At 46.3% G+C, this 60,948-nt stretch overlaps 1 protein-coding gene across 2 annotated transcripts; it reads left to right on the top strand.

The window, feature by feature from the left end:
- The first annotated feature begins 43,283 nt into the window (after positions 1-43,283).
- Positions 43,284-54,981, top strand: LOC146337713 (phospholipase A2 inhibitor and Ly6/PLAUR domain-containing protein-like). 2 transcript variants are annotated; one of them, XR_014785058.1, is made up of 6 exons: positions 43,284-43,388; positions 45,381-45,506; positions 50,468-50,620; positions 51,893-52,042; positions 53,174-53,418; positions 54,396-54,981. XR_014785058.1 is itself a non-coding variant. In XM_084815169.1 (5 exons), the coding sequence occupies exons 1-5, from the start codon at positions 43,340-43,342 to the stop codon at positions 53,341-53,343; spliced, it is 648 nt and encodes a 215-aa protein (XP_084671295.1). In that variant the 5' UTR covers positions 43,284-43,339; the 3' UTR covers positions 53,344-53,629. The 2 variants fall into 2 exon arrangements, 1 of the variants encoding a protein (XP_084671295.1); XM_084815169.1 differs by lacking the exon at positions 54,396-54,981 and having other exon boundaries at positions 53,174-53,629.
- Positions 54,982-60,948: the final 5,967 nt, after the last annotated feature.

The following is a 60,948-nucleotide window of genomic DNA, read 5'->3' on the forward strand; positions in this document are numbered from 1 at the left end:
CAGTCAGGGTTGATTTCCTTTAGCATGGAATGATTTGACCTCCTTGCAGTCCAGGGGACTCGTAAGAGTCTTCTCCAGCACAACAGTTCGAAAGCATCCATTCTTCGGCGCTCAGCCTTCCTTATAGTCCAGCTCTCACAGCCATACGTTACTACTGGGAAAACCATAGCTTTGATCAGATGGACCTTTGTCGGCAAGGTGATGTCTCTGCTTCTTACTATGCTGTCTAGGTTTGCCATAGCTTTCCTCCCAAGGAGCAAGCATCTTTTAATTTCATGGCTACAGTCACCATCTGTGGTGATCTTGGAGTCCAAGAAAATAAAATCTGTCACTGCTTCCATTTCTTCCCCTTCCATATGCCAGGAAGTGATGGGGCCAGATGCCATGATCTTCGTTTTTGTAATGTTGAGTTTCAAACCAGCTTTTGCACTCTCCTCTTTCACCCTCAACAAGAGGCTCTTGAGATCCTCTTTGCTTTCTGCCATTAGGGTGGTATCATCGGCGTATCTGAGGTTGTTGATAATTCTCTCGGCAAGCTTAATTCCGACCTGTGATTCATCCAACCCGGCGTTTCTCATGATGTACTCTGCATATAAGTTAAATAAGCAGGGCGACAATATGCAGCCTTGTCATACTCCTTTCCCAATTTTGAACCACTCGGTTGTTCCATGTCTGGTTCTTACTGTTGCTTCTTGACCCTCGTACAGGTTTCTCAGGAGACAGGTAAGGTGGTCTGGTATTCCCATCTCTTTCAGAATTTGCCAGAGTTTGTTGTGATCCACACAATCAAAGGCTTTAGCATAGTCAATGAAGCAGAAATAGACGTTTTTCTGGAATTCTCTTGCTTTCTCCATGATGCAGCGAATGTTGGTGATTTTATCTCTAATTCTTCTGCCTCTTCGAAACCCAGCTTGTACTTCCGGTAGTTCTCGGTTCGCATACTGCTGAAGCCTAGCTTGTAGGATTTTGAGCATCACCTTGCTGGCATGTGAAATGAGCACAATTGTGCGGTAGTTTGAACACTCTTTGGCTTTGCCCTTCTTTGGAATTGGAATGTAAACTGACCTTTTCCAGTCTTGTGGCCACTGTTGAGTGTTCCAAATTTGTTGGCATATTGAGTGCAGCACTTTAACAGCATCATCTTTTAGGATTTGAAATAGCTCAGCTGGAATACTGTCATCTCCGCTAGCTTTGTTGTTAGTAATGCTTCCTAAGGCCCACTTGACTTCACTCTCGAGGATGTCGGCTCAAGTTCAGTGACCACACTATCATGGCTATCAGGGACATTAAGATCTTTCCTGTATAGTTCTTCTGTGTATTCTTTCCACCTCTTCTTAATCTGATCTGCTTCTGTTAGGTCCCTGCCTTCTTTGCTCTTTATCATGCCTGCCTTTGCACAAAAGGTTCCCTTGAGATCTCCGATTTTCTTGAAGAGATCTCTAGTCTTTCCCATTCTGTTGTTTTCCTCGATTTCATTGAATTGTTCATTTAAGAAGGCCTTCTTGTTTCTCCTTGCTATTCTCTGGAACTCTGCATTCAGTTGGGTATATCTTCCCCTTTCTCCCTTGCTTTTCACTTCCCTTCTTTCCTCAGCTACTTGTAAAGCCTCATCAGACAGCCACTTTGCTCTCTTGCATTTCAGGAGTCTTTAGTGGTCACGTAAACTTGATACTAAACTTGGTACTTCCTTGTAATCTCTGGGGGGGGGGGAGGTCTCCACTACAATGGAAGGAGAAGCAAATGAAGGATTTGTTGTTGTTCAGTCATTAAGTCGTGTCTATCCTTTTCGCTTTCTGCCATTAGGGTGGTATCATCTGCGAATCGGAGGTTGTTGATAATTCTCCCCACAATCTTAATTCTGACCTGTGATTCATCCAACCCGGCGTTTCTCATGATGTACTCTGCATATAAGTTAAACAAGCAGGGCGACAATTAGGGGTATACAAAACCCCGCTTACCTGGCTCCGCCGGGTTCCGCAGGTGGGGGGAGGCGCTCCGTCCCTCCCCCCAGAATCGTCGACAGGGGGGGAGGCTCTCCGTGCCCCCCCCGGAATCCTGGCTGGCCGTCTCCGCTCCGCGGCCAAGCTGTGGAGCCACCGGCTGGCTCCAGCAGCCCGCAGCCGAACATCCGGCTGCTGGGCAGCCCTGCAGGGATGCAAATGGCGGCTGTCGTAGCTGCCATCATTTGTGTCCCTGTAGTGAGCCATGATAGGCTACATAAGTATTTACATAGCCTATCATGGCAGGGGGAAAACCCTAGCGTACTCAATTGGCGGTAGCTGCCACCATTTGCGTATGCTGGGTTCCCCCCCCCCCCCGCCGTGATAGGCTACGTAAATACTTACGTAGCCTATCATGGCAGGGGGAAAAAAACCCCAGCGTACGCAAATGGCGGTAGCCGCCGCCATCTGTGTACGCTGGGGTTTCCCCCCCCCACAGTGATAGGCTACGTAAATACCTAGCCTATCACGGCCTCCGCAGGGACGCAAATGGCGTCCCTGCATTAGCTGTGATAGGCTATGAAAGTATTTATGTAGCCTATCATGGCTGAAGAGGAAGAAGCGAATGGTGGCCGCAGGACGGCCGCCATTCTCAAAGCAACGCGGATGGGAACAGGTAAGTGCTCCGTTTCGCGCGCCTTTCGTGGGGTGGGGGTGGTGGGGACTTCGTCCCGCATGCCTTTCGTGGGTTGGGGGGGTGGCGGCTTCATTCTGCGATGGTTTTTGGGGGGCTGAATGCACTGGCATTCGGCTTCACTGAGATCTGTCATGGAATTCTCTGACATCCCTAGCGGCAATATGCAGCCTTGTCGTACTCCTTTCCCAATACGGAACCAATCCGTTGTTCGATGTCTGTTTTTTACTGTTTCTTGACCCTCGTACCGGTTTCTTAGGAGACAGGTAAGGTGGTCTGGTACTCCCATCTCTTCAAGAATTTGCCAGAGTTTGTTGTGATCCACACAATCAAAGGCTTTAGCGTAGTCAATGAAGCAGAAAGAGATGTTTTTCTGGAATTCTCTTGCTTTCTCCATGATCCAGCGAATGCTGGCGATTTGATCTCTAGTTCCTCTGCCTCTTTGGAACCCAGCTTCTACTTCCGGTAGGTCTCGGTTCACATACTGCTGAAGCCTAGCTTGTAGGATTTTGAGCATAACCTTGCTGGCATGTGAAATGAGTGCAATTGTACGGTAGTTTGAACACTCTTTGGCGTTGCCCTTCTTTGGAATTGGAATGTAAACTGACCTTTTCCAGTCTTGTGGCCACTGTTGAGTGTTCCAAATGTGTTGGCATATTGAGTGCAGCGCTTTAACAGCATCATCTTTTAGGATTTTAAATATCTCAGCTGGAATACCGTCATCTCCGCTAGCTTTGTTGTTAGTAATGCTTCCTAAGGCCTACTTGACTTCACTCTCTAGGATGTCTTGCTTAAGTTCAGTGACCGCACTATCATGGCTGTCAGGGACATTCAGATCTTTCCTATATAGTTCTTCTGTGTATTCTTTCCACCACTTCTTAATCTGATCTGCTTCTGTTAGGTCCCTGCCTTCTTTGTCCTTTATCATGCCCGTCTTTGCAGAAAATGTTCCCTTGATATCTCTGATTTTATTGAAAAGATCTCTACTCTTTCCCATACTATTGTTTTCCTCGATTTCTCTGCATTGTTCATTTAAGAAGGCCTTCTTGTTTCTCCTTGCTATTCTCTGGAACTCTGCATTCAGTTGGATATATCTTCCGACCTGAGGGGTCATCTTTCGGCATCATATCTTTTAGCCTTGTGATACGTCCATGGTTTTTTTTTTGCAAGAATACTGGAGTGGGTTGCCATTTCCTTCTCCAGTGGACCATATTTTGTCAGAACTCTCTGCCATGACCTGTCCATCATGGGTGGCCCTGCACGGCATAGCTTATGGCTTCACTGAGTTGGGGAAATGAAGGGGAAATGAAGGATTACCCGGATTTTTTCAAGGGATTGGCTTTGGTGTGCTTGCGTCCACACAGGGCTCCATAAATCGCTTCACAGAAGATAATTCCCGGTTTGGGTGTGTGTGTGGAGTGAACATCATCTGGCTGGCAAGGGCTGCTCAACCAATAAGCTCCAGTACTATACTTCTCCTAAACTGCTTAAATCTAACATTAATTGTTGGGTGACAATTGCTTCATTATTTTCTCACACTGATCGATTAGGCTCTATTCCCCACAGCTAGGTTAAAGTAGGGATGGCGGAGAATTCCACCACGGATTCCAGTGAGGCCGAATGCACTGGCCTCCTGCCCCCCTCCTGCCCCGCAGAATCCCCCGGGATGGCACTTACCTGGGGTGGATGCAACGGCTTTGGCGGTGGCTTTGGCGGCGGCAGCGGCGGAAAGTGCAGCGGTGAGGGTGGAAGGTGCGGCGGCGGAGTCGGAAGGGCATTCGTCGTCGTCGTCATCGTCGTCGGTGGCTTCGTCGTCGGAAGGGGCAGCGGCGGCAGGGGCAGTGGCAGGTGCGGAGGCGGCAGGTGCGGCAGGTGCGGCGGTGGGGTCGGAAGGGGCATCGTCGTCGTCATCGTCATCGGTGGCTTCGTCGTCGGAAGGGGCAGCGGCGGCAGGGGCAGTGGCAGGTGCGGCGGCGGCAGGTGCGGCATTTGTGGCGGCGGGGGTGGAAGGTCCGGTGGCAGGGGCAGAAGGTGCGGTGGCGGTGGAAGGGGTGGCGGTGGTGGTGGGGGCGGTGGCGGAAGGTGCAGGGGCGGGGGGGTGGCAGGTGCGGCGGGGCGGTGGCGGCGGTGCGGTGACAGGGGCGGCGGCAGCAGGGCAGTGTGGCGGCGGCTGGTCTCCTGGCTGGCCATGGCTGGGTGCAGCGTACGCAAATGGTGGCGGCTACGGCGGCCGCCATTTGTGTTTGCTATTTTTAGCCATTCAAGCCTGGCTAGAACTTTCCAGATCATTTTTAAAGGCAGCTACATGCATAACACATTGCAGTAATCCAAATGAGAGGCTACCAGAATGTGGATAACTGTAGCTAGGCTATCTCTGTCCAGATAGGATTGTAATTGGTATATCAACCTAAGCTGATAAAAAGTACTTGGTGACACCAAGGCCACCTGTACCTCCAATGACAGTGCTGGATCCAAGAGAACCCCAAAACTACAACCCCGATCTTTTAGGGGGAGTATAACCCCCTCCAGAACAGGCTGAATATCACTCATTGAGGCAGAAGAACTACCCACTAACAGTTCGTCCACCTTATTTGGATTGAGTCTCAGTTTATTGTCACTCATCCCATCCATTACCACACTAAGTCAGAAGAGGTATTGTCTCACTTGGATTTTATGAAGAGAGCTGGGTGTCATCCACATGCATTATATTGGCAGCACCTCAATCCACATCTCCAGATAGTCTCCCCAAGTGGTTTCGTGTAGATGTTGAACAGTATGAGATAGATAGAGTCCTGTGACACCCAATGGTATTATTGCCAAGGGACAGAGCAATAATCCCCCAGCACCACCTTCTAGAATTGGCCATCCAAGTAGGAGCAGAACCACTGCAGCACAGTACCTCCAGCCCCCAACCCAGGCAACCAACCCAGAAGGACACCATGATCAATGGTGTCAAAAGCTGCCTAGATGTCCAAAAGAATCAATAGAGTCAGCCTCCCCTTGTCCCTCTCTCTTCAAAGGTCATCCTACAGGGCAACCAAGGCATTTCCCTAATTCCCTTCCAAAACCAGACCTGAAACTCTATTGAAATGAATCTAGATTGTTTGTTTGTTTGTTTATTTATTCGTTCATTTATTTATTTATTTATTGCATTTATATCCCACCTTTTCTCCCTCCAAGGAACCCAAGGTGGTGTACGTAATCCTCCTCCTCTCCATTTTATCCTTACAACAACAACCCTTTGAGGTGGGTTGGGCTGAGAGTCTGTGACTGGCCCAAAGTCACCCAGTGAGCTTCCATGGCTGAGTAGGGACTAGAACCCGGATCTCCCGACTCCCAGTCCGACACTCTCATCGCTACACCACACTGGCTCTGATTGGAAACAATCAGTTTCGTTCAGAAATGTCTGGAGGTGGCCAGCTACCTCCCACTCCAAGCACCTTGCCTTATGAAGTTGGTGGGAAAGAGTCAAATAATGACTGCAGAGCCAATTGGGTTCTGAAAGGGCCACTCTGCTTTAGACCATGCAATAATTCTCTATCATTTGAAGGATACATGTTCTAAGCACCAGAAGGGTAAATTGTATTGTGTCTTTATAGACCTTAGGTCAGTTTTTGACTCAATTTCTAGAGAGTGCCGTTGGGAAAAACTAAGAACATCAATTGATCATATCAACTGACTACCTTTTCCGATAATTCAGCTTTATGACAACTCAACAATGCAAGTAAGATGCAGTTTTAGAGGCAATCTTATCAACTCTATACCAACAACAATACAGTAAGGCAAGGGTGTGTTTTAGGACCCTCTTGTTAAATCTTTATTTGAGTGGTCTCTCACCCCAAACGTCAGGATCCAGAATACCAATTGCTTAAACTGTCTGGTTTAGAGTCCTAATTCTGCTATATGCAGAGGATACAGTGTTATTTTCACAGACCCAAGTTGGACATTGAAGACTTATGAATACATAAGGTGATTAAAAAGAGGAACAACTGATCATCAATTATGAAAAAAAAAAAAACCATGGTGATGATTTTTGCAAATAAATGTAAGAACCGTAAGTGGGTGCCAGATGGATACATAATTGTATAGGTGAACCATGTTAAATGCTTCGGAAGGATTTTCCAGTCTTCCTTGTCTGGGTCAATTTCAACTCAAAATGCTTTATGTTTTTGTTTGTTTTTTTATTTAACGCTTCATGACTTCCTAGGCAGGCCAGATTCGGCTCGGGCTGATTCGGGAGGCCCCCGACCTGACTCGGCTCCAAACCCAGAGTGGGACTTGGATGGCCAAATCCCGCTTTGGGGGGCCACTGCTTACCCAGGCCTCCTCCTCCTCTTCTGCCTCCGGCGCTGACGACGATGACAGCTCCTGAGCCCTGGACGTGCACCGGCTCTTGTTGGGGGCAACTTCCTGCAACAAGAGCTGGTGCGTGTCCAGGGCTCAGACGCTGTGGGAGGCAGTGCTGGCGGTGACAGCGGAGGCAACAGTGATGGAGAGGGCTGCAACGGAGGTGGCAGTGATGATGGCAGCGACAATGACAGTGATGGCTCAGGTGAGGAGCTGGAGGCGCTGGTGTGTCTGGGCCGGGGTGCCAAAGCTCTGAAGCGCACCGAAGCCCATCAGAGAGTCCCCAACCTACCTTGGGTCACATCATACCCCCTCCACTTCACCTTGGAAGGGGCCCAGAGTGGCCCAAAGCAGCCCACTCCGACTCAGGCTTCGGTCCTCAGGCTAAAGCTGTGCACAGCCCTATTGTTTATGATGTATCTTGGTTTGCACCCTAAGGGATGTGCAATGTACTTGGCTACATTGTCGTTGTTTATTCGGTCAGTTGCTTCCGACTGTTCGTGACTTCATGGACCAGCCCACGCCAGAGCTTCCTGTCAGCTGTCACCACCCCCAGCTCCCCCAAGGTCGAGCCCGTCACCTCCAGAATATCATCCATCCATCTTGCCCTTGGTCGGCCCCTCTTCCTTTTGCCTTCCACTTTCCCTAGCATCAGCATCTTCTCCAGGGTGTCCTGTCTTCTCATGATGTGGCCAAAGTACTTCAGTTTTGCCTTTAATATCATTCCCTCAACTGAGCAGTCTGGCTTTATTTCCTGGAGTATGGACTGGTTTGATCTTCTTGCAGTCCAAGGCACTCTCAGAATTTTCCTCCAGCACCACAGTTCAAAAGCATCTATCTTCCTTCGCTCAGCCTTCCTTATGGTCCAGCTCTCGCAGCCATAGGTTACTACGGGGAATACCATTGCTTGAACTATGCGGACCTTTGTTGTCAGTGTGATGTCTCTGCTCTTCACTATTTTATCAAGATTTGTCATTGCTGTCCTCCCAAGAAGTAAACGTCTTCTGATTTCCTGGCTGCAGTCGGCGTCTGCAGTAATCTTTGTGCCTAGAAAGACAAAGTCTGTCACTGCCTCCATGTTTTCTCCCTCTATTTGCCAGTGATCAAACAAGCTGGTTGCCATAATCTTGGTTTTTTTGAGGTTTAACTGCAACCCAGCTTTTGCATTTTCTTCTTTCATCTTCGTCAGAAGGTTCCTCAGCTCCTCCTAGCTTTCAGCCATCAAAGTGGTATCATCTGCATATCGGAGATTGTTAATGTTTCTTCCAGCGATTTTAACTCCAGCCTTGGCTTCATCAAGCCCAGCACGTCGCATGATGTGTTCTGCATACAGGTTGAATAGGTAGGGTGAGAGTATACAACCCTGCCGTACTCCTTTCCCAATCTTAAACCAGTCCATTGTTCCGTGGTCAGTTCTTACTGTTGCTACTTGGTCGTTATACAGATTCCTCAGGAGGCAGACAAGATGACTTGGTATCCCCATACCACCAAGAACTTGCCACAATTTCTGATGATCCACACAGTCAAAGGCTTTAGAATAGTCAATAAAACAGAAATAGATGTGTTCTGAAACTCCCTGGCTTTCTCCATTATCCAGCGGATATTGGCAATTTGGTCTCTAGTTCCTCTGCCTTTTCTAAACCCAGCTTGTACATCTGGCAATTCTCGTTCCATGAATTGCTGGAGTCTACCTTGCAAGATCTTGAGCATTACCTTACTGGCATGTGAAATAAGTGCCACTGTTCAATAGTTTGAACATTCTTTGGTGCTTCCCTTTTTTGGTATGGGGAAATAAGTTGATCTTTTCCAATCTGTTGGCCATTCTTGTGTTTTCCAAATTTGCTGACATATGGCATGCATCAGCTTGACAGCATCATCTTGCAAGATTTTAAACAACTCAGCTGGGATACTGTCATCTCCTGCTGCCTTGTTATTAGCAATGCTTGTTAAGGCCCATTCAACCTCACTCTTCAGGATGTCTGGCTCTTGCTCACTGACCACACCGTCAAATCTATCCCCGATATTATTAGCCTTCCTATACAGATCTTCCGTATATTCTTGCCACCTTTTCTTGATGTCTTCTGCTTCTGTTAGGTCCTTGCCATCTTTGTTTTTGATCATACCCATTTTTGCCTGGAATTTACCTCCGATGTTTCTAATTTTCTGGAAGAGGTCTCTCGTCCTTCCTATTCTGTTATCTTCTTCCGCTTCCATGCATTGCTTGTTTAAAAATAATTCCTTATCTCTTCTGGCTAACCTCTGGAATTTTGCATTTAATTGGGCATCTCTCCCCCTATCACTGTTGCCTTTTGCTTTCCTTCTTTCTTGGGCTGCTTCCAGTGTCTCAGCAAACAGCCATCTTGCCTCCTTGGTTTTCTTTTTCTTTGGGACGTTTTTTGTTGCCGCCTCCTGAACAATGTTGCGAACTTCTGTCCATAGTTCTTCCGGGACCCTATCTACTAAATCTAGTCCATTAAATCTATTCTTCACCTCCACTGCATATTCATGAGGAATATTAGTGAGCTCATGTCTAACTGATCTGTGGGTCTTCCCTATTCTCTTTAGTCTGATTCTAAATTGTGCAATAAGAAGTTTGTGATCTGAACAGCAATCAGCTCCAGGTCTTGTTTTTACCAACTGCATAGATGTCCGCCACCTTTGGCTACAAAGGATGTAGTCAATCTGATTTCGGTGTAGGGATGGGGGAGAATTCCTCCCCGAAACTTCGGGGGGCCGAGTGCCAACGATTCAGCCCCCCGAAATCGGCTGTGAAATTTTCCGCCCCCCTGCACCCCCCGGGATGGGACTTACCTTTGACGAATGTCCCTCCCAGCGGCGGGTCCCGGCGGCGGTTCGACGGGACTTCGTCAGGGGCGGGGGCGGCAGCCGGTCTTTTGACCGGCTGCCGCCGCCACCATTACAAGGAAAGTAAAAGAAAAAAAACCCCGTGATAGGCTATGTAACGATTAACGTAGCCTATCACGGCTAGATCTCCAAACTCAGCCGTGATAGGCTACGTTAATCGTTACATAGCCTATCACGGGTGACTTTGGAAAAAAAAAAGCACGTACGCAAATGGCGGCCCCCATAGGGCGCCGCCATTTGCGTTCCTTATTTGGTCCCTGTAGTCTACATAAAGATTTACGTAGCCTACGGCGAAAATAAGGGCAACGCAAATAGCATTGCCCTTATTTTCGCCATAGTCTACGTAAATCTTTACGTTGACTAAAGGGACCAAATAAGGAACGCAAATGGCGGTGCCCTATGGGGGCCGCCATTTGCGTACGCGCTTTTTTTTTTTTCAAAGTCACCCGTGATAGGCTACATGACGATTAGACGGGGCGCTTCTACCCAGCCTGAATTTCGCCGGCGAGGGATGGGGCGCCTCCCCCCCGGCCTGAATTTTGGCCGGGCGAGGTGGGACGCCTCCCCCCCTCGCATGAACTTTGGTGGGAGAACCGAAGCGCCTCCCCCCCACCGCGAAGCAAGCTTCGAGAACAGGTAAGGGACATTCGTCCATCCCTAATTCGGTGTCGACTGTCTGGTGAAGTCCATGTATAAAGTAATCTCTTAGGTTGTTGGAAGAGAGTGTTTGTTATGCACAGTGAGTTGTCTTGGCAAAATTCTATCAGCCTATGTCCTGCTTCATTTTGTTCTCCTAGACCATGCTTGCCTGTAATTCCAGGTGTCGTTTGACTACCCACCTTAGCATTCCAGTCTCCTATAATGAAAATAACATCTTTTTTTGGCGTACTATCCAGCAGGTGCTCCAGATCCTCATAGAACTGATCTACTTCTGCTTCTTCAGCATCTGTGGTTGGGGCGTATATTTGGATCACTGTGATGTTAAATGGCTTACCCTGAATTCGAATTGAGGTCATTCTGTCATTTTTTGGATTGTATCCAAGCACAAGTCTGCACTAATCTTTGCGCCTAGAAAGACAAAGTCTGTCACTGCCTCCATGTTTACACTTGGGCTACATTAAACATTCCCAAATACAAAGGAGCATTTTCTGTGGCTAGGGTGAGTTTTTTGCCATTGGTTGTCATGGAACGCTGATTTACCCTGGCATGTGAGAGTCTGTCCGTGTAGAAGCAATGTAATAGAAACTAGGCATTGCAGAGAATTCCACCATGGATCTCAGTGAGGCCGAATACCAGCGCATTCGGCCCCCCAAAATCTGTGGTGGAATGAAGCCCCCCACCCCCGCACCCCGCGAAATGGGCCCAGAATGAAGCCTACCTTTGTCGGCCATTCCGGTGCTCATCGAATGGTGGCCGCGTCTTCAGCCGCCGTTCGCGTCTTTCGAATGGCCATGATAGGCTACATAAATACTTACGTAGCCTATCACGGCTAACGCAGGGACGCCATTTGCGTCCCTACGGAGGATGTGATAGGCTACATAAATATTTACATAAAAAAAGGGTAACAAAGGGAATGCAAATGGCGGCCGCTGTAGCTGCCGCCATTTGCATTCCCTTTTTTTTTTTTGCCGTGATAGGCTACGTAAATATTTACGTAGCCTATCACGGCTGAAGCGGGAACGCAAATGGTGTAGGGGACGCCATTTGTGTCCCTGCTTTAGCCATGATAGGCTACATAAATATTTACATAGCCTATCACGGGCCGGCCTAGGGACGCAAATGGTGTCCCCTACACAGGATGCCATTTGCTTCCGCAGCAGCCCGGCAGCGGCCGGAGGCCCTGCTGTGGGTTGGTCCGGCCGGCAGCTCTGTGGCCTGGCTGCAGAGCGGAGCCAGCCAGGCAGGATTCGGGGGGGAAGGAACGGATCGTCTCCCCCCACCTGCAGAACCCGGCGGAGGTTTCATACACCCCGAATAGAAACACTATCACATGTCCTTTTATACTGCAATTTTTATAGGGACATGACAGCTCTTTTTATTTCCCGTGTGTTTTGTTTATGTACAGGAAGTTCTGATGAGTTTTACATTTCTATATTTATGGAAGATACTAACATCACGATCACAGAAGAAACAGTGAAGTTCCTTGCCACAGCTATTAGAACAACATTAAAGATACGAAGGTTAAGTTGTTTGGAGTCTGATCTTGTAATGTCATGTATTAAACAGAATGTGTGTTTTAATTGTGGCTTGGTTTTTTGGTGCTGGAATTGTTTGTCTTTCATAGTCTGTGGACCGGCAAGAAAGATTTGGAATATATAAATATAGTCTTAAACATATATTACATGTATATAACCCGATGACCTCAATTTGGATTTTACTTTTAATGTATTAAGGGAATATAAAGTTTAAACTGCTGAGGCACCAGACTGCAAGCAAGATCATCTGTTGTACAATTAGATCTCTTTTGAACTCTTTATGGACATTTTCCCCCACATCTAGAGAAGGGAAACAAGGTTTAGGTTGGACTAGATAGGACATCTGTCATTATTTCATAGAGTTTCAGAAAGCCTCCAGCAGCTTCAAATGTTGAGGTGTGAATCATTGTACTCACCTATATAATGAGATGGCACCTTGGGGAAAAATGCACAATTTAGAGTTAAGTCTTGCTCCCGCATCCCACCGACCAAACCAGTTGTTTCCAGCTTTTGCCCTTGAGCTCCTCTCCTTCAACTATAAAGTCCTCTGCATAAGCCCCTCTTGACATCAGTCAACTTGTGGATCCAGCTCTGCTCCAAATCCTCCTGGCTTTTGATCTTCCCATCAGGATGAAGGCACTCCTGAGCACCGGCCTCCTCTTGGTCTTGCTTTCTCCAGGTGAGTGTGAACCAGAATTCCTGGATCCTTTTATTTGTTTCTGGGAGAGGAAAAATGCAGATGGCTAACAAAGATGTGCAAGAACTTCTAGGGTTCTTGATAGGGATGGGATGGTGGAGAAATCCGCCACAGACTCCAGGGAGGCTGGATTCTTTAGAATCCGCCCCCCCCCCGAAGTCCGTGGTGGAACGGACTGCTCCCCACCACCACCCTGCGAAGTCTGGTAGGGACGGAACCTACCTGATGCCAACCAGTCTGGGTCCATCCACTGCCGTCTGCAGCCATCCACTGCTGGGCTGCAGATGCAAATGGTGTCCGGCGTAGAGGACACCATTTCCGTCCCTGCCCTTGGCCGTGATTGGCTACGTAAATATTTTTTACATAGTGTGCCAGTGGCTGGAAGGCCGGCTGCAGATGGGCCCGGCCGGTGGCTCCGCGGACTTGCCGTGGAGTGGAGCTGGCCAGGAAGGATTCCGGGGGGAGGGACAGATCGCCTCTCCCCCCCCCCGGCAGATGCCCCGGACCAGATGGGTGAGTGGGGTTCATACACCCCTAGTTCTTAAAGCTATAAATGGGGGAACTGGGAAAACAAATTCTTATTCCCAGTGGAAAGAAAGGGGTAGACAGCAGTTTGAAAGCAGGGAGCCAAGAATAGTGGGTTGGAAATGGAGATGGGAAAAGGACCCAGGAGTACTTTGGACGGGAGGACAGAGTGGAGAGGCTCTAGAGCAAAAGAGAGAGATGCACACAATTCATGGTTTACTTAGAGTCAGTAGTGTAAACTTTTGCATTTTCGGGTCAGCTTCAACAGTAATCTATTAGTGGCTCCATATAATAGGTGGTATTAAATTGCATCATCCATTTGATGATTTAACACCAGGATAGTAGAGCCTCTCTAAATTACAGGATTAAACTGGCTTTACATTCTTCCCAGGAAAACCTGGGTATGGTAGTTCTGTTGGAGGAGGAGGCAATCTTTAGCAGAGAATACTCAGGCTTTGCACCAAACTACAATTCCCAGGGTGCTTGGAAGGGAGGATTGAAGACTAAATGGGCAAAAAACCAATATAAATGTATAGCATAGTTGTTCTGAAAGAATGAATTCCAGCATTCCTTTCCAAGCACAGACATGTCACTTACATGTGTCCACCCTTCTAAAATCTGTTGATTAACTTTCCATAAAAGGAATATAGATTATGAATGGCGGCAGGTGGCTCTGATCTCAGTGGGGTGTGGAGCACCTTGGATAGCTCCTTTAGAGTTCTGACTGAAACCCGGAGCAGATTCACCACCCCACTGGACATCGGAGCCATCAGCCTCCACTGGATGGTGGTGTATAAATGCCCAAAACAAACAAACAAACAAACAAACAAACAAACAAACAAACCCATTATACTTTCCATACCATGCAGAATTTCTAGTCCAGCTTTACTAATTCCTTCCAAGAACTATCCTTCCTAGACTGACTTAGCTGGAAACAATGGCAATTTCCATGCTGTAATGGGATACTATATTTTTATAGAACTGTTAAATAATTTTGCTCTGATATTTGTAAAATGCTGAAAACAGATCTTATCAGACATATATTCAGCAATTTTAAAACGATAAAAAATAATAATATTGTATCCCATTGCAAAACAACGACACCCTAATCCTTCTAAATGTCTTTAGGCTGCAATCTGAAACACATTGCCTAGGGAGTTATCACTAGGGGTGTACAGAACTCAACTCTGAGTCCACCGTGGGTGTCCGTGGGGGGGGGAGGTGATCCGTTCCTCCCCCTGGAATCCCCCCTGGCCAGCTCCTCTCCGCAGCAGAGGACCGAAACCGCTGTCTGGGTCCGTCCGCTGCCACCCTGCCTGTCTTTGGACACAAATGGCGTCCAGCGTAACTGACGCCATTTGCGTCCCTGCCGTTTGCCGTGATAGGCTACATAAATCTTTATGTAGCTGATCACGGCAAAGAGCAGGGACACAAATGGCGCCCGCTATACCATTTGCGTCCCTGCCTTTTGCTGTGATAGGCTACATAAATCTTTATGTAGCCTATCACGGCAAATGGCAGGGACGCAAATGGCGTCCGCGACGCCGGATGCCATTTGCATCCGAAGACAGGCAGGAACAGATGGGACAGGCAGTAGCAGCCGGCCAGCAGCAGGTAGGATCTGGCCCGGTGCGGATTCCCCTGGGTGGCGGAGGTGAGTCTTTTGTTCCACCACAGACTCAGGGAGGGCCACATTCTTAGAATGCGGCCTCATTGGAGTCCATGGCGGAATTGTCCGCCATCCCTAGTTATCACCAGAATAATTATGGGTATATATATTTCTGGAAAAAATGAAAGAAATGCTGCTTTTATTTGTGAAGTTCTGTCTGACCTATGTAGGTGGCACTGAGGTTTTCTCAACCCTTTCTCCTGTCTGCAGTGGCACCTTTGAGATGTAAGTCATGTTTTGGCTGTGGAAAAAAATGCAGAGATCAATATATCAGGACTGTGGAGTGCAAAAAGGATCAAGATGCTTGCCTTGCTGTTGCTGCTAATTTGACATTATGTGAGTGAGAACTGTTCGCAGTCCATTTAATGGACAGTGTTTCATCATATGATCTCCGAAGTATACTGGGCGGTGGGATGGCTCACCTGTGTCAGTGTGAAATCATTACCTGAGCTCACCTGAAGTCAGCATCCCATATCTTTTTCAAAAGAACTTCTACACATTCGGTAGAGCACGAGTAAGGTATCTTTGGCCTTCCAGATGTTTTGGAAGATGGTTTTTTGGAGATGATATTTAAATTTTATTTTAAAGATTTCACTAGTGTGAAATATTTACAGCCCAAATACAAAAATCCATTACAGGTTAACAGTGTTCATTCAGTCAGTAATGTTCACTCAGTCAGCAGAAAAATGGCAAGTTGTTCCTTGATCATGTTATAGGCGGTTTGGCCTTCTGGACCCAAGGTGAGAACATTCATGCAAGGAAAATGGACATATTAACTAATCTAATCATCAATTCATGAAATGACCAAAAAATTCTAACATTACGAGTTCATTCTCCTGGTTTTCTCTTTCAAATTTCTGGGGTCCCCTTAGTTCAATGGGTGGCTTTCTGCATGAGACTACGGTTCTAGGTCAATGCCAGTGCCACTCTGTTGTGCTGAAGGACATTCCTTTATAAAACAGCATACTGGGTTGTTGGGGTTTTTGGATAACACATGGTATGGGATTATGGGAGTTGTAGTCCTAAACTGCGGGAGAGCCAAAGATTTCTCACTCCTGCAACAGAGTTTCGCCAAGTGCTGAACGAGCAAAGATATGAGATAATGTGTGTGTGTGTGTGTGTGTGTGTGTGTGTGAACCACCTGTAGGGCCCTTTCTAAATTAGAGACATGAGTCTGGCTTTGTTTCAAAGCTTCTCTTTCCCCCGCAAGGAATTATAGGATTTGTAGATCTATGCCTGGGGACTAAGGATTCCTCCGCAAAGAATTCTCATCACCCCAATGAATTACAAGGAAGAACTTGACTAAAGGGGGCTGTTCACCAACTGCTAACTCCACTAGGGGTTTCAAATGCCTTTTCCACGTCAGGTTGCAGATTTGGGCAGTGAGCGTCTTCAGGTAAGGTAGCTTTAATGTGGCTTCCTTCACTTTGAAAAGGCAGGGCATGGAAACCAATAACTCCCTCATGCTGCCTCTGAAATTGTTGGGTACTCCATGCAATGGAGCAGTGGTGGCTCTGTTGGGGTGGTGGACCTTTTCTTGACCGGGAAATACTTGACCAATATTTTCCTGAATTTGCCGCTCTTTGGATTAGCGTGTGGTTCATGGGCGTTCTCTTGGAAGGACACTCAGCGCATTTGAGGCAGTGACCAAACCTACCGGGGCCTACCATCTTACAGCATAAACTCAACATGTGCCCTGAAGCACACTCCTGAGCAAAATGCCCCATGGCTGCACACTGCGTGAGGGATAAAATAGAGCCCTGTGGCGCCCCGTGGCATAACGGCCAAGAGGTGATGCAATAATTCCCCGGTACCTCCTTCTGGAATTGGTCATCCAAGTAGGAGCAGAACCATATGTGGGTAGTGGAGAGGTGGCGCAGGAAACCTCCTCCACTGATACTGATGGTGGAGCTGCACCAGAGATGCTTCCAGTGAATCACACAGTCAGTTTCCCAAAAGCCAACTTTGAATAATCATGCTCCAAACAAGAAATGTGCTATCTAAACTGAAAACCTGTAAACCTGAATAACCTGCTGTCCCCTCCTTCCAAATGTGGACATATCCATGTTACTGATGGGGAAACATGCTCTGCTCTTTGATGTTCCAGAACTGAGGGTGGGTATCTTGGCTTGAATTTGGTGGTGGGGAGCTTGGTGGGGAAGGAGGGAACCCCCACCACTGAAATGCTGTAATGGGAAAGAAGTCATCTGAATACTCCAGAATGAAGTGGGAGTGTCGGACGTTAGTCTCTTTACCTAGTAGATTTTATTGTTGTGTTGTGTGCCACCTTGTGCTGATAGGCCACAAGGCAGGAGAGACATAAAGAAATGCTCCATTTTACTGCAGGCATCATTTGGGGCAGCTGCTCCTTTTCCCGTGCTTCTCCCCTAACTCGATCCAAAGGTCAAACCAGACATTATTGAGGAGCATGCGAGTGTAACCAAGAACAGCAACTCCACATCTTTAATACATGTTCATTCAATTTCAGAAAACACTTGGACAAATCTGTAAAGTGTACTGATGGATTTCTAATCAAGAACCTTAAGAAATAAGTTGCCAAATTCAGTTATTTGCACAAAAATCCCCTCTCTAGGCCAACATACATAATTTGGAGTCACTGTGGAGTCACGGTTGGAGTATCGGAATGGGCCTTGGGTGATCCGGGTTCTAATCTCCACTTGGCCAAGAAGCTCACTGGGTGACTTTGGGTCACTCACTGACTCTCAGCCTAACCTACCGCACAGGGTCGTTGTGAGGATAAAATGGAGAAGAGGAGGATCATGTAAGCTGCCTTGAGATCCTTGCAAGAGGAAAAAAAGGCAGGATAGAAATGAAATAAATAAATAAATAAATAAATAAAAGTTGGGGGAAGCTGGATTTGATTTTTTTGCCAATCTAAACATTTTTTCCTGATCTCTTTCACAGGGAGTTTCCCAGCTGCTTTCACTTACAAGGGATGTGCCAAAATGAATGAAACTTACCCAGGGTATTTTAGCTGGACATCAGAAGATGGCAAATATGGCCAGATGAAAGTTCAGTACTGTCAGAATGATGAGTGCAATGCACGCAATCTTCAATGCAAGTATCTACATCTTTTTAGACTTAATTTACATTTATAGAAAAGGCAGTTGCAAATATTCCAGCACAAGAAAAAGAATGCAGGATGGGGCTATGCCGACCGAGAGGCACTTGCTTGATTCTCCACGGCTGAGTTCAGTAGGGCAGGGAGCAGGAATTTCTGAGCCTGACTCGCATGTGAGTGAAAGGCCATTCATTTCTATCGGGAAAAGTAAAGACTTCCTGTGAAGGAACAGAACTATTTGTATGTACAACTACATGTACGTACATGTAGCTGTATGTAGCTTTTTGTATATTATAGGGTTAATTTCCTTTCTCTCTGTGTTGGACATTGTAAAATCCAAAGATTAAAAGTGCAGTAATGTTTTACTACTTTCCCCCAGTTCTGGAAAGCAAGTGAGAGAACAGGAGGTTGGTCAAGGGATCAGATAGATAAGGAGCCTTGCTCAGCTCTTTGGTGCAGAAATACTGTTCTGGCAGAAGTTAAGTTTCAGTTTTCTGCAAGATGCAGAGGCTTTTATAGAAATGTTTGCAAAGAGCTCAGCAGAAATAATTTGGGGCAAAGGTGAGCCTTCCTGATTGGGCAATTGTTACAAGAGCACCAGCCATCTTGAGCTTATAAATTGTTGAGGCCTAAAATGTTTTTTAGAATGTAGAGGAAGGATGAAATAGGAAGTCTGAAAGCATCAGAAGAGAAAGAAAATGAGAGAGCTGCTTTGGGAAAAGCTGAATGCTTGGAAAATATATTGCTGGGAAGAATCTGAAAGATGGGGACATAGTCAGATTAGGAATAGCTGGATGCATTTACCCTAGTTATTTTCTTATCCTGTTGCTATTATGGTTTTCATGTGTGTGTGTGTGTGTGTGTGTATTAATGATTCAGATATTAAAAACTTTTCCCTAATAGCCATACTTTTTATTATTAAACTTTTACAATTTCATTACTTAAACTTTGTGGTGTCTTTTCTTATTGGTTTGCTCACCTCATGCCTAAAAGCCAGACCTGACATTACCTTAGTTATTTAGAAGATACCCAGAGGGTTTTAAGGCTATTTGGTAGAGGCAGTTGGGGAAAATAAGTAAATCCACCTGGTGGCATAGGTGATCATAGGAAGGAAATGGTCCACTATCACTGGGCATTGCATTGGAATTGCAGCCTCCAGATTAGGCTGCACAACCCAGATAACATCATTTGCCGCAAGTGGTAGGCAGGAGAACATAAGAACATCAGACCAAGGGTCCATCTAGTCCAGCATTCTGTTCACACAGTGGCCAACCAACTGTTGACTGGGAACACAGAAGCAAGACATGAATGCATCAGCATCCTCCCACCCATGTTCCCCAGCAACTGGTGCACATAGGCATACTGCCTGTGATACTGGACTGCAAGGACTCCTTATCGAGCAAGAGCTCCAAGCAACCCATAGAAAAAGAATGTCCTGGACAAAAGGCTTTGGTGCTTGAAAGAACTATGTGAAATTATTTGTAAAGCTTGCTCACACTGGCTGATGCAAACCTCTTTAGGACTAGATATGCTGGGGCAGAAGTTCGAGATGTGAAAGAAGAATGGGATGTTCATAAGACTGTGAGTTGACTCTGAGGCTTGGTTTTTGCAGTGCCAAATCGCACCACGCTTAAACCCAATGGGTTAAAATGCCCAGTCTGTTCCTCAACAACTTCAGATTATTGTATCAGCAATACAACCATGGACTGCATTGGCATGGAGGATGAATGCTTTGAAGCTACTTATAACCTCAGTCTGTGTGAGTAGTACCATCAACAAAGGGGGCATGGGGAAGCCTGCATGTTTTCTCTCTTTCTTTCTGGCTTGCAGTAGGTCAAAAAGCAATGGAAGACTGGTATTTACTAAGCTTTTTATTTTAATACTCTTTATTTTATTTGTCACTATTAAAAAAAAAGTAACATAGTCCCTGTGTTTAGAATAGAAGGTTGTATTGTCAGTCTGATTCTCTGCATCAGATGGCAGGAAGAAGAAATGTCTTATCTCTGGCTGGGAGAGAGGAATCACTAGTTTCACCTCCTCCTGTTTCTCCATATCCATATATTAAGCATTCCCCCCCCAGGTCATTAAGTTTTATATTGATTATATTAATTGTGGGGAGAGTAACTGACCTGTCACCTATGTAAAAGAACTCTCAGAGCTCTTACCATTGTTTTTCATTCATTTTAAGGTCATGGTTATTTGTGCAGACTCTCTTGTTGCATACTAACCTGGGGGGCTATAGCTTCATGACTGCACCAAAATCTCATTTCAAGTCACTTCCTGCATCCCACCAAACCAGTTGTTCCTAGCATTTACCTTTGGGCTCCTTGACATACACATTTTCCCACATAACCCCCTTTTTACATCAGTCCAGCTCTACCCCATATCCTTTCCATCAGTATGAAGGTGCTTTTGAGCTCATGCCTCCTCTTGGACTTGCTTTCTCCAGGTGGGTATAAACCAGGAGCCCTAAATGCTTTTGAGTGAATAAGAGGCACCTGTTGTCTGGATAGTAGATAAACTGCAGAATTAAACTGGCTTTAAATTCTTCCCCAGATAGAACTGTAAAGATATTTGTCTATGCTGGTGATTAGATCCTATTTTCAACATCCCAAGTTGGCATAAGAAGATTCAGTGTGCTTTCTGTTCAGAAAACAATGTAGTCATTAACAATTAGGGATGTCATGGGAGTCCGAGAGGGGAGGGGAGTTGGGTGGACTGCAAAAGGTATCTCACACACACGCGCGCACCCCCCCCCCCATCATCACAATTGCTATCCTGCCAGTTAGAAGAACAATCTAAAGGTATTTGTAAAAGTTGGTCTTGCTGCACAGTTGATGCAACCCTCCTTAGGACTAGGCAGTCTTGGATAGAAGGTACTGGATGTGAAAAGAGAATGGGATGGTCATGGAACTGTGTTGACTCTAGGTTTTTGCAGTGCCAAATCCCCAAATCTCAACAGCCTGAAACCCAATGGGGTATAATGCAACCTCTTCTCTTCAAGTTCACATTACTGGAACAGGCAGGAGACATCCATCAAGTGTCTTGGAATTGAGAATCGATGTATCAATGCTAGTTTTAACATCGCAGCACATCAGTAGAGTTACCAAGTGGCATGGGGAAGCTGGCATTGCTTCACTCTTTCTTTCTGGCTTGCTGAAGGTAGGAAAGGAATGGAGAAGGCTGGTATTTACAAGGCTCTTTGTTTCAATACTCCTGATTTTGTTTTTTCTCCATTATTTTTAATCTAAATAACACAGTCCCTTTTATGAGGGGCACAATTTAGAATAACTGATTCTTTGTGCAGACTCTCTTGTTGCATACTAACCTGGGGGGCTATAGCTTCATGACTGCACCGAAAAGCCGGTCAATCAGCCTAGTGCACAATCTTGCCCTTAGAAGTGGCTCCAGTTTTGTTTGGTTGTGTTTGTTTTTGCGGGTGGGGTGGGGGGCTCAAGGAATAGACCTTGTATACTATCTACAAAATAAAACTGTCATATGCATATTTTTTTTTCTTTTCTAGTTGGACTAAACAATAGGACTATTGCTGCCCAAGGCTGTACAGCAAAGAGTGCATGTTCCTACCCAGCTGGACTGTCAAATACAGCTAATGGCCTGTTGAGAATTTATGTCTATTCACTGCAGTGTCAAAACTACCCAGGAATCCTCCAACCAGTCCAAAACTGAGGGGGAGACAGATGAGAGTAAAGCCCTCCTCCCTGAGTAAGACACCATCTCTAAAGGTGTGGAGAAAGTTGGGGCCCTAGGGGTGAGAGCAATGGGAGTATAGGGCTCAGGTTTTATTCTCAGATGCTGCTGGAGCATGATTAGGATTCAAGGGGGCGCATAAAAGAGGATTTAGATATGCTATTTTGGGGCCTTGAGCTCAAACAACACATGCTATGTGATCAAAATGTAGATGATCAAAATAAATTGGTAAGGCAACTAAAATATATGTTCTGCATATTGTATTGTATTCATAGAATCATAGAATAGTAGGGTTGGAAGGGGCCTATAAGACCATCGAGTCCAGCCCCTGCTCAGTGCAGGAATCCAAGGCAAAGTATCCCTGACAGATGGCTGTCCAGCCTCGTCTTGAATGCCTCCAGCGTGGGAGAGACCATCACCTCCATAGGCCATTGGTTCCATTGTTGTATTGCTCTAACAGTCAGGAATTTTTTCCTGATGTTCAGCTGAAATTTGGCTTCCTGTAGCTTGAGCCCAGTATTCCATGTCCTGCACTCTGGGATGATCGAGAAGAGATCCTGGCCTTCCTACTTCAAATTCCTACTTGAATTTCAATTTCCTACTTGGGCAGCTGGTGTAAGGTGGCACAAATATGAAGGTTTTCCATAATCTGTGGAATACAGATTCCTCATGAGTAAGGATAAACCTATGAGCAAGGCCTTGCTCATGAACAGACTGTTCCTCGGGTGGCACTAATGACCTACAGCTTTGCTCTATGTGGGGCTCTGGAGGTTGAGGCTTAATAGCCTTCAGTCCCAGCCACAAGGTGCTGGAACAGCATCTTAGTATCAGCTGCTGGACTAGGAATGGATGACAATGTAGCGCCTTCCAAGACCCCTGAGTGTGCCCACCTACTTTAGCCCTGTGCACCTTCCCCACCATCTCTGCTTGGCATTCCCTCCTCCTGCTGGGGATTTCCTCCCCCCTTCTGCCACCTACCTCTGTGCTCACCTCAGCAGCCCTGATGGGGAAGCAGGAAGCCAGGAGATTAGGAGACTTCTGCTGCCCCTTCATCTCCCAGTTTGCGGTCTTGTTAGTGCCCCTGAGAGGAGCGTGGGGTAGGCAGTGGTTTTTGTTATTGTGTGAGTCTCCGAGGCTCTGTAAAACTGTTTCTATGAGAAATGTACATTGAATGGAAACTTTCAGTTCATACATTATACATGCACACTACACACACACTCCCCGATGAGTGCCCAGTATTCTCCCCTCTTCGCACTCTGTGTATTTTAGAAATACACCTCAGCTACTTCAAACACTGAGGTGTGACCTCCTGTATCGTGTGATGGAAATTCTGGCCAAATGAACTATCTCATTTAAAGTCACTTCCAGCAGTTCGAGACCCGAGTGCTGCGTGACGGAGTGAGCTCCTGTCTTCAGTCCCAGCTTCTGCCAACCTAGCAGTTCGAAAGCAAGAAATTGCAAGTAGATAAATAGGTACCGCTTCGGCGGGAATGGTAACAGCGTTCCGTACACCTCGTTGTTCAGTCATGGAGGCCACATGACCACGGAAGCGTCTTCAGACAGCGCTAGCTCTTCGGCTTAGAAATGGAGATGAGCACCACACCCTAGAGTCAGACACGACTGGTTGGGGACACCTTTACCTTTTTACCTCCGAGGCTCTGTAAAACTGTTTCTATGAGAAGTGTACATTGAATGGAAACTTTTATTTGGCCATGCTCAACTTTATCCTGGGGGGTGGGGTGAGGAGTGGTGATGGAGAGGAAGAGTTGAAGGGAATCCTGGGTGAGGTCAGGGCAAAGCCCATCCGAGGAGACAGAGGGAAAGACAAAGAAGGAGGGGGGCCAGAAAAGACAGACTCCAGGGTTATCTTGAAACAACCAAATGGATGATATATCCAGATGGCTCCAATAAATGTGTCAGCGGTTGGGAGAATGGGGAACCCTGGAGGGCTCGACTGGGACCCCAAGTGCGTGAGATCTGGACCCCAGGCCTGAAGTTCTGCACTCCCAGAATAAATGGTGGTGATTTTTTTTTTCGGGCCCTTAAAAGAGTGCCTCCTCATGTTGTCAGCCACATTTTCAGGGCTGTAAAAATGGAAGGGGTGGGGGGGATATCTGCTCATGCTTGAGAGGGTTGGAGAAATTCTAAAGAAAGTGTTTCAGGGAGACACCAGTGAGACGCGTTTCCTTTTTCTTCCTTCTTAGTTTTCCTCTTAACTTCTTTTCTATCTTGTTTTCATTTAAAGAATGTAGAGATCCTGGTTGCTGCTCAGTAAGGTTAACAAGAAAAAGCAAAGCACACAAAACGGAGGGGAGTGCTAGCAAAGATGGTCCTGGGGCGTCAAAGTCCAGGATAGTTATCTCAGATACCTGACAGGTGTCTAAGTAGGTAGCAAGAAAAGGCACTCTGCAAATGCTCAAAAGCAACTACCTCTATTTTCATCAGTTCATACATTATACATGCACACCACACACACACTCCCCGATGAGTGCCCAGTATTCTCCCCTCTTTGCACTCTGTGTATTTTAGAAATACACCTCAGCTACTTCAAACACTGAGGTGTGACCTCCTGTATCATGTGATGGAAATTCTGGCCAAATGAACTATCTCATTTAAAGTCACTTCCAGCAGTTCGAGACCGAAGTGCTGCGTGACGGAGTGAGCTCCCGTCTTCAGTCCCAGCTTCTGCCAAGCTAGCAGTTCGAAAGCAAGAAATTGCAAGTAGATAAATAGGTACCGCTTTGGCGGGAAACGTAACAGCGTTCCGTGCACCTCGGTGTTCAGTCATGCCATCCACATGACCACGGAAGTGTCTTCGGACAGCGCTGGCTCTTCGGCTTAGAAATGGAGATGAGCACCACACCCTAGAGTCGGACACGACTGGTTGGGGACACCTTTACCTTTACCTTTTTACGAAAGTCACTTACCTTTTAGCGAAATTAATTCGAGGTGGGGGGGAGGTGCTCTGTCCCTCCCCCCCCCGAAATTCTGGCTGGGGCGAGGCGCTCTGTCCCTCCCCCCCGAAATTCTGGCCGGCTGGCTCCGCTCCGCAGGGATTCTGCAGAGCCGCCGGCCGGCTCCGCCAGCGGCCGGACATCCGGCCGCTGGCTAGCAGGGACGCAATTGGCCGCGGCCGTAGCCACCACCGTTTGCATCCCTGCAGTCAGCCATGATAGGCTACATAAATGTTTATGTAGCCTATCACAGCTGATTTAAAAGAAAAAAACACACGCGCGTACGCAAATAGCGGCGCCCATGGGTGCCGCCATTTGCGTTCCTTATTTTGGCACGTCTTAGTCTACATAAACCTTTACGTAGACTAAGACGGCGAAAATAAGGGGAACACCAATAGCGTAGCGTCTACGCTATTTGCGTTCCCCTTATTTTCACTGTCTTAGTCTATGTAAATGTTTACGTAGACTTAAGACGTGCCAAAATAAGGAACGCAAATGGCGGCGCCCATGGGTGCCGCCATTTGTGTACGCGCATTTTTCTTTTTTCTTTTAAATCAGCCATGATAGGCTATGTAAACATTTATGTAGCCTATCACAGTGTTTTTTAAAAATCTAGCCATGATAGGCTATGTAAATCTTTATGTAGTCTATCATGTTTTTTTGTTTTTGTTGTTTTTTACCTGGAAATGGCGGCGGCAGCCGGTCGGAAGACCGGCCGCCACAGCCGCCGCCGCCGCCAGGAAGATCCGCCCAAGGTAAGTCCCGTCCCGGGGGGGCGGGGGGGAGACCGTTCCACCACCGATTTCGGGGGGCCAAATGCGCTGCCATTCGGCCCACCCGAGATTCGTGGCGGAATTCTCTCTGACATCCCTAGTCTTGAATGTCTTCAGTGTGGGAGAGCCCACCACCTCCCTAGGTAATTGGTTCCATTGTCGTATTGCTCTAACAGTCAGGAAGTTTCTCCTGATGTTCAGCCGGAATCTGGCTTCCTGTAACTTGAGCCCATTATTCCTTGTCCTGCACTCTGGGATGATCAAGAAGAGATCCTGGCCTTCCGACTTCAAATTAGAAAAGGTATAAAGGACTGCAGTGCGGTCTGTGAGGAGTATGGGAGAAGAGAGAGGTAGAGACCAGGGAATGTCGCAGAAGTTGCCTGCTGCCCCCACCTTTCTTCAGCTGCCTGCTTCTCTGTGGTGGTGGCTGCTTTGGAGGAGCACAGCCAGGAAAATCCTAGGAGAATTTAGACCACCGAATAGAGAGTGGGGATTGGGAGACCTGTCTTCTCCCCCCTCCTCCCCTTGTCCCACCCTCCCCACTACATCCTGCTAATCGCATGTGCTTTCAGCCAAATGGGTCTGGCTGGAAGAAGCAGCCGAGTGCTGTTCCGCCTCCAGGCCTCCTGGAGCAGAGGTAAGTGGTCCTGATCCGCTGCGGATTCCGGAGGCCAGATTCCAAAGAATCTGGCCTCATTTGAATCCGCAGCTGATTTCTCTGACATCCCTACCCCACACGCAGCATTGGAGCATTCTGCTCCATGCTTATGATTATACACTTGTCTGCAAACCAGGAAAGGCAATAGCTAATGCTGACGGATTGAGTGGGGTACCACTTCAAATTCCAGATTTTGTTGTACCTCCTCCATGGCTTAAAGTCCCATTCTTTTCCTTAAAGCAGGTTCTCCCCAGTATAGATGTTGTGTGCCCCAACCGCCATATTTACCTCAGGTATGCTAGCCCTGCCCAGGGGCGTGCCTTTCACTGTGACCCCGGTCAAGGGGTGTTTCCTGTGTGTTTCCCGTCCATGCACAAACCAATTAATGTCTACTCAGCAGTAACTGCCATTGTGGTCAATGAGACTTGTCCCCTGAATGCCCACATCAGAATGTTCAGAGATCCCCCTCAATTGAAATGGCACAGTTTAAAGCACAAATTCCCTAAATGCTCTAAAGCGCGATCTCGAGGCTCCGGTTCTTCATTGCTTGGCTTATTGCCTTAGGAAGTAACTACTTCCAAAACAGGACACAGTATCTGAAAATCTGTCTTTTCAGGCCCCATACAACATGCTCAACCTTCTGCATACTTACTCAGAAGCAAACATGAAGAGGATTTGGCAAAAACAGGAGTTCTCCCACCTCTTTTGTTTGAGCATAAGTATGCATAGTTGATATTTTCTGTATTTCTAATTGGAGTCAGTGCCATTCAGCTGTGTAGACTTGGTCTCCCCAAGAGGCAAAACAGACAGCAAATGAGCTCACAGTTTAAGAATAACAATTTGAAATAACGGTAACATATACTGTCCATCCCAAATTCTGTTTTTGGAGCCAAATAGTTTTAGCCAGCAATCATTGCCACGAGTACTAAGAATCTAGTGGAGCCATGGGAAAATTCATCCATTTGGTTGTTTTTGAGATAATTATGGTACTCGAGTGTCTAAATGGTCAGGGTTTTGCCCCATTTTAGAATTTGTAATCAACACCTGGGAGATCGCAGTATAAACTATGCCTTCTGTCAGTTTCCAAGTATATGAAACCAATAGCAAATGTCTATTGTGTTCCCCTTCATCTTTAACACAGTAAATATAGCTGATGCAGCTCTCTTTCTCTTTCCCCTCTTTCTCTCTCTAAATCCATTCCGCATCCATCTGGAAGGATGGATGAGAAAACTATCTGGGCCTCAAGAACTTTGGGGCCCAGATAGTTTTCTCATCCATCCTTCCAGTAGTTAGAAGAGGGATAGAAAGGGAACGAAAAATACTCCGGGTGAATGACTGGCTACAAAGGTGGTGCCGACGAGAGAGATTTGGATTCTGGGACCACGGGCTATACTTCCTGGAAGATGGGCTGTTGGCTAGGGATGGGTTGCACCTCACAAAGGCTGGGAAGAATGTGTTTGGCCACAGCATGAAGAACTTCATCAGGAGGGCTTTAAACTGAATCCTACGGGGAAGGGAGATGTAATGTTGGGGGTAACAATGGACGTAGGCGCATGCACTGCAATGGAGAGAACAGCGCTGATAGCGCCCAATAATAGTCTTCAGACACATGTAGGAAGAAAGCCAGACTATGAAGCACATGGTCTTCGATGTCTATATACTAATGCCCAGAGTATGGGAAACAAACAGAACGAACTTGAACTCTTAATACAGGAGGGAAATTATGACTTGATAGGTATAACTGAGACTTGGTGGGATGACTGTCATGACTGGAATACAGCAGTTGAAGGATATAACTTGTTCAAAAAGAACAGGAGGAACAGAAAGGGAGGCGGGGTTGCACTGTATGTGAAAAATACATATCTCTGCACAGAAATACAGGAGGAGGAGCTTGGTAGCCCCATCGAGAGCATCTGGGTTGAAATAAATGGAGCAAAGAATAAAAGGAACCTGGTGGTCGGAGTCTACTACCGGCCACCCAATCAAGGAGAAGCCAAGGATGAAACTTTTGAAAAGCAAATAGCCAATGTTTTAAGGAAGCATGATGTAGTAGTAATGGGGGACTTCAATTTCCCCGATATTTGTTGGGAGACAAATTCTGCAAAACATGGCCCCTCCAGGAAATTCCTGACTTGTGTGGCAGATCACTTCCTCCTACAGAAAGTAGAGGAAGGAACTAGAGGATCGGCTATCCTTGACTTGATCCTAACCAACAGAGATGACTTAGTGGATAAAGTAGCAGTTACAGGAACTCTGGGGGAAAGCGACCATGTTGTACTTGAGTTCTTGGTTCTAAGGGAAGCAAAAGCCGAGTGTACTCAAACGCGTACCCTGGATTTTAGGAAAGCTGATTTTAATAAACTCAGAACAATGATCAGCAAGGTCCCATGGCAAACAATGCTAGCGAGAAAAGGAGTCCAAGATGGGTGGGAACTTTTAAAAAAGGAAATTCTCAAGGCACAATCACAAACAATTCCAACAAGAAGAAAAGGTGGAAGACAACAGAAGAAGCCAATGTGGCTTCACAAAAAGCTTAGGGATGACCTGAAAACAAAAAAGGACACATATAGGAAGTGGAAAGAAGGCCAAGTAACAAAGGAAGAGTACAGGCAGGTAGCACAGAATTGCAGGGATGGCGTCAGGAAGGCTAAAGCGGAGAACGAGGTGAGGTTAGCGAGGGATGCTAAAAACAACAAAAAGGCTTTCTTCAGCTACGTGCATAGTAAAAGGCAGAGGAAAGAAATGGTTGTTCAGCTATTAAATAAGGATGGCAAAATGATAACAGATGACAAAGAAAAGGCAGAGGTGCTCAATTCCTACTTTGGCTCAGTCTTCTCCCAAAAGAGGGTCTATGACCCCCCTGGCAAAGGCGAAGTACAGGCTGAAGGGGCAGGATTGCAGCTTGAGATCGACAGGCATATGGTCAAGGAACACCTCATTACTTTGAATGAGTTCAAATCTCCAGGGCCAGATGAACTGCATCCTAGAGTAATAAAGGAACTGGCAGAAGAACTCTCAGAACCGCTGTCTATTCTCTTTGAGAAATCATGGAGGACCGGGGAAGTGCCAGATGACTGGAGGAGGGCTAACATTGTCCCTATCTTCAAAAAGGGTAAAAAGGAGGAACCTGGGAACTACAGACCAGTCAGTCTGACATCAATCCCTGGGAAAATTCTGGAGCAGATCATAAAGCAATCCATCTGGAAGCACCTTGACATCAATGCCGTGATTACTCGAAGCCAACATGGATTTGTCAAAAACAAGTCCTGCCAGACAAATCTGATCTCATTTTTTGATCAAGTCACCTCCCTTGTAGACCGTGGGAATGCTGTAGACATCATATACCTCGACTTCAGCAAAGCTTTCGACAAAGTGCCCCATGATATCCTGATGAGCAAACTAGCTCGAAGTGGGCTAGATGAAACAACGATCATGTGGATCCACAGTTGGCTACAGAATCGGACTCAAAGAGTGCTTATCAATGGGACCTTCTCAAGCTGGGGAGAGGTAACGAGTGGGGTACCGCAGGGCTCAGTCCTGGGCCCAGTGCTCTTCAACATTTTTATTAATGACTTGGAGGAGGAGGTGCAGGGAATGCTGATCAAATTTGCAGATGACACAAAATTGGGAGGGATAGCTAATACTTTGGAAGACAGAAACAAAATTCAAAGTGATCTGGATAGACTGGAGTGCTGGGCAGAAAACAACAGAATGGCATTTAATAGGGACAAATGCCAAGTTCTGCACCTAGGAAAAAGAAACCAAATGCACAGTTACAAGATGGGGGATATGTGGCTCAACCACACTACGAGCGAGAAGGATCTTGGAATTGTCGTCGATCACAAGCTGAATATGAGCCAACAATGTGATGTGGCTGCAAAAAAGGCAAATGCTCTTTTGGGCTGCATTAATAGAAGCATCGCTTCCAAATCCCGGGAAGTACTAGTTCCCCTCTACTCAGCACTGGTTAGGCCTCATCTGGAGTACTGTGTCCAGTTCTGGGCACCACACTTTAAGAAGGATGCAGACAAGCTGGAGAGGGTTCAAAGGAGGGCAACAAAGATGATCAGGGGACTGGAAACAAAGCCCTATGAAGAGAGACTGAAAGAACTGGGCATGTTTAGCCTTGAGAAGAGAAGACTGAGGGGAGATATGATAGCACTCTTCAAGTACTTGAAAGGTTGTCACAGAGAAGAAGGCCAGGATCTCTTCTTGATCATCCCAGAGTGCAGGACACGGAATAATGGGCTCAAGTTACAGGAAGCCAGATTCCGGCTGAACATCAGGAAAAACTTCCTGAGTGTCAGAGCAATACGGCAATGGAACCAATTACCTGGGGAGGTGGTGGGCTCTCCCACACTGGAGGCCTTTAAGACGAGGCTGGACAGCCATTTGTCAGGGATGCTCTGACTTGGATTCCTGCATTGAGCAGGGGGTTGGACTCGATGGCCTTGTAGGCCCCTTCCAACCCTACTATTCTATGATTCTATGATTCTATGATCTCATGTGGTCCACCCTATGTCACCCATAGTTCACACCTCCATCATTCCCTGTTCATATTAGGAACTGTGTGACAATTTATCTGGGTATGAGTTATTATAATTATTATTTTCTTGTATTGTGAAGGCACAGTCTCTTTTGGGGGGCTATGCAGGAAGACCATAAACCACTGGAATATATTAAACACACACACACATTTTTCAATGTCCCAAAGAGACTTCAGTGGGTATTATTGATGAGACTATAAAACTATGATGTGCACATAAAGCACTAACAAGTATAATCTTATATAAAAAAGGAAAAGAACACACTCACACACAAGTTGCTCAAGCCTCTCTCTACCAGGGAACAGAAACTGATACGTTTGGGGCAATCAAGGGGCAATTCCTTGCTAATCTCACAGCAGTGCTAACCATACAGCAAAAAACAACCAACCAACCCAGACTGAACTTGGATTCCCCATGGATTTTTTTCCCATGGTGAAACAGTGTTTAGCTTAGACTGTACAGCACATGTGAAAAACCTTCATGGAATTCAAGAAAAAAATTTCAGCCACTTCAAAAAACTGAGTTGACTTCAAAGCACTAAAGTCACCCTGCATCCCACCAAACCAGTTTTCCCAGCTTCGACCCTTTGGCTTCTCTCCTTGGCCTCTAAATTCCCCTGCACAACCCTTTCCTGCATCAGTTGCCTTGGCTGGTCCAGCTCTGCTCCACATCTGCCTGGCTCTTGATCTTCTCATCGCTATGTGGGTGCTTTTGAGCATATGCCTCCTCTTGATCTTGCTTTGTCCAGGTGAATATGAACAAGAAATCCTGGGTTCTTGTTTCTGGGAAGAAATATAAGCCGGCTAGAGAAAGGCCAAGAACTTCAGGACTTCTTGAAGGAAGAAAGGGGAATCAGGGAAGCTGGAGGTTCTTTGTAAGGGAGGAGAGAGTGCAGAGGGCTCTCTAGCAGAAGTGAAGGGAGAATTCAGGGGTTATGTACCAACAGTTATCCAGAGAAAGCTCCCTGTTTTTTTTGACGTCATAGGCTATGCAGGGACACAAATGGCGTAGTGGACACCATTTGTGGCCGTAAAGCTGGTAGATTAAAGCTGGTAGATGCAGCAGTAAATGGCTGCATTTAGTCTAATCTACCAACTTTACGGCCACAAATGGTGTCCACTATGCCATTTGCGTCCCTGCATAGCCTATGTCATCAAAAAACCAGGGAGCTTTCTCTAGATAACTGCTGGTACATAACCCCCTTCATGGATCACTGCCTTGTTGTGGCGAAGGGGCTTGCATAACTCAGTGAAGCCATAAGCTATGCCGTGCAGGGCTACCCAAGATGGACATGTCATGGCAGAGAGTTCTGACAAAATGTGGTCCACTGGAGAAGGAAATGGCAACCCACTCCAGTATTCTTGCCAAGAAAACCCCATGGAACGTATCACAAGGCTAAAAGAGATGACGCCGGAAGATGAGCCCCTCAGGTCAGAAGGTGTCCAATATACTACTGGGGAAGAGCAGAGGGTATTTCCAAGTAGTGTTAGAAAGAGTGAAGTGGCTGGGCCAAAGCTGAAAGGGCACTCAGCTGTGGATGTGTCTGGTGGTGAAAAGAAAATCCGATGCTGTAAAGAACAATATTGTTTAGGAACCTGGAATGTAAGATCAATGAATCAAGGTAAGCTGGAGGTATGAATATGAACTTGAGCACGCTCCGGGAGAGAGCGCAGGACAGGAAGGCCTGGCGTGCTATGGTCCATGGGGTCACGAAGAGTCGGACACGACTGAACGACTGAACAACAACAAGCTGGAGGTGGTCAAACATGAGATGGCAAGATTGAACATCAACATCTTGGGAATCAGCCAACTAAAATGGACAGGCATGGGTGAATTTAATTCAGGTGACCATCATATCTACTACTGTGGGCAAGAATCCCTTAGAAGAAATGGAGTAGCACTCATAGTCAACAAAAGGGTGGGAAAAGCAGTACTGGGGTACAATCTTAAAAATGATAGAATGATCTCAGTATGAATCCAAGGCAAACCATTCAACATCACAGTAATTCAAGTCTATGCCCCAACCACTGATGCCGAAGAAGCTGAGGTTGATCGGTTCTATGAAGACCTCAAACACCTTCTAGAACTAACACCAAAAAAAGATGTCCTCTTCATCATAGGGGATTGGAATGCTAAAGTAGGAAGTCAAGAAATCACCAGGATAACAGGCAGGCATGGCCTTGGTGTACAAAATGAAACAGGACAAAAGCTAATAGAGTTTTGCCAAGAGAACACGCTGATCATAGCAAACACTCTTTTCCAACAGCACAAGAGACGACTCTACACATGGACATCACCAGATGGTCAATACTGAAATCAGATTGATTATGTCCTTTGCAGCCAAAGATGGAGAAGCTCTATACAGTCAGTAAAAACAAGATCTGGAGCTGACTGTGGCTCAGATCATGAGCTGCTTCTTGCAAAATTTTGGCTTAAATTGAAGAACGTAGGGAAAACCACTAAACCATTCAGGTATGACCTCAATCATATCCCTTATGAATATACAGTGGAGGTGAGGAATAGATTTCAGGGATTAGACCTGATAGACAGAGTGCCTGAGGAACTATGGACGGAGGTCCGTCACATTGTTCAGGAGGCAGCAACAAAATCCATCCCAAAGAAAAAGAAAAGCAAGAAAGCAAAGTGGCTGTCTGATGAGGCTTTACAAGTAGCTGAGGAAAGAAGGGAAGCGAAAAGCAAGGGAGAAAGGGGAAGATATACCCAACTGAATGCAGAGTCCCAGAGAATAGCAAGGAGAGGCAAGAAGGCCTTCTTAAATGAACAATGCAAAGAAATCGAGGAAAACAACAGAATGGGAAAGACTAGAGATCTCTTCAAGAAAATCGGAGATCTCAAGGGAATGTTTTGTGCAAAGACGGGCATGATAAAGGACAAAGAAGGCAGGGACCTAACAGAAGCAGATGAGATTAAGAAGAGGTGGAAAGAATACACAGAAGAACTCTACAGGAAAGATCTGAATGTCCCTGATAGCCATGATAGTGCACTCACTGAACCTGAGCCGGACATCCTCGAGAGTGAAGTCAAGTGGGCCTTAGGAAGCAGTAGTAACAACAAAGCTAGCGGAGATGACAGTCTTCCAGCTGAGGTATTTAAAATCCTAAAAGATGATGCTGTTAAAGTGCTGCACTCAATATGCCAACACATTTGGAATACTCAACAGTGGCCACAAGACTGGAAAGGGTCAGTTTACATTCCAATTCCAAAGAAGGGCAAAGCCAAAGAGTGTTCAAACTACCACACAATTGCGCTCATTTCACACGCCAGCAAGGTGATGCTCAAAATCCTACAAGCTAGGCTTCAGCAGCATGTGAACCGAGAACTACCGGAAGTACAAGCTGGGTTTCGAAGAGGCAGAGGAACTAGAGATCAAATCGCCAACATTCGCTGCATCATGGAGAAAGCAAGAGAATTCCAGAAAAACGTCTATTTCTGCTTCATTGACTACGCTAAAACCTTTGATTGTGTGGATCACAACAAACTGTGGCAAATTCTTAAAGTGATGGGAGTACCAGACCACCTTACCTGTCTCCTGAGAAACCTGTACGAGGGTCAAGAAGCAACAGTAAGAACCAGACATGGAACAACCGAGTGGTTCAAAATTGGGAAAGGAGTACGACAAGGCTGCATATTGTCACCCTGCTTATTTAACTTATATGCAGAGTACATCATGAGAAACGCCGGGTTGGATGAATCACAGGTCGGAATTAAGATTGCCGGGAGAATTATTAACAACCTCTGATATGCAGACGATACCACCCTAATGGCAGAAAGCAAAGAGGATCTCAAGAGCCTCTTGTTGAGGGTGAAAGAGGAGAGTGCAAAAGCTGGTTTGAAACTCAACATGAAAAAAACGAAGATCGTGGCATCTGGCCCCATCACTTCCTGGCATATGGAAGGGGAAGAAATGGAAGCAGTGACAGATTTTACTTTCTTGGGCTCCAAGATCACCGCAGACGGTGACTGTAGCCATGAAATTCAAAGACGCTTGCTCCTTGGGAGGAAAGCTATGGCAAACCAAGACAGCATAGTAAGAAGCAGGGACGTCACCTTGCCGACAAAGGTCCGTCTAATCAAAGCTATGGTTTTCCCAGTAGTAAAGTATGGCTGTGAGAGCTGGACTATAAGGAAGGCTGAGCACCGAAGAATTAATGCTTTCGAACCGTGGTGCTGGAGAAGACTCTTACGAGTCCCCTGGACTGCAAGGAGGTCAAATCAGTCAATCCTGAAGGAAATCAACCCTGAGTGGTCATTGGAAGGACAGATACTGAAGCTGAAGCTCAAATATTTTGGCCACTTAATGTGAAAACTCTCTGGAAAAGACCCTGATGCTGGGAAAGACTGAAGGCAAAAGGAGAAGGGGATGGCAGAGGATGAGATGGCTAGATAGCATCACCGATGCAATGAATATGAACTTGAGCACGCTCCAGGAGAGAGTGCAGGACAGGAAGGCCTGGCATGCTATGGTCCATGGGGTCACAAAGAGTCGGACATGACTAAGCGACTGAACAACAACAACAACAACCAGCTTTATGGCCGCAAATGGCGCCCACTATGCCATTTGCATCCGGAGACTCACTTACCCTACCCCAATGATATGGCATGGCAATGGCAGCCAGCCGTATTGCTAGCAAACACTACAAGGAGCAACACTACAAGGGAGCCAACATGCACAGATTCCAGGGGAAGGCAGGGGTGAGTGCTACGTTCTGCCACAGGACCCAATGGGGCCGGATTCTTGGAATCCAGCCTCATTGGGTTCCGTGGTGGAATTCTCCCCCATCCCTAGTCTAGAAGATGTACCTTTCTTACCATGCAGAATTTCTAGGACAGATTTACTAAACCCTTTCAAGAATTCTTCCTAAGATGACTTGGTTGGAAACAATGGCATATTCAATCTATATTGGGTATATCCTTTGTAAAAGAAAATAAATGGTGGGTCTATTTGTCAAGAATCATGGGAGTTCCTTAGGTAGCCCTGATGTTTTACAACCCTTTCTCCTCTCTGAAGTGGTACCTTTGAAATGTAAACATGTTTTGGTTGTGGAGAAAAATGTAGAGTTGAAGACATCAAGACTGTGGAGTGTGAACACAGTCAAGATGCTTGTCGTATCATCACTGCTAATTTTACAATATGTGAATGTGGCAATTCCACATGCACAATCTGTAAATAGTAAAGGCCTGTATATATGTATGGTGGCTAGTATGTATCCGGAATGATTGACAGGTGAGTGTGAAACGGGGGTTTGGCAGAGTGTGAGCAAGAATGACAGTTTGGCAAGTGGAAGAAAGGGGGAGTGGCTGAGTGAGAATGGAATGAAGTGTGATTGGATGAGAGCTTGTGCAGGAAAAGGTGGGGTGACTGCTTCTAGAGAGTCCGATCAGTCTGGGAGTAAGGTAGATTGGGTACAGCTAGATAAGTCTGAGATTAGATTGGGAGATAAGAGTGAGAACATCTAGTGAGATAGTCTGTGGGTTAGAGAGTGTGTCAGATAGTGTGAGAGAGGGTGTGAGTGGTTTTGAATATACAACTAAAAGCAAGAGTTATATTGTGCAGTTTATAGTGCTGCCTTATTTTAATCATCATTCCTGCTATCCTTTCCTCATGCCAACCCAGTTCTTATTTCCAATCCTGTTGTACCAAATAAACCTTCTTTGTTTTCAGTTTTAAAAGACAGCTTCCTTTTTAATTCTTAAGAAGCGTTTCGTGGAATAACCCCCATGTGCTAGATGCTTGGCCTGTGCTACCAAAAATAAAGAAAGCAGCTCTAAAAAGGTTATTGGTGGCAGCCATTGATAGAGTAGTGAAGCATCATCATACACCAACAGAGGGTTGTGAGTGAGAGCCTAAAGGTGGCAGTGTGAGGAGAGACCCTGACCAAAGCACCTGACCTGGCGACTAGAAGTAGGATCGTGAGGTGGTCAAAAAGGCCTCAGGTCCTCACAAGTGGTGGCAGTAGTGGGATTTCGAAAGAGAAACACTTTTAGATTTCAAGAAAGCAATCTTAAGTGTGTGCTGTTGAAAGGAAGGAAAACCTGTGGAAAAGTAGTGTGTTGCCCAAGTTGTTGGGATCACAAACTAAAATTACCTCACACAAAGTAAAAGTATGTGTGTAGAGCCCTTTGAGAACCCAGAGAGCAGCCATGTGTGTGTGTGTGTGTGTGTGTGTGTGTGTGTGTACAAAGGTAGCTTGGAAAAGGTTAAGGACTGGAAGCTGAAAAGAAAGTAACTCTCACAACAGGAGGAGGAGGAGAAGGAGAAGAAGAAGAGGAGGAGGAGGAGAAGGAGAAGGAGAAGAAGAAGAGGAGGAGGCGAAGGCGGAGGAGACGAAGGTGGAGGAGACACTCTCACAGACTATAAACAGATCTTAAAAGAAAATAAGAAAAACGGTCTCTAGAAAATAAGTAAAACTCTCTCAAGTGAGTGGTGGGGGGAACAATCTCAAGTAAAATTCCTCCCAGTACAGAAGATACTGAAAGTGCAGAACTTATAGGAGAAAAAGGGATTAGACAAACAGTCCCAATCATAAGTAGGGATGTACGAAAGTGACTTACCTTTCCTGGATTATGATGATGGTGGGGGGGGAGGCGTTCCGTCCCTCCCCCCGGAATCCTGGCCGGGGGGGGAGGTGCTCAGTTCCTCCCCCTGGAATCCTTGAACAGCCGGCTGTGCTCCGTGGCAGCTCCGCGGAGCAGCCAGCCAGGCCTGGCCCGGCCAGGCCAGAGCCGTCCGCAGCCGGATTTCCGGCCGTGGAGGGCTCTGGGTAAAAACAACAACAACAAAAAACAACCATGTACACAAATGGCGGCAGCTACGGCCGCCACCATTTGTGTTCCTTCTTTTTACCGTCTTAATCTACGTAAATATTTACATAGACTATGACGGCAAAAATAAAGGGGAACACAAATAGTGTAGTGGGCACTATTTGCGTCCCTTTTTGATTCCCCGTTTTAGCCTACGTAAGTCTTTACATAGGCTAAAACGGCAAATCAAAAAGGGACACAAATAGCGCCTGCTATGCTATTTGCGTTCCCCTTTATTTTCGCCGTCATAGTTTATGTAAATATTTACGTAGATTAAGACGGTAAAAAGAAGGAACACAAATGGCGGCAGCCGTAGCCGCCGCCAATTGCATACACGTTTTTTTTTTTAAACCCACCCCCAACCATGATAGGCTACGTAAAGATTTACGTAGCCTATCATGTCTTTTTTTTCTTTTTTTTAAAACCTAGCCATGATAGGCTACGCAAATCTTTACGTAGCCTATCACGTCTTTTTTTCTTTCTTTCTTTCCACAAGCCTGGAAATGGCGGAGGCAGAAGCCGGTTGGAAGACCGACCGCCGCCGCCGCTGCCGGAGCTGCCGCCGGAGCCGTCGCCGCCCGGAAGATCTGCCCCAGGTAAGTGTTGTCCCAGGGGGGATCCGCGGGGGGGCAGGGGGGTGGCAGGCTGTTCCGCCACAGATTTTTGGGGGCTGAATGCACTGGCATTCGGCCTCACCGAGATCCGTGGCGGAATTCTCTGACATCCCTACATAAGTGTGTTAAAAGCTGGTGATTCCTCACAGTCTGAGATTGTCAAAATGCAGTTGGAAATAAAACATATGGAAATAGTGTTGAAACAAAAAGAACTGGAGAAGGAAGAGATAGAAAAAGCAAGACAATTGGAAATAGAGAGCTTGAGATTCTCAGGTTGAAAGAAAAAGAAAGAGACAGGGATGAGAGAGAGAAAAAGAGAGCACAAGAACTGGAAATTGAAGGGATAAGCTTGAGAAGAAAAAAGAGAGAGAAATAAATAAGACTTTGAGGGAGAAAGATATGGAAATAGAAATTATGAGAATAAAACAGTAGTCTAGTGAGGGAGACAAACAGAGGGAACATGAAAAAGACTTACATAAAAGACCCCGATTAACCCAAAAGACTGCCTCTTACATGCCAGGGCAAGATCCTGAAATCTCTCTATCTGCATTTGAGAAAGCAGCATTTAATTGGGTTATTGAACAGGCAGACTTTATGAAATTTATTCCAAGCCTGGTGAAAGTAGGGATGTACGAAAGTCACTTACCGTTTCGCGGATCTACTTCACGGTGGGGGGGGAGGAGCTCTGTCCCTCTCCCCGGAATCCTTGATGGGGGGAGGGGCTCCATCCCTCCCCCTGGAGTCCTGCTCGGTCAGCTCCATGGGGATTCCGTGGAGCCACTGGCCGGCTCCGCCTGCAGCCGGACATCTGGCCGCTGGGCAGCAGGGATGCAAATGGCGACGGCCGTAGCTGCCATTTGCGTCCCTGTACTTAACTGTGATAGGCTACGTAAATATTTACGTAGCCTATCACAGCAAAGTAAAAAAAAAATCGTACGCAAATGGTGGCGGCTACAGCGGCCAACATTTGCGTTCGCTATTTTTCGCCGTTGTAGCCTATGTAAATATTTACGTAGGCTAGAATGGCGAAAAATAGCGAACGCAAATGGCGGCCACCGTAGCCGCCACCATTTGCATACGCTGCGCCCAGCCGTGGCCGGCCAGGAGACCAGCCCCCGTCCCCGCCGCTGCCCCTGTATCTGCCACCCCCGCTGCTGCCCCTTCCGCCGCCGCTGCCCCCGCCGCCCCTGCTGCCACCGCCGCCCCTTCCGCCGCCCCCGCCGCATCTGCCGCCCCTGCCGCCGCCCCTACAGTTTCTCTGTTGGGTTTGTCTTCCCAGTGTTGTACCAATAGTGCACCCACAGTGTGATGTCGAATATTACTGATATATTCTCATATCCTGATGTTAAGATTTCTTTGCATTTTGTTTATATACAATTGTTGGAAGGAAAATGTATGGCATATACCACAATAATACTTTATTTGCATCAGCAGGATTTAAAAAATGTTTCAGTCTTAAACCATCTTCCCAATACTTATTATGTCCATAGGGAAAATTTCCTGTTGGAGGACTTCATCCTAGCAAGAGAAGTGTTTATGGCCTTTTTTTTTTTCATGTGATGTATCACTTCCAACTTCCCAGTCCCCTATATTTCTAGTTGTTTTGTAAGTTTGCTTACTTTGCTTGCTTTATTTATTTATTTATTTGCATTATCTATTGTTAGATCATGTCAAAGAAACACTGATAATATTAAAGGGCAGACTTACATACCTTTCTATCACTGGAAGCTTTGGGGGCAGGGTGACAGTAAAGATGTTCTTTTATATTTTTATCCTATTTTTCTAGTTCTTTGTAACAATCTCTCTAGATAGCCCCTTTGTATAGAGGCTTGATGTGAGCTGTCAGATGAATTTCTATAAATTCTCCATAAGGAACATATTCTCTGATATGTTTAGGATGTGAACGATCATACCTGAGGAGCATGTTCTGATCTGTGCATTCCTTATAAATTGTAGTGCTTGAAACTCCTTCTACCTTTTTCACAAACCTGTCTAAAATAAAAAAAAAAACTGATATTCTGCTAGTCCTTGGGGATGGACTCGATGGTCTTACAGGCCCCTTCCAACCCTACTATTCTGTGATCTCAAATTTGATATGCTCATTTCTAACAGTCACCCACCTCTAACATTCAATCACCCCCTCCAGATCAAAAATATATCATCTTTCCTTGCCAGATCAAAAATATATCATTTTTGTATATCCCCCCAAATTTGAGAAACTTGAAGAAGTGAGAAGAATGTATGTTCAGATCCTCAAATTGTCCCATCTATATCTACATCTACATTAGCCAAGTCTGGTGCCATATGGGAGCCTTTTGCTACTGCTTGTATCTGCGAATACAACTGTGTGTGGAATGAAAAAATATTTCTAGATAGAACCAATTACGTGAGACCTACTATGTGATGCATAGGTGGTGTCCTTCTTTCTTGCTCTAGAATCCTGGACTCTCTCTACACAGAGTAATGCATCCACTTGTGGTATATTTGTATATAAATAGGTGACATCTAAGGTTACCAATATATCATTACACCTAATACTGTTTTGTATATAAAATACAAGAGTACCAAGCTCCATCGTTTGCAAAATAATAGATTTCTTTCCAGTCAAATATTCCAAACTTAACTCTTCCTCCAACAATTCTCCAATCTCTCTCTTTATCTTTTGAGAAGGATCCTTTGCACGTGGTTTATAATTATTTCTATCTGCACACTCTATCTCAGTCATATGTATGCTTCCTTTTCACAATCAGTCCTATCCATCAAAACAATAGCCTCACCTTTACCTGAGGGTTTAATGATTATCCTGTCATCAAAACAAAATCAAAACAACAACAAAAATGTCAGCAAAAGGAGCCAAATGAACTCCTGCCTGTCTCTCTCTCAGTTTCAAGTTCACCCACTGATTTTTCTGTGTTCTTTCACACTCTCACTTAGTATGAAATCATCAAAAGCTTGAATACAAGGTTTGACACCACCTGGGGGAATAAATGTGCATTTAGGTTGAAAAAGAGTGTTGGAATTATGTTTCCTCCTGATTATCTTCAAAACAATCTCTAAGATTCATGTTCCCTACATGTCTACATGGTTCAATCCTAACAGATAAAGAATCATACAATAGTGTCAGAATGAAAGAGGAACCCTTGTTCGAAATGCAGTTTCAAGCTGATCAAGTCTTATTTTCTGATTCTTCTTCACAGTGTATTTTCCATTTGTGATCACTTACAAGGGATGCGTCATACTTGCTGAATGTCGTGCAGGGTATTTTTCTCTGACTTCAGTAGATGGTAAATCCATCCAGAATGTTTTTCGCTGCTGCCAGACTGACGAGTGTAATGTACAAAATGTCCAATGTAAGTATCTACGTCATTTTAGATTCCATCTACATTTGTACACAGAGATTTTTCTTTAGGAGTTGGGATTATTATGGAGAAGAACCACGAATTTCCCTGTAGACCCAGTGTGGAAAGTAGTAACATTGTATCAGCAACTGCTGGTTTCCAAGTGAAGCTTTAAATATCTCCAGGGCTCCATGTATCTTCCAGGCTCTCCTGAAGATGACTAAAGTGAGAACAGGCTTCAGTTCTGGCAAAATGCCTGGGCCTGGCAGAAAATGCTTTCTCCAACAGGCCTACCCTGGGATACCAAACTGGCTCCTCTCACCATCTGAGAGGGTGAGCCCTTAGTGGTAGGCCTGCTGCTGTATTACCAAGAGCTTGCTCCACATAGCCAGATTCAAGAACCCTATCTGGACCTATTAGTGATTCTTGGGAGACAAAGCATTCACAAAGGGAAAGGGAATTAGTCTTGGGCCTGGCCTTGTCAGAAGGATGGGCTCTTTTCCTCCACAGAGTAGGCTGGAACCCGGAACAAGAGCACTCCTCTTGTTAGAAGAGCACATACAGTTTTTCAGATCCCATTTCCTCCCAGGGAGGGGAGGAAATGTGGGACTCCGCTTAGCATGGATCAGGAGGGTGATCTGTGGGGGGTTCTATGGGTGGGGGCAGACCATCTTATGTAGCATCTCGCTTCCTTGTTAAAAGTCTCCAGGAAACACAGGTCCTTGAAATATGCTGCTGCTAATAATAGTAATGATAATAGTTAAAAATTAATAAGAAGAATATGAATGCTTTAGTTTTACCCTACCACAGCCAAAATGTATTAATGCTGAGTAAGTCACCGGCTAAGTAAGTTTTTCAGCTGCCCTCAGGCAATCCCAAAGGCTGTCAATGGCCAGGGTATAAAGTTGTTAGGGGAACAAATACTTCAGTTAGGTTCCTCTGGGGGCAGACAATGAGAATATCAAAGAAACTGAAGAAACTGGATGGCATTTTGTCAAGAGGGTGAGAATCTTCGCAAAAGGAACAAATGTGTCCAAGAATGACAAAGAGAAGGTTTATCAGCCCTAGAAATGGGGCATGGAGACAAGGTTTGGGTGATCAGTGGCGAAAATAAGCCACCAGGGCTTCTTCTCCCCTCCCTGTGCGGGCCACTTGCACGTATGCCATTTCCCAGATTACCTCCACTGTGGCGCAGGTTGTCTTGTCATCCGAACCCGGCAGGGAGTATGGCAGGGGTGGGTTCTAAACCATCCCACAAGTCATGGCTTTTGTAGAGGTTACAGGGGTGGTTTAGAAGGGCCCCCCACTGCATACTCACCAGGTTCAGATGAAAGGACAACCCATAGTCGCTTCTTCCCCCCCCATAATCCAAACGGGGCCACTGGGAAGACACAGATGAAGGGACCAGCAACCAGTCCAACAGCAACAACGGAGAGACCAGGGACATTCGGCAGCCTTCTTTTAAAAAGTAGAACAGGTTTCTTCACATAATTCCAGACTGACCCTCAATTGGTAACAAGCACTTCTGCGGCAGAGATCAGGGTGCCAGGAAGAGAAAATCGTGTGATATGTAATTAAATCCCTCTGGAGATGATTTCCCACATCCACTGTGGTAAAACAGGTTCTGTGCTCAGCTGGATGTACAATCTGTCAACGTCTGTCAACATTACATCAAAACCAAGTTAAAAACAACCTTCACTTCTAAGACTGAGGTGTGAATTCTTATATAAGATGATGGCAGTTCTGGCAAAATGCACATTTCGAGTCCCATCGTGCATCCCACAAAACCGGTTGTTCCCAGCCTTTGCTCCTAGGCTCCTCCCCCTGGCATTAATATACTGCGCCACATAACCCCCTTCTTAAGTCGGTTGTCTTCATTGCTCCAGCTCTGCCCCATATCTTCCCATCAGGATGAAGGCACTCCTGAGCACCGGCCTCCTCCTGGTCTTGCTTTCTCCAGGTGAGTGTGACCTGGATTCTATTATTTGTTTCTGGGAAAGGAAATATGCAGATGGTTTTAAAAAAAAACCCTGCAAGGACTTCTAGGGTTCTTGAAGCCAGAAATGGGGGAGTGGGAAAAATCAGCTGTTCTTCCCAGTGGAAAACTGGAAGAGGAGTAGGCGGCAGTTTGAAGGCAGGGAGCCAAGAATGGTGGGTTGGGAATGGAGCTGGGAAAATGACTCAGGAGGAGTACCTGGGAAGGGAGCACAGAGTGGAGTGGGCTCTCTAAGGGGAGGGAGAGATGCACACAAACCATGGGTTACTTGCAAAAGGAAGGTAAACTTTTGCAATTTCAACTCAGCTTCAGCCCTTGCCTATTAGTGGCTCAATATAATAGGTGGTATTGAATGGCGTCCTTGATCTGATGACGTCATCTGTTGCTTATCAAGGGTCACGTATAAGTTCTGAGTAAAAGAACTGGAATTCAGGACTCCACAGAAGTGTAATGCAGTCTAGGAATTGTGAATATGGAAGGCGTAAATGGTCTATTTATGCCTGTAACCTTCTGTATATGAGCTTTTCACAACAGCATTTTGCATATAGGTCTGTGTGTGATTTTTTTGCAATTGCCATGTTTTTTCACAACATGGCGATCGTGGTGGAGGAGGACTGGGCCCGGGTAAGTGCTGGCAGCTTGGTGAGCATGGGGAGGGGGTTCTTGAATGGGGGCAGGGATCAAGCAGTGGCAGGGGCTCGGTGGGAATGGCTCAGAGGACTCCCAGACCGGAATGGGCACCTGCACCATTTCTACTCAGTGTATAGTTTGTGATGGCCACTACTTCAGACAGCTTTAAAAAGGGATTAGAAAAGTTCATGGAGGACAAACCTATCAATGGCTACTAGTGCTTATGGCTAAATGCTACCTCCAGTATCAGTGTGAACCTAAGAACATAAGAAGAACAATGCTGGATCAGACCAAGGGTCCATCCAGTCCAGCACTCCGTTCACACAGTGGCCAACCAGCTGTCAGCCAGGAATGCTCAAGCAGGGCATGAGCACAACAGTACCCTCCCACCCATGTTCCCCAGCAACTGGTGCAGATAGGCTCACGGCCTCTGGTACTGGGGGTAGCACATAGCTATCAGGACTAGCAGCCATTGATAGCCTTCTCCTCCAGGGACTTGTCCAACTTGTCCAACCCTCCTTTAAAGCCATCCAAATTGGTGGCCATCACTACATCCTGTGTTAGTGAATTCCATAGTTTAACTCTGCACTGTGTGAAGAAGGACTTCCTTTTATCTGTCCTGAATCTCCCACCAATCAGCTTCATAGGATGACCTAGTATCCTAGTATTTTGAGAGAGGGAGAAAAAATGTCTCCTTATCCACATTCTCCACACCAGGCATAGTTTTGTAGACCTCTAGCCTGTCTCCCCTTAGCCCCCCTTTTTCCAAGTGAAATTATCCCAGCTGTTCTAATCTTCCCGCAAAGGGAAGATGCTCCAGCCTCTTGATTGTTTTAGTTGCCCTTCTCTGCACTTTTTCCAGATGAACAGAATGTTGGACCCCTTGGTCTGATCCAGCATGGCTCTTAGGTTATTATGAACTTGTACATTTCTTACCATGCTCAATTTTAGGTCAGCGTGACTGAGTCCTTTTAAGAAGTCTTCTTCCTAGGGAGACTTGGCTGGAAACAATGGCACTCTCCTTCTGTATTGTGATGGGATGCAATATTGTTAAAGATCTATTAAATAGGTTATTAGATGGGGATTTAGCCTAATTAGAAGTAGGAAAAATAGTGTTTTTTTATCACATTGAGAAAGAGCAAAATCCGTAACCCTTCCCAATGACTTTCAGGTGCATTCTGAAACAGACTGCCTACGGAGTTATCTGGACTCATTATGGGTGTATTTCTGGAGAAAAGGAAAGAAATGCTGGCTTTTATCTGTGAAGTACGGCGTGACCTATGTAGGTGGCACTGAGGTTTTTTCAACTCTTTCTCCTTTCTCCAGTGGCAGCTCTGAGATGTAAGACATGTTTTGGCTGTGGAGAAAAATGTAGAGATGAAGATGTGAAGACTGAGGAGTGCAAAGAGGATCAAGCTGCTTGCCTTGCCATGGCTGTTGATTTCAAATTCTGTGAGTCAGAACTACTTTGTCCATTCGCTTTCCTCATTTGGTCTCTGGAACATGCAGGAATGCCTGACATGTGTCAGTGGGAATCACTACGAAAACCTGAGCTTTCCTAAAATCCTATCTGTAAAGTTCTTGGTAGGCACTCTTCATTCAGCCACTAAGTGAGCGCACTGTACTATGAGGTTAGTCAGCAGCCTTCCAAGTCATAGGCTGGCAAGTGTCCAGCGCAGGAACACAGAAGCGTTGAGGCGGAACACAGAAGGGACCCTCTCCTCTTCAATCTGCCAGCCCTGCATTCTTGGCTAGACACACTATTTTGCATGTCTACCCGGGACTTTGGAGAGGGGGTGGGAATGGGCCTGGAGACCCCATAGGAAGCAGCAGAAAAGGGGCTTTTGTTCTCTTCTCTCTCCCCACCCCAGGAAATGTACCCTTTTGGCCTTCTCCAAACTGCATTTCAAGAGCATGGAGAGGCGGCCGCCATGGTTTTCTCCATGTAGGCTACGAAAGGAGAGCGGGTAGAGGTGGGGTGGGGATTGCGGTTTCCTGGCTCCATACTCAGAATGCTCTCTATAAACTCAGAGCCAGGAACCAAAAAATCCTATGGTCCTCTAGACAGTGTCTAGTAGACATAGGATTGGTCTCCAATACAATAATACTGACTAGTTTTACTCAGATACATTACACTGTCTAACACTTCTGCATTCTGCTTACATTTTTAAACCCCCAAATTGTAGGTTTTTCCTTCATCATGTTATTGGCGGTGTGGCCTCCTGAACCCAGGCCAGATCCTCCTCCATTTGTTCTTACTTGCTTACTTTTCTAAGTGGTTATTTGGTTCATTTTAGTTTCAGAACTTAGAATATTTGGGTCCAAAACACCCTGGTGGATAACCACACCAGAAAGATAGATAGATAGATAGATAGATAGATAGATAGATAGATGATAGACAGACATCTAATCTAATCATTGACTAGAAAATGATCCAAAAGTACTAACATGAAGTACTTTACATTAAGGACATTAACATTCCCATACATTTCTCTTCTTGTTTCAAGTTTCTGAGGGTCACTCTTTGGCCCTGTTCAGATGCAGATTGGGGAAGGGTGGTGGTTAGGCTAACCATGGTGCAACCACTGCTAACCACTGAGTGCTACTGCGAGTGCTACTGCCACACATCCAGGTAACCATGTAGGGATGTACGAAAGTCACTTACCTGTTCGTGGATTATGCTGATGCTGGGGGGGAGGCACTCTGTCCCTCCCCCGAAATTCTGGCTGGGGGGGGAGGCGCTCCGTCCCTCCCCCCCGAACCCTGGCTGGCCGGCTCCGCTCCACAGAGATTGTGCGGAGCTGCCGGCCGGCTCCACCAGCGTCCGGACATCCAGCCGCTGGCTAGCAGGGACGCAAATGGTGACGGCCGTAGCAACCGCCATTTGCGTCCCTGCAGTCAGCCGTGATAGGCTACGTAAATGTTTACATAGCCTATCACGGCTGATTTTTTTAAAAAAAAATGCGCATACACAAATGGCGGCGCCCATGGGCACCGCCATTTGCATTCCTTATTTTGGCATGTCTTAGTCTACGTAAACATTTACGTAGACTAAGATGGCGAAAATAAGGGGAACGCAAATAGAGTAGTGTCTACGCTATTTGTGTCTACGCTATTTGCGTTCCCCTTATTTTTGCCGTCTTAGTCTACGTAAATGTTTACGTAGACTAAGACATGCCAAAATAAGGACTGCATGGGCACCGCCATTTGCGTAAATGCGTTTTTTTTCTTTTAAACCAGCCGTGATAGGCTAAGGCAAACATTTATGTAGCCTATCACGGTGTTTTTTAAAAATCTAGCCGTGATAGGCTACGTAAATCTTTACGTAGCCTATCACGTTTTTGTTTTTTTTTTAACTGGAGATGGCGGCAGTGGCAGCCGGTCGGAAGACCGGCTGCCGCAGCTGCTGCCACCGCCGAACACCGCCGAACCACCGCCGGAGCCGCCGCCGGAGCCGCTGCCGCCAGGAAGATCCGCCCAAGGTAAGTCCCGTCCCAGGGGGGGTGGGGGGGCAGACCGTTCCGCCACCGATTTTGGGGGGCCAAATGCGCTGGCATTCGGCCTCCCCGAGATCCGTGGCGGAATTCTCTGACATCCCTATAACCATGTTCCGCAACAGGGTTAGGCTAACAATTCTCTAACCATGCTTCCTCCCGCTGGAACCTGTAGTCTTCTGCGTGGGTCACCCTGCATCCCAGGGGCCTTTGCGCTGTCAGCCATTTTGGTGCTCGTTGCTGCTGGCCATTTTGGTGCTCAGCAGTCTGATCCTCCTGGCATGTCCTGCACAATTGGCTCACATGGGCTGAAATCCGTCTTTCCCAGTCCAGGGTGCCAATCTCCACTGTAATCTGAGATTTTAAAGAATTCAGATGCAGGAAGCAACAGAAATGGTGCATTCAGCCATCCCTGCTCAAGACTACAATAACCCAATATTGCTATGATAGGTCTATCCGATACAGCACCTAGAGATGGCATGGTTGTTTCTTGAGCTGAAGATAGGGATGGACGAAAGAGAATTCCGCCACGGATCATGGTGAGGCCGAATGCCAGTGCATTCAGCCCCCTGAACTCTGTGGCGGAACGGCCTGCCACCACCCTGCCCCCCCGCGGATCCCCCCCGGGATGAGACTCACCTGGGGTGGATCTTCCGGGCAGCGGCGGCTCCGGCGGCGGCTCCGGCGGCGGCTCCAGCGGCGGCGGCCGGTCTTCCGACTGGCTGCCGCCACCACCATTTCCACTCTGGTAAAGAAAGAAAGAAAGAAAGAAAGAAAGAAAGAAAGAAAGGAAGAGAAAGACGTGATAGTCTACATAAAGATTTACATAGCCTATCATGACTAGGTTAAAAAAACAACAACGATGTGATAGGCTACGTAAATCTTTACGTAGCCTATCATGGCTGGCTGGGTTAAAAACAACAACAACCGCGTACGCAAATGCTCCATATTTGCAAATATGTAAAAGCCATATACATTTTTTATTTGCACTCAGCTATATCTTTCATCCAATTATTTCTTGTCAGATAATCTTAAAGAATCACCGATATTATTACAGGGCATTTACGTTCCTTATTTTTGTCCTCTTAATCTACGTAAATATTTACGTAGACTATGATGGTGAAAATCAAGGGGAATGCAAATAGCATTGTGGGTGCTATTTGCGTCCCTTTTTGATTCCCCATTTTAGCCTACGTAAATATTTACGTAGGCTAAAACGGGGAATCAATAGGGACGCAAATAGCGCCTGCTACGCTATTTGCATTCCCCTTGATTTTCGCCATCATAGTCTACGTAAATATTTATGTAGATTAAGAGGGCAGAAATAAGGAACGCAAATAGCGGCGGCCGTAGCCGCCACCATTTGTATACGCGTTTTTTTTTTTTTTAAGCAGAGCCCTCTGCGGCCGGACATCCGGCTGCGGACGGCTCTGGCCTGGCCGGGCCTGGCTGGCTGCTCCTTGGAGCTGCTGCGGAGCACAGCTGGCCTCGGAGAATTCCGGGGGGGGAGGAACGGAGCGCCTCCCCCCCAGCGAGGATTCTGGGGGGAGGGACGGAATGCCCCCCCATTGACATAATCCACGAACAGGTAAGTGACTTTCGTACATCCCTAGATCAGAGACAGCTGTATTTCAGAGTAGGTTGTGCAATGTAAGATTGTGAAACTCATTAAAGCCAAAACGAGTCATTGTATTTAGTCATTGGATCCACTTGGGTTCTTTCTCCAAAAGGAACTAATCTATCTATTTACAACTTGTCTTTATTGTTCTGAAATAAAGATCTCTTACTCAGTGGTTTGTCTTCCCAGTGTTGTACCAATAGTGCCCCCACAGTTTGATGTCGAATATTACTGATATATTCCCAGATTCCCATTTTAATATTTCTTTTCATTTTGCTTAGATACAATTGTTGGGAGGAAAATGTATGGCATACATCACAAATCCACTTTATTCACGTCAGCAGGATTTTAAAAATATTTCAGTCTTAAACAATGTTCACAAAATTTATTATGTCCATGGGGAAACTTTCCTGTTGGAGGACTTCATCCTAGCAAGAGAAGTGTTTGTGGGTTTTTTTTTCTGAGATGTAGCACTTCCAGCTACCCAATCCCCTATATTTCTAGTTGTTTTGTAAGCCATATACATTTTTTATTTGCACTCAGCTATATCTTTCATCCAATTATTTCTTGTCAGATAATCTTAAAGAATCACCGATATTATTACAGGGCTATGCACCATTCTATCATTGGAAACTTTTAAATTTGGGTGACAGTAAGGATCTTCTTTTATATTATTCCCCTCTTTTTAATTCTCTGTAACAATCTCCCCAGGTAGCCCCTTTGCATAGAGGCCTGATGTAAGCTGTCAGATTAATTTCTATAAATTGTCTATAAGGAACATTTCCTCTGATATGTTGTTTAGAATGTGAAAAATCATACCTGAGGAGCATGTTGGGACCTGTACTTTCCCTCTAAATTGTAGTGCTTAAGAGAGCAATCCTATGGCCACTAGACAGTGTCTAGGAAGCCATAGGATTTTTTGGTTCCTGGGAACTGAGCTCAGAGCCGGAAACTACACTCCGCACCCCCTCCCGCACTGCATCATAGGCAGTGTGGTTCTCACTGGTCTCTGCTCTTGGAAAAGGATCACAGAGAGGGAGAAAAGGGGGCATTCCTGGGGGCGGGAAGGAGGAGGCTGTGGAAGCCATGCCGCCTCCCACCCCTCCCGCTCCAATGTGCCACAGCAAGATAGCTTAAATCATGCTTCTAGCTGCAAAGGCAGGGCAGCTGGAGCACATAAGAGAAGATCCCTTCTGTGCTTCACCCACCCTGCATTGGGTAGGCATCAGCACCTGACTTGGGAGAAAATTAACTTGGTTTCCTCCACCCCCCATGACATTTTTTTCTGATTCTGTTCACAGTGAATATTCCACTCATTTTCACTTACAAAGGATGTGTCAAACTTGCTGATTGTCATGAAGGCTATTATTCGGTGACTTTAGTAGATGGTAAATCCATCCGGCATAAATATGAGTGCTGCCAGACTGATGAATGTAATGCGCAGCATCTGCATTGTAAGTATCTACATCTTTGTAGACTTCATCTACATTTGTGAAAACAATGAGTTTCAGTGATTCCACCACAAGAAGGGGAAGCCAGGATGATGCTATGCAGAGAGGCACTGACTGACTGCATTCTTGATGGCTGAAGTCACTGTGGGCAGAGAGCAGGATTGTCTGAGCATGATTCACTCTTGTGTGAGGGAATGGCTGCCATTCATATCTATGGGGAAAATTAAAGACCTGCATTTGAGGACACTGTTTCAATGAGTGCCAACCCTGCCCTTTGTTCAATGTAATGGGTTTATCTTCAATGGGAATCCTATATGGGGGTGCAAACGGTATCTTACACCCCTCCCCAGCCCTTTCAGTATGAAAGCCTCGATAACACACACACAGGGATACAAAGCCCATGATAACAATGGGTATTCTGCCCCTTAGAAAAAGAAAACTGGGATCCTGAGTCAAAGGCTATTCTGTTTTTACCTTCTTTGTTTAATAGGAATCTTCTCTTTCCTCATAAAGACAATTTTCTTTAATAGTTGGGACTATTATGGAAGAGAACAAAGAACATCTATGTGAAAAGTTAGATCATACTAGCATACCCAAATGATGGTTTAAATACCTTCAGGGCTCCATATATCTCCCACTCTTGTCTGATGATGGCTGAAGTGCTGATAATGGCTGTTTTTCTTCAAAGAGTAGGTTGGAACTCTGAACAAGAGCATTCCTCTTACTGAAAGAGTGTGTGTGTATATATATATATATTCCAGATCCCACATCCTCATTAAACTACAATTCCCAGGTATATTAGTGGCCTGATATGACAGTTATAGTATAAATATGCAGCACTGATAAAACACACATATGCTTCTTGAGATACATGTAAACTGTGTGGGAGGTTTTCTGCCAAAGTCGGTGTGAAATCTTTGGTCAATCTTAGCAGCTAGAAAGGATCAAGAAGATCCAAATGTCAACGTGTCTGGTTTTGTTCCCGATCAGCCTGTACGATCCAGACCACATTTTGTGCCGCAAGCACACAGCAGGAGGGCTGCAAGAAGTGTTTCTGGAGTAAGGGCTCCAGGGGTCCCTTAGAAAGAAAAATGTCCCAGAAAAAAAGGCTTTGGTGTTTCAAAAAATATGTCACGGTGTTTGTAAAACTGGGTCTCACAGCACAGTAGATGCAACCTTCGTAGGACTAGACATTCCAGTGCAGAACTTATGAGACTTGAAAAAAACGTGATGGTCATGGATCTTTGCACTGACTCTGGGGTCTGGTTTTTGCAGTGCCAAGTGAGAAGAGCCTTAGACCTAATGGGATGCAATGCCCGGGCTGCTTCCAAACAAATGCAGACTATTGCGACAGCTCGAAGAAAACCGTCCAGTGCCTTGACATTGAGGATCAATGTGTCAAAACTGCCTTTAACATCAGTGCACGTGAGTTGAGTTGCCAACCGTCAAGAGGGCATGCGGAAGCCTGCATTGTTTTTCTCATTCTTTCTTTACTGTATTTAACGAACACCGTAAATTTGCTGAGAATGACCGTTTATATTGCTGATCTTGTCCTCTGCGTCTGATGGCCCTAAGATGATATCCCTTAGTTCTTTGGCTGGGGGACAGATGCTGCTAGTTTTACCCACTCTCTGTTTGTCCACATTTAAATGTCAAGCCTTCGTTTCACAGGTCATTAGGACACTTATTAATTATTTGGCAGGAGACTAAGGGACCTGTCCTGCATCTAACACAACTTGTGGTGCTCTTCATGCTGTTTTGTTATTGTTGAAACCATTGCTTTCTATGTGTGCAAATGGTCTTGCTGCATAAAGACCATGGGGGAGGGGAAGGATCTTCCTGACTGGTCCAAGGACCTGTCAGCCAGCACAGGTCCTGCATACACTGGTGCTGGGACTGAACTCCAGGGGCAGAGTCGGGGTCAAGTCCAAAAGCAAGGTCAGTAGGCACTCAAAACTCCAACACAGGGCAATCCAGAGAAAAGCTGGGTTAGCAGGGAAATACCAAGCAGGAGTGAGGGCCCTGACATTGTCCCAGCACCTAGTGTCTGCAAATGAAGGCATTTAAGCCTGAACCTGAAGAGCTGCATCTAGAGCACAGCTGCAGGCCATTAGCGTCAACTGAGGAAAGGTCTATCCAGTGGCAGGGACTTACGCTTGAGGACAACTTTACTCATGAGGAATCCATATTCCTCTGGCAGATGCTCCTACATCTGACAGCTGGTGCCTTGCTCCCCAGGACTAGGTAGAAACTTGCCATTGGCCTCTAAGTCGGAGAGGGGCTAACTATGGTGTGAGGGTTATCATAGATTCCTGTCTTTTCTGATGGCCTGGGATAACCAAATTAAAGTCAGTTCTTCTGTGATGCAGGGCTCGGAGGTCTCCATGTCATCCTCCAGACAGGAGTCCTCCAGAGAGCATATGATAGTGGTGCACAGACCTGCCTTGGGGAGTATTTCCAGACATGTCTGCACATTCAGGAAAGACACCCTCAAGGTTTTCTAATGTCCCCTAGATAAAATCCTCATATGCATATTCTCCTTTCCCCTCTCCCCAGTTGGATTACCCAATGAAAGAGTAGCTTTTCAAGGCTGCACAAACAAGAATTCATGTTCCATCCCCCTTGGAGAGTCACAACAAGGAAATGGATTGCTGAAGATCAACCACTACATACTGGAATGCCAAAATCCCAAGGAATCATTCAAGCAGCTTGAACCTGAGGTGTAGATAGAAGAGAGCAGTCACCTCCTCTCTATATATTCTACCATTTGCAACATTGGGGAGAAATTGGGGACCCTAGAGGTGAGATCAATGAGGGTCTGGGACTCATATTTCTATGGTGTACTTAGACCAAGAGAGCCTGAGAGCGTTCCAAAGGACCAGATAAAGGAGGATTTAGATGTGCTGTCTTTGGGCCTTAAGCTCAAGCAAAGTATGGTTTCTGGGTTAATTTACACTGAGTCATGATCGTTCAAAATAAATTGATATAGCAAATAAAATCTGTGTTTTGCATATTTTCCCTCATGAAGATTTGTTGAGGTTTGCAGATGTTGGTGTTTGAAGATGCCTTCTTCGGGTCTTGAAGAATGGTTCATTGACCCAACATGCTTGAGTCCCTAACTAAATAAGGGGTTGTGTTTTAGTGTGAGTTCACCTTCAGTCTCTCTGGAGTTGGAGAGTCCAACGTTCATTTTCCTGGGCACTCAGAGAAGGTTTTTTTTCACAGACAGCCTCAGTTCCTGATAAACAAGGTTGTTTTTCCATCCTCAGTAGCAAACTAAAACAGGGTGCAGGAATCTGTCTTCCCAGGTTCCAAACAAAATGCCCAACCCTCTGCATGTTTACTCCAAAGCAAGGATGCAGCAGACTGTGGCCTTTGAGAAAAATGGGAGTTCTCCTGCATCTCTGTTGTCCAAGCGTAAATTAACACCACTGCCACAATTACAAGGGATCTAATGGAGCCATCCAGATATACCATCCATTCTCTTGTTCTGAGATAACTTGGTACCCAAGGGCATCTGGTTGTCAAGGTGTTTACCGCGTTTTTAAACTGCCCTAGCCACAGGATTAAGATGTCCCGACAACCCGTGCTAGGCAAAGGGAAGTGTGCTAATTAGGCAGCTCACAAGTGACAGGCCTTGGGAGAGAAAATAAGCCACTGTGGCTTATCTTCCCTGCCTGCTTGCACAAACCTGCCCTCTATAATTTGTTCTAAACTGGCAGTTGATTGTCCTTGTGCTGAAGGATTGGTATACTAAATGAACATTCATCTTTTTCAGCTGTGAAGACGTAGTGCCGCTTTTGGGAGCAATGTAAAAGAACATAAAATACTGGAAGCCATTACAGAACAAAACAGCATATCAACCAGACTATAAAATGTCTTTTCTATGCCATTATTATTTAAACATCATAGAGATCCCTGTTGTTCCTCTGTTATATTATAAAGGAAAAGCCAAGCACACCAAGCTGAAGGGCATGCCAGTCAAAGATGATCCAGGGACTTCAAAGTCCTGAACGTTTAGCTCAGTTGACTGAGGCTGAGCTGACTAAGACTGGGAAGAAAATATTCATTCATTCATTCATTCATTCATTCATTCATTCATTGATGGTGCAAACCTATGCATATTTGGACAGAAAAAATGCTCTGCGCCTCCCACCTTTCCCCAGCTGGCTGGGGAATGCTGGCACCTGCAGGATGCTTTTCTGTCCAAATATTCATAGGATTTTGCTCTTACTCATTTATTACGTCTCTGTTCCACCCACTAGCTGAAGCTCTTTGGGCAGTTCACAACAATTAAAGCCACAAAATACAGCACGAAAGATACATTTTAACAATAAAATAAAATAAAACTACAGTATGAAACCAAACTCTAGAAAAACAAACAAACAGCAACAATGTAGAGTTTTAAAAGCACAATAACAGATTTAGGGAGCAATCCCATGTCTGCTAGTCAGCAGATAGACGGCCACAGGACATGTGGGTTTCCAGGAACCGACCTCAGAGCCCACGCTCCAAGGTCGGTTCCCCGAGAACCAGCCTTCCCCCCCTCCCGCGTTGCCTCGCAGGCAGCTCAGAACTGCCCCATGCTCGGGAGAGGAGTGCCAAGCGGTGAAAACAAGGCATTCCGGGGGGCGATCCAGGGCGGGGATGCAGAAATGCTGGTACAACACATCCTATGTGTCGTCCGGCAGCCGCCTCCCCCACTCCGCCTTCCTGCGGCTACACAGCTGAAATTGGCTGTCTAGCTGCAACTGCAGGGCAGCTGCAGTGCGGAGCGGATGGCGCTCTCTGTGCTTCTCCTGACCTGCACTGGATATGTGGTCATTTCTGAGTTTGGAGGCGCCACATATCCCTACAGGATTGCTCCCTTAACTACAAAAAACCTAAAGAACTAAAATGCCTGGTAGAATAAGAAGGTCATCACCTGGTGCCCAAAAGACTACAACATAGCCAGGTGAGCCTTTCTGGGGAGGGTATTCCACAACCGGGATGCCACCAGTGATCATCTTCTTCCAGCTCTTGAAAGGCTGTCATGGAGAGGAAGGCCAGGATCTCTTCTCGATCATCCCAGAGTGCAGGACACAGAACAATGGGCTCAAGATACGAGAGGCCGGATTCCAGCTGAACATCAGGGAAAACGTCCTGACTGTTAGAGCAACACGACAATGGAACCAATGACCTAGGGAGCTGGTGGGCTCTCCCATGCTGGAGGCATTCAAGATGAAGCTGGACAGCCACTTGTCAGGGATGCTCTGATTTGGATTCCTGCATTGAGCTGGGGGTTGGACTCGATGGCCTTGTAGGCCCCTTCCAACCCTACTATTCTATGATTGTATAATTCTATGATCCCCTAGGTAGCCTCCCACCACCTCTCCTCATTTGGAGGGTGCAGCCAGAGGAGGGGCTCTGAAGATGATCTTATGGTCCGGACAGATATATATGGGAGGAGACGGTCCTTCAGGTAAACATTAAAGGCTTGGAAGGTTAATGCCAGCACTTTGAACTGGGCCTGGAAACAGGCTGGAAGCCAGTGCAGATCCCAAAGCACTGGCATGATATGTTCATGTAGACTAGTCCCCATTAACAACTTCCCCTTTGTGGACAGCCTGAAGTTTCCAGGCCATTTTAGAAGGCAGCTACATACAGCATATAACACATTTCTGTAGACCAGATGAGAGATTAGCAGAGCATGGATAACTGTAGCTTGGCTATCTCTGTCCAGGTAAGGATGTAGTTGGCATATCAGCCTAAACTGATAAAGAGCCCTTCTAGATATGAGGCCTTTGTTTTGTGCTCACCACGCCTCACTCACAGTTGTTTCTGGATGCTTGAGATGATGATGTCATCCTCCAGTTCCACTGTTTTAAAAGCAGTTCTGCTGGGTATTTTGGAGTGGGGGAAAGCCAGTATTTTTTGCCTTGCGAAACAAAGCACAAGTTTCCACCAGGGTAGTTGCATTATCGTGCTATACCACAGTGCCGCCTAGAGGTTATGTAGTGGAAAGTATGGAAAGGCAGGAAAGGAAAAGCTCTTTGTGTAGAGATTGGATCTTAATTCTGCAATGAATCCCGAAGTAGAAACAATGGGTTAAACAGGCTCATCTAAAAAAGCTCTTAAGGTGCTCCATGCCACCAAGTCCTCCTGCCCAGGAGCACCGCAAAACTCTGAACCTGATCCTTTAGGAGGAGTGGGACCCCCCTGTCCTGGAACAGGTTGAACATCACTTTCCCAGGCAGATGAACTACCCACTCACAGTTCCTCCGTCTTGTCTGGATTGGCTCTCAGTTTATTGGCCCTCATCCAGTCCATGACCAGGCACTGTCAGAACACCCAGTGCCTCATGTAGTTTTGATGAAAAGGAGAGGTAGAGCTGGGTGTCATTTGCATATTGGTGAGACCTCAGCCCACTTCTCCGTATAAACTAGGAATGGCAGAGAATTCCGCCACGGATCACGGTGTGGCCAAATGCCAGTGCATTCGGCCCCCCAAACTCCGTGGCAGAACGGTCTGCCACCCCCCGCCCCCCTGCGGATCCCCCCTGGGACGAGACTCACCTGGGGCAGATCTTCTGGGAGGCAGAGGCTCTGGTGGTGGCTTTGGCGGTGGAGGCTGCGGCGGCTGGTTTTCCGACCGGCTGCCACCGCCGCCATTTCCACCCTTGTAAAAAAAAAAAGAAAGAAAAAGAAAGATGTGATAGGCTACGTAAAGATTTATGTAGCCTATCATGACTAGGTAAAAAAAAAAACACGACGTGATAGGCTACATAAATCTTTACGTAGCCTATAATGGCTGGGTGGGTTAAAAACAAAAACAAAACCGCGTACGTACGCAAATGGCGGCGGCTACGGCCGCCGCCATTTGTGTTCCTTATTTTTGCCCTCTTAATCTATGTAAATATTTATGTAGATTATGACGGCTAAAATAAAGGGGAATGCAAATAGCGTAGCGGGCGCTATTTGCGTCCCTTTTTGATTCGCCTTTTTAGCCTACATAAATATTTATGTAGGCTAAAACGGGGAATCAAAAAGGGACACAAATAGCTCCTGCTATGCTATTTGTGTTCCCCTTTATTTTTGCTGTCATAGTCTACGTAAATATTTACGTAGATTAAGAGGGCAAAAATAAGGAACGCAAATGGCGGCGACCATAGCCGCCGCCATTTGCGTACGCGTTTTTTTGTTTTTTTTTTACCGAGAGCCCTCCACGGCTGGAAATCCAGCTGCGGATGGCTCTGGCCTGGCCTGGCTGCCGTGGAGCTGCCGCGGAGCACAGCCAGCCACGGAGGATTCCAGGGGGGAGGAACGGAGCGCCTCCCCCCCAGCGAGGATTCCGGGGGGAGGGACGGAATGCCTCCCCCCCACCATCAACATAATCCGCCAACAGGTAAGTGACTTTTGTACATCCCTAGTACAAACTCCCCAAGTGATTTTATGTGGATGTTAAACAGCATGGCAGATAAGATGTGGAACCCCATCACATAGCTGCCAAGGCACAGAGCAATAATCCCCCAGCACCACCTCCTGGAATTGGCCATTCCAGTAGAAGTGGAACCACTGCAATGCAGTGCCTCCCGCTCCCTACCCAAAAAGCCTATCCAGAAGGATACCATGGTCGATGGTATCGAAAGCCACTGAGAGGTCCAAGAGAATGAACAGGATTGCCTTCCCCTGTCCCTCTCTTGGCAAAGTTCATCCCACAGGGCGACCAAGCCCATTTGCGTTCAAAAACCAATGGTGCACTCGCCAGGGAGTGTGTGTGTATGTGTGCGGGGGATACACGGCTTGAAGGGAATAGAGGAAGTTACAATTCATACTGGGATGCAGCATCTTCAATCTTCTGTGAACAATATCATTTAACCCTTTCAGTGACAGATTAATGCTAATGCTGAACTCTTCTAGTACCAGAAAGTACTAACATTAAGAGTATATTCCCTTTAGAGATGCATGAAAGTCACTTACCTGGTCTCGCAGCTTGCTTCGTGGTGGGGGGGAGGCGCTTCGCTTCTCCCCCCGAAGTTCAGGCTGGGGGGGGAGGCTTCCCGCCTCGCCCGGCCGAAATTCAGGCCGGGGAGAAGCGCCCCGTCTCCCCGGCCGTGAACTTCAAAAGAAAAAAACAAACAAAAATGCCCCTGTGATAGGCTACGTAACGATTAACGTAGCCTATCACGGCTAGATCTGCAAAGTCAGCCGTGATAGGCTACGTTAATCGTCACATAGCCTATCACGGGTGACTTTGAAAAAAAAAAAGCACGTACGCAAATGGCGGCCCCCATAGGGAGCCGCCGTTCGCGTTCCTTATTTGGTCCCTGTAGTCTACGTAAAGATTTACGTAGACTACGGCGAAAATAAGGGCAATGCTATTTGCGTTTTCCTTATTTTCGCCATAGTCTATGTAAATCTTTACGTAGACTACAGGGACCAAATAAGGAACACGAATGGCGGCTCCCTATGGGGGCTGCCATTAGCCGTACGCGCTTTTTTTTTTTTTTAAGTCACCCGTGATAGGCTACGTGACGATTAACGTAGCCTATCATGGCTGACTTTGCAAATCTAGCCGTGATAGGCTACGTTAATCATTACGTAGCCTATCACAGGGGCGTTTTGTTTTTTTTAACTTTTCTTGTAATGGCCCCCGCCCCTGACGAAGACCTGCCAAACTGCCGCCGGGACCCGCTGCCGGGAAGGACATTGGTGAAAGGTAAGTCCCATCCCGGGGGGGGGGGTGCGGGGGGGCAGAGAATTTCTCCCCGAACAACCTTTGGAGGACCGAATGCATTGGCACTCGGCCCCCCGAAGTTTCGGGGAGAAATTCTCCCCCATCCCTAATTCCCTTAACTTTCTCTTTCGCATTTCAAGTTTCTGGAGTGGGCAGCTCAGCACCTTAGAGACAACAGTGTGCACTAGGTCTGACCAGTCCAACACCACCACCACTTTGATCCATGTTTCTTGTGCAAGGAGGACATCAAGTGCTGAGCAATCAGGGGATGTGACATCATGTGATGCACATGCATGTGTGAAACAGTGATAAGGCCCTGTCTAAAATAGACCACAAAATTCTAGACCTGCCACCCTCTGGATCAGGGTGCAGTTCTGGGACATGCTCCAGGACAGATACTCAGTGCATTTGAGGCACTGACCAAAATGGGAGGAGGGAGAACCGAAGCGCCTCCCCCCCACCGCGAAGCAAGCTGCGGGACCAGGTAAGTCCCTTTCGTACATCACTAGTTGGTTGGCCCAGTGGACTACTGTCCATCCTCTGAAGAGGAATCCTCCAGAAGTGGTATGACTCCTTGGGAGGGCTTCTGTGCTGAAAGGCAGGCTGGAGTTTGAATGAATGAATGAATGAATGAATGAATGAATAGTAAGAATGACATCATGCATATCTCTCTGCGTATTTAAGTTCATTAACTGATTATTCTGTGTGCTTTTATATATTTCTTGATAAGGTCTGTAGCTCTCTTAAGACCAAAGACTTGAATACAAGGTTTGATATCACCGGAGGGAATAAATTTAGATTAGGGTTGAGAAGGAGCCCTGGAAGTATTTGCACTGCTGATTACTTTTATCTTGGTTCATACTTTGGTTTTATTCTTTTTTTACATCTATGGTTTTACATTATGTTTTACTGCATTTGTTGTATTTTATGGTTTTAAGTTTTGTTTTGTGAACTGCCCAGAGAGCTTTGACCAATGGGTGGTATAGAAACATAATAAATAAACAATAAACAATAAAATACTTCTAACAAGATGAATCCTTCGTTTAAATTAAATCTAGATTACCCAAGAGGCCGTAATGCGGAGTTGGACAAATGTCAGGGTTCTAGGAGTCAATTCACCCCTCCGAAGCCCCCAGGGGCCACACCCCACCACTGCCATGCATCCATCCACACTCATACACATACAAAGATAAGAGCACTGCTGGGTCAGACCAAAGGTCCATCTAGTCCAGCATGCTGTTCACACAGTGGTCAACCAGCTGCCCATGGGAAACCCGCAAGCAGACATGAGTGCAACTGCATCCTCCCACCCAGGTTCCCCAGCAACTGGTGTACAAAGGCAGACTGCCTCTGGTACTGCAGGTAGCACATAGCCATCAGGACTAGTAGCCATGGGTAGCCTTCTCCTCCAGGAATTTGTCCAATCCCCTTTTCAATAGGTATGTCAGAGAATTTTGCCACGAATCTCGGGGAGGCCGAATGCCAGCGCATTCGGCCCCCCAAAATCGGTGGCGAAACGGTCTGCCCCCCCACCCCCCCTGGGACGGGACTTACCTTGTGCGAATCTCCCTGGTGGTGGCGGCTCCGGCGGCAGTTCAGCGGCGGTTCGGCGGCGG

The sequence above is a fragment of the Heloderma suspectum genome, chromosome 10, assembly GCF_057233095.1.
Source record: "Heloderma suspectum isolate Gila_16-S chromosome 10, 16-S_ref, whole genome shotgun sequence".
Taxonomy (NCBI): Eukaryota; Metazoa; Chordata; class Lepidosauria; order Squamata; family Helodermatidae; genus Heloderma; species Heloderma suspectum.

Bases quoted from the DNA above. Each gene is read 5' to 3' on its own strand.
- LOC146337713 (XM_084815169.1), top strand. From the start codon at position 43,340: ATGAAGGCACTCCTGAGCACCGGCCTCCTCCTGGTCTTGCTTTCTCCA. The intron at 43,389-45,380 runs GTGAGTGTGACC...TCCTTTCTCCAG, and splicing joins CCTGGTCTTGCTTTCTCCAG to TGGCAGCTCTGAGATGTAAG. The intron at 52,043-53,173 runs GTGAGTTGAGTT...CCCTCTCCCCAG, and splicing joins TGCCTTTAACATCAGTGCAC to TTGGATTACCCAATGAAAGA.